This window comes from Beta vulgaris, chromosome 2 (assembly GCF_026745355.1).
Source record: "Beta vulgaris subsp. vulgaris cultivar EL10 chromosome 2, EL10.2, whole genome shotgun sequence".
NCBI classification, from domain to species: domain Eukaryota; kingdom Viridiplantae; phylum Streptophyta; class Magnoliopsida; order Caryophyllales; family Amaranthaceae; genus Beta; species Beta vulgaris.
The window spans coordinates 19,478,537-19,550,625 of record NC_079203.1 but is presented as its reverse complement, the minus strand read 5'-3'; the positions used below and the strand labels follow the sequence as shown (position 1 = coordinate 19,550,625).

Below are 72,089 nucleotides of genomic sequence, written 5' to 3'. Positions count from 1 at the left end.
CTTTCATTGTTATTAGTAACGAAAATATGTTATCTCTAGTTATTTAAAGACGAATTGCAAAATATTGTAATTATAATAATAATTATTATTAACCTTAATTATTTCACCATGATTATAATATTATATAATAATAATAATATTATCATCTAATAGTAATATGAATAATCAAATAATAGACAATAATACAAGTATAATATTATACATTGTGGTACTTTAATAAAAAATTATAATAATAACATAATTAGCTAATAGTAATATGAATAATTAAATTATAGATAATAATACAAATATTTAGTAAAATAATAGACACTAATACAATTATAATACTATATAATCATTGTGGTACTTTAATTAAAAGTCTAATAATAACATAATGGACAATAATACAAATGTTTATTGAACATTGATTATTTGGACCTTATTAGACCTTATTGGAACTTATTGGACCTTATTAGACCTGATTGGAACTTATTGCACCTAATTGGAACTTATTGGACCTTATTAGACCTGATTGGAACTTATTTCCCTTATTGGACCTTATTGCAACTTATCTAAACTTATATGAACTTATCTGAACTTATTGCACCTGAAAATTAATTTTTAAAGTTGAGGAGAACGCACCCTTAATAAGTTCAGTTCAGATAAGGTCCAATAAGTTCAAGGCCAATAAGGGTGCGTTCTCTTCAACTTATTGGCCCTGAACTTATTGGACCTTATCTGAACTGAACTTATTGAACCTGAATTAAAATTATTGGAACTTACTAAACCTGATTGGACCTGATTCAACTTATTGGACCTGATTGAACCTGATTGGAACTTATTGGACCTTATTGGAACTTATTGACCTTATTGAAACTTACACTAGTAGAATAAATGCTATTTGCTGCAGTTAAAAAGTGTCCTATTGCTGCGGTTTTGGGCGCGCAACAATTAAGGGGGCAGCCATAGGTATTAATTATATTGCTGCGGTTTTAAACCGCAGTAATATCTACAAATATTGCCGCGGTTTTTAGGCCAAACCGCAACAATATTTTTATATATTATATATTTAACAGAGAGTATTGCTGCGGTTTTGGGCCAAAACCGCAGCAATATGTCAAACTATTGCTGCGATTTTGGCCCAAAACCACAGCAATAGGTCCTGGTAACCAAAAAAAATTTTTTTTTTTGCATTTTGCAATCAAATTTGAATTAAAATCAAGCGATTAATCTATCCACCATCACCTAATTCACATAAGAAGGATGAAATGACATCTTATAATCAACAACAAAGTTGACAAAAAGAAATAATATGAAATAACTAAAAAAATCTAGATCTGGTGAAATTACCAGAAAATCAAACAAACAGAAATAAAAGATGAATTACAAAAAAAAATTACACAAAAAAAAATACAGATCTGGCGAAAATAAAAATTACACGAAAAAAAAAATTCGGATCTAAAAACGAAAAAAAACAAAAAACTCGTCGAGGCCGATGAGGCGACGACACTTTGGCGAAGAACGAAACTCGACGAGCCGACCAGGTGCAGTGGATTGTGGTGGTGGCCTCAAACCCTAAAACGAATAATTACAAACAGATCTAAAAAATGAAAAAAACGAAAAAAAAATTAATGGCTCGAATGAACCAATCTGAAAAATTGTGGCTCGCGTCTCAACCTTGAGAACCAGATCTGAAAAATCAAAACCCACGAACGAACACGTATGACGAACGACTGGTTTCATCGTTTTCGTTCTTGGTTTCATCGTTTTCTTTGTTCGCTGTTGTTCAATTGCTGTACGAACCAGATATGTCGACAGGATCTAGGATTTCGACTCACGAACGAATAGCCGCCGGCCGACTACAAACGAACGAAAAGGAAGAGGAGAGGGATATTTCCGGGATGACGACGAAGAACGAAAAATGATGAACGACGAAGGAGGACGATGAATGACGAACGACAAAGAAGATCTGATTGAGGAGAGAGGAGAGAGGTCAGATCTGATTGAGGAGAGAGGAGAGAGCAGGAGTGAGTTGTGAGGGAGGCGTGAAGTGAGGGAGGCGTGAGGTAATAGGGTTTGGTTTATAAGAGAATGTGAGGAGCCGGTTTAATTTTTTTGCCAGCTAATATTGCTGCGGTTTCCACGTAGGACCGCAGCAATATATTAAAAAAATATTTTTTTAATATATTGTTGCGTTCCTACGTGGTACTGCAGCAGTATTTGTTGTTCAAGGCCCCACTTTATTTTAAAAAGTATCTGTTAGACAATATTGATGCGATTTTGGGCGGGAACCGCAGCAATATTGTCAATTTCTATTTTTTCTTTTCTTTTTGCATGTTATATTGCTGCGTATAGGTAAAACCGCAGCAATATCAACGCAGCAAATAACATTTATTCTACTAGTGTTATTAGACCTTATTGGCCCTGATTGAAACTTATTAGACCTTATTGGACCTGATTGAAACTTATTAGACCTTATTGGACCTGATTGAAACTTATTTGACCATTAATAACATAAATATTACCCCTAACGTAAATACTACCCCTCAAAATTTATTATGAAGTAATAATTATTAAAATTCGTCCTTTAAAAAAATAATAATTATTAATTATCTCTTATGATAATTAATTTAACAAAAAAAATTTACTATTTATATATTTGCCTATATAACTTTAACCACTAATATATCTAATACTCTTGTTTTGATTTTATAAAGCACTAGTGAAAAATCAAAAGTTGATTAACATTTATTGCTAACAAGTTAAAATTGGCACATATGAAAAATTCTCACCCCACTTTCATTTATGTGAAGGTAGTAGAATGCATTAACTCCTTATCTCTCTCTCTACATTTATATCTTTCATTGTTATTAGTAACGAAAACATGTTGTCTCTAGTTATTTAAAGACGAATTGTAAAAATATTGTAATTATAATGATTATTATTGTTAATCTTAATTATTTTACCATGATTATATATTTAATAATAATATAATCACCTAATAGTAATATGAATAATCAAATAATAGACAATAATACAAGTATAATGCTATACATTGTGGTACTTTGATAAAAAAAAATCTAATAATAACATAATCAGCTAATAGTAATATGAATAATAAAATAATAGACAATAATACAAATATTTAATAAAATAATAGACACTAATACAAGTATAATGCTATATAATCATTGTGGTACTTTAATTAAAATTCTAATAATAACATAATGGACAATAATACAAATGTTCATTGAACATTGACTATTTGGACCTTATTAGACCTGATTGGAACTTATTGCACCTGATTGGAACTTATTGCATCTGATTGGAACTTATTGGACCTTATTAGACCTGATTGGAACATATTGCCCTTATTGGACCTTATTGCAACTTATCTGAACTTATCTGAACTTATTGGACCTGAAACTTAATTTATTAAGTTGAGGAGAACACACCCTAAGTTGAAGAGAACACACCCTTATCCCCCCCCCCCCCCCCCCCCCCCCCTTCACCAATACATGCCCTTGATTTAAAAAGTATGGTTCATCCATTCAAAAATGAAGTAAAATGTATGGTTCATATACTGATGCGTGGATGAGTAGTATGTTGGAGAGGAGTCCTAGTTCTGTTAGGACATATATGTAGTGTCCTAGTTCTGTTAGGAGACTATGTAGTTTAATTGTTTTATAACTTTTTATTTTAGGTGTTTGAGTGATAAAGGAATCCTATTATATTTAGGAGCCTAATTCCTTTGTCATTGAGTCTTATTAGGAGTCTTTTTTGTTTGTCCTTTAAGTTAGGCATGTGGTTTGGTGATTGAACTAGGCGTGTAGGGTTAAATCTTAATCTTTATCTGGTTTTGATTTATGCTTTATCTTTAAGCTTGTTAGTGCATTAAAGTTAGAACTCTTGTGCTTATATGTAGTTCGACTACTATGATTAATAAAGTAGAGATTGTTTTGTGACTTTAACCTATTTCTTGTGGAATTAACGTTTTAAGAGAGAATTCAAAACTTTAGCAATGAATGCAACCCTAGTTATTATCAGACCTTGGTTAGTATTTGATAATTCCATATCCTTGTTACTTAGTTTTTTTAATCACCATCATAAAAATGTGTGATAATACTTAAATAGTGATCAAGAATTGCTATCTCGGTTCAAGATTCATTAAAGATTCATTCTTTTAAACAAGAACTCAAAGATAGCCTTCAAATTCACATCATATACAACTCTACCTTGTAGAATTTTATTAAAACTCTAGAGGATCCGGACTCGTAAGACTAAGGTTTTAAAAGATAATATGTTTAATCCTGTAAATTGGACCTATGATAAAATGCTATAATCACATATTGTACAATATAATTGTAACTATTATTATATTTATCTAAAAGAAAGACTAAATAATTTCTTACCATTCATTTAGTTAAATATATTTTCATGAGTTGCAAAACTATATTGTAAATAGATCTTATTTTGAGGTATATTTCAAGAACTCTCAAATGGTAAAATATTATGATGTTTTGAATTAGGTAACAAATAAAATGTATATTCAATTTGCATGATATAATAATTTAGGTTATTTATTCCAAATGAAACTCTAATTTTTCGTTATCCAGAACTGCTTTTATGTATTTAAATATATGTAGAATTCTATTTTTTACAATATTTAAAATAAAAATTAATGACATGATAATCCTACGCGGTGCTCTCTGTTTCATAATTTGTAGAACTATATTGTAAATGGATCTTATTTTAAAGCATATTTCGAGCACTATCCAATAGATCAAAAATTAAAATATTTTGAATTACGTAGCAAAAATTATACGTGATTTACATAATATAATAATTTAAGTTGTTCATGCAAAATCAAACTCTAATATTCAATTTACAGAATATAATAATTTAGGTGGTTTATACAAAAAGAAACTCTAATTTCTTGTTATTCAAAACTTCTTTATGTATTTAAATATATGTATATCTCTATTTTTTAAAATATTTAAAATAAAACTAATGACATGACAATCATACGGGCGCTCTATATTTCATAATTTTTAGAATATATTGTAAATGGATCTTATTTCAAAGCGTATTTTGAGTACTATTCAATGAAACAAAAATTTAAATATTCCAAATTACATAGCAAAAGTTATACGTGATTTTCTTAATATAATAATTTAGGTAATTCATGCAAAACCAAACTCTAATTTTAGCTTATCTAAAACTCCATATATATATATTTTTTTTAGAACTCTATTTTTGTAAATGATAAAAATAAAATTTGATGACATGATAATCCTATGTGGTCCGCTCTATGGCCTCAAAATCTTAAGGAGCTCCCTAAGCTCCCGAAAAGTTCCTCCTTTATTTATTTATATATATTGATTATATATACTTCTAAATTTGGTAAGTACTACTCCCTCCGTTTCCTAAAGATCTTCCCACTTACTGTTCCTACAGATACCAAGGAAAATCAAGTTGTGTGGGGGCATGGTGTGAGTAAAGTAGGAGAGAGAAAGGGGTTAAGATAAATAAACAAATAAAAAGGTGTTAAAGTAGGAGAGAGAAAGGGAGTAAAATTGAATTAATAATGTAATGGTGGACCATATGATAGTGACATGAGAGGTAAATAGGGAAATTTGTTTTGCCAAATAAGGAATAAAGCAAAAGAGGGAAGATCTTTTGGAAACACCCTTAAACGGAAAGAGGGAAGATCTTTAGGAAACGGAGGGAGTATTCATCAATTTAAAAAATTAATAAAACAAATAGATGAATTTTATCTGCATATGATAATAGAGGTATATATCCTAAAATTAAGGCTTGTTCTTCACATCTAATATATTGCCTTTTATTCTAGGAAAATGAGTCTAAATGAATTATTTTGATGATTGATTAGGGTCAATATAACCCTATAATGTAATAAATTAATCAAATCAATAAGTTCGAAAAAATATGTTTAAAGCTAATACCATCTATTCATAAGAACTTGGGTCAAAGGTTCATAAGAACAGATGGGTTTGGTTCTTAGGAGGAGATATAAGAACACCTTTTAAATTAAAAAAAATATATACTTTTTAAATTAAAAAAAATATACTTTTTAAATTAAAAAAAAACATACCATTTGAATTTAAAAAACATACCTTTTGAACTAAAAAGAACATACCTTTTAAATTAAAAGAGCATATAGTTAAGAAAATAGCTTGAAATAATAATGATGACTTTTAATTTTCTATATTTTATAACAACAAAATAGCTTGAAATAATAAAGATGATGACATTTATAACGATAACAACTATATTAACAATAAGTACCACTATTATTAATTAATAAATATAATAACAATAATAATTATCCTTTTTAAACAAATATACTAGTAAATAATGGTATTGATAGTAATAGTGATTGTATAAAGTAATATTGATGATGAGAAAATTCATAGTAAACCTAGGTGTACCACGCTCATGGTACACCCAAAACTACTTTAAGCTCATTTCTCAGTTGAGAAAAATGAGGAAACACTTTTGTCCAAAATGAATAAACTTTTTTCGCTCATTTTCTCAAATGAACACAAGTGTATGCTCATTTTGCAACTGCTATATTGATTTTAAATGTGAAACTAAGTCCACCATTGATGAATTTTTGAATCTTCAATTTATGTTTTTGTTAGTGATAAAGCCTAACTTTCTCTTAATGATATTTTATAGTCCGCCAATTCAATTGATCACAATGAGAGAGAAATCATGAAGGGGAGAGAAATTTGAAGGTAGAAACAATGGAGGAGAGAGAAAATTTTGGTAAGAGAAATAACTAAGGTAAAAGAAACCTAAACTAACATTGATTTTCAACTCATCTTTTGCATCATCGATCATTAATTTCACCATTCAAGAATCTCGGACACTCTAGTTTTAATTTTCAAATTTAAATTTAATTCAGCCATTAATGAAATTCAGAGCTCAAATATTTGTTTTTGCCATTCATTAATTTCAATGAAGGTGTATTTGGAGGAGAGAAATGAATAATGTAGGAGAAAATTTTGGAGGGGAGAAACAATTGAAGAGAGAAATTTAGGGGGTGAGAATCAGTGGAGGAGTGAGAGATTTAGAGATAAGAGAGACAATAGAGGAAAGAGAAAATAGAGGTAAGAGAAATAATGTAGAAGAAGAGTAAATAAGGTAGCGATTATAATGAGGAAATTTCTATTTATTTGGAGAATTTATTACAAAATTGTCTTTGGATATACCATGAATAGACTCTATTAATAATAGTAATAATAATAATAACAATAATAATCTATATATATATTTAAAGTAGAATCCTTGAGGCCACGTGTCGTTCAGTTATCGATTTCAATCCCACGTGGCATGACGTGGCATGCTCCTTTGATCAGTATTCCTCGTAGCTCAATGAGAGTGTCCACATGTCACACGAATCAAGGCATATATAATTGACGTAAATTAAGGATTTAAATTGATATGTAATCTACATAATTAAGGAAATGTTTATTGGAATAACGTAATCTATGTAATCTATGTCAACCAAATTGCACGTGAAAATTACAAAAAAAATTGAATATCAATCACGATGTTAATTGAGAGATTTTCGAATCAATTAAGGAAATCTGAATATCAATCACGGTTGTAATTGATACTACACTTACCAACGATGCTAATATTAAGGAAACAATTTTACATTACTATAATTACAAATAAATTAAAAAACATTAAAGTGGTAATTATACTCTCACATTAAGGACGATATTAGAAGATACATTCCCGAATTACATTTTCGAATTAATTAGGAATCAATTAAGGAAATTTGAATATCAATCACGGTTGTAATTGATACTAAACCAACCACCCATGCTAATATTAAGGTAACAATTTTACATTACTATAATTACAAATAAATAAAAAAACATTTAAGTGGTAATTATACCGGCCATATGTAGTATAAATATCAATGGTTCTTTGGCCTTTGTTTCACCACACCACACCATAACCCAAACTATCGTAATTTTTAAAATTAAAAGAGAGTCAAAATGACGTTTTTAGGATGGTCATGTCACACCATAAAACAATTTGTTTGTTTCTTATTCATGCGCTTTTATGAGCTTAGTTTAAAAAAAAATACTAAATCAAAACCAATCTAATAACCATAAACTTGATATGTCCGTAATTGAAAATGTATTTCATGAAGTCCCATGTGAAGCACAATGCGCCTCAATTGAAGATTCTGCGTGTAAACCAAAAACGTGTGAATATACATGGCATCCGAAATTGGCACATTCTAATTTCTTTGATGTTGATGCAATGGTTTTAACACTATTTCGTTCGGGTCGTCTCTCATGTCATAAAGTATAAACTGAATTCACGCAAGATATATGTTATGATTCGCCTATATGGGATACTATTGAAGACGTTTGTTCATCAAAAGTTGGGTTTAGGATCTACTTGGATTGTGATAACATGATGTTGTACTACCTACACACTTTACCTCCAAGGATTCATAAAGTGTGCCATGAGTGTTTCGATGAATTGAATTTGGTCGACGGAAATTTTCTTTGTTTTAGAAACAAAAATTTGTTGTATTATATTGCAAAGAATGATTAGCAAGTTGTCTTACATACTCTTTTATATTAATGTAGTATGTTAATTTTCTTAATTGAATTACAAAATAAGTGCAATTAGAGTTGTACTATTTATTTGTCAAAACGTGTTTGCTATTATAACTCACGGTTGATTATTACTACATGCAATAAATTCAAGCATTTAAATACCAACCAATGCATGCAAGCCATTAAATATTATCTACCACCTAATGCATGCAATACATTAAATGATATTTTTTATGCCTATAAAATAGACTTGAAGAATCCGGTTTCCATATCCATCTATTGCTTCCAATACATTAAACTCTATGCTTCCATATGTTTACAATCTGTTTTTAAATTTCCAAGTTAAGTATCCTTCTAATTTCTGAAAAAACAACTTATTTCATTAGATGGATCCTAAAATTGCAAAACATGTCAATGATATTAATGAGTCTATTATGGAATTTTTTGAAGCATGGTCTGCCATTGATGAGCAAATTGCGAATTCTCTAAAAGCACTAGAGAAATTAGAAGAAGAAGATATGGAAACCATGGGTTATGTTGGTATGATTATCTCCTTTCGTAATAAGATTGAACTTGCGACAACAGAAGCAAAGGAAACAGTTCAGTATTTGGATTCCCCAATAAATGATTAATGTAATTAAACGTGTGTAAGCATTAGGAATCTAAAGATGATATGATGCTTGAAGAATGAAGTAGAAAAGTTTTCTCATGTATTGTTTTGCATTTTCATATTAAATATATATGTATTACATATCTCTATTTATTTTTCATGGTCATGAATTTTGTTTAGTCGAGAAAAAGTCTTGCAGTACATGACTAAATTGCTTAAGTGGAGTTTCATAGTAATTAATTTGTGAATGTTCGTATTAAATATGTATTATATATATATATCTCTTTAGTTATCATGGTCATGAATTAAGTTTAATCAAGAAAAAGTAAAATATAATGCATAAATTTATTTTTCGGATCTATAAAAAAACGTGACACAATTTTATTTAACATAACTATTTTGTATATTTCGATCTAACATTGAACATATCATCGTGGGATACTCTTATGTGTGTTAAAGATTTTGATTTGATTTACCTTCTAATATATTGATTCGTTACCAAACACTAAAACACTAATAAAAAACGTAAATATTTAGCAGTTTAGAAACGAAATATTCCGGTGAATTTTTAATTGATTGATTCCGAAATTAAATGATTTCAAGAGACACATACTTTTATTTGCGTTATTGTTTGTCTTATATATATTGAACATACAAAAGTTAGTTCTATTGTGATTTTTTTCCAAGATCAAGTTGTTTATTCTCTTTTGTGAAATGGATCCTCATGTCAACAAGGTGCGAAAAAATGAATTCACATTGTTAAATTCTTTGAAGAGGCAAGTTCACATTGAAAATAAGGAAATAGGTATATATATACTGCATTTTTTTTTTCCACAGGTTTCTTTGTTTTTTTTTTAAACTTAATTTTTTACATTCTGTTAAAACATTCTAACAAAAATAAATCCTTTTCTCGATTTTTAATCACAGTATATTTTTTAAAAAAAAACATAAATTCGTTTCATGCATGCTATGTAAATACGAAATCTATATCTTATATCTGAATTATGATAATTCTCTTTTTAATTTTTACAAAAATATGTCTATATCTATATATATATATATATATATATATATATATATATTATTTTAGATATATAGATATTATCTAATGTTATAAATTATTTTTAATATTTTTGGTTACATTCATGTAATATATGTAGTTATCCATATAATGTTATTTTCGATATCACAACAATATAGAACTATCAATTTTTGCCTCTTTGTTCTATTTGGGTTTTTTTTATTTTTGTCCACGTTTAGAATTATTTGTATCATAAATATATATGCATGTGAAATAGACAATCTTCGTAAATGTGTAATTCTTAAAAAATGACATGTTAGGTGTTGTTGGAGTACTCATCTATATGGGACGTGTTCAATCAAAAATTAATCGACAAAGCAACAAACAATATATCATACTAATTGACAAGAGGTAGTTTTATAATTTTGTGATTTATATTACATGTAATTGTAGTTCATTTTTTCTTTTGTCATAATCAATATATTGATTCGTTGTTTCTACTTACATCAGTTATACTACTATGAAAATATGCGTTGTCGACAATTATTTTGACCATTTAGAACAATTAAGTTCGACATATTACAAGAAGCTATGGTTGTTTTAGCAAGAGGATTGGTTTTGAAAAATGACGACGTAAGCATGAAAATTGTATTTTTAGGTAACATATGTTTACAATCTGTTTTAAAATACTTTTGTCTTTTACTACATTTCATAGGCATTTATTTGCAATCCGTTGAAAACACACAAATCATGATCAATCCTAGGACAAAGATTGCAAGCAAGCTAAAACAATGGTAAGCTACTATGTATACTTACATGCGATTGGATCATTTTTACATCCATATGCAACTTAACGTGTTCGCTTAAATACATGTTTTAATTGCATTAATTAGGTTTCGTAACGATCAATTTGTTCGACACAAGACAATATGGATAAATAAGACTTCTCTTCCGCTCAATAGATTACTATGCATCTCAAATTCCTGCGTTTATCCATTTCTGAGTTTCACAAATACAACGGAGTATGTCCTATCTGATATTTACTTTATAATATCTTATATTTGTTCGTTATATTATATTAATATGTAAATGAAATTCATTATTTCATTGTATGGATGCAAGTGTAGGGTTGTTGGGAGGATAGATGATATTTATAAAGTAAATAGTTCGGATTCTCTATTCATACATATCAAAATTAAGGATATAAGTGGGTCATTAAGTGTTGGACTATCTCACAAGCAAATATATTTTATATTACAATTGTCCACTCTTGATCTACCAAAACGAACTGAAGAGGTATGTATGTTAATATTAGAAACTTCTAGGATACAACTACAACTTTGTAATATAAATTTCGCATTATCGCTAATGAATGTTTTTTGTAGGTTAAATACATGGACAACCTAAGGAACAAACTGTTCTCTCACATTGGAGATGTATATGTTTTCGTACTTGAAGCGACATTGCTATGTTTTAAATCTAAAGTTCATGAAGTTGTGGATGTTACACACGTTTACTGGGCGGAAGAGTGTGCTTATCAATTTACTTGCAAGTTGCCTACTTATAGCAAACAAATGGATCACAAAATATGATTTTTATGTATTTTGTTTGTTTTTTAAATTTTGTTATTTACAGAGTGTATACATTAAACTGTAAGTTTACTACTTTTTGTTATGCGTTATTAATTATACTTTCGTTTATGTCTTAAATCATAATAGAATGAAAATTTAATATATATACCGGTTAGAAAATTGATTTATTACCAAACACTTAAAATAATAAATTAAATTATTGCAATAATTAATATTGGACTTATATATAAAACAACCATATACAATTATTAATCACGTTTTTAATAAAAAAAAAATAGTAACTGGCGTCATTTTTTTTAATGAATTTAGTAGATTTTCCTATATTAAATAGTGCACTAATTGGGATATTTTTAGATTTGACAGTTACGAAATTTTGGTATGTGTTGCCAATAAGTAGTGACTTTTCATATATACAAAAATTATTGCCAAAAGACACAACCATTTATAACAATGTAAATATATATAATATATATACAGATTAATATATGCCGGTTAGAAAATTGATTTATTACCAAACATTTCCATTAATAAAGTAAATTATTGCATAAATTAATAATATATATATATTTCAAATAACTATATACAATCATTAGTCACGTTTTTAAAAAAATATATAAACTGCCGTCTTTTTTTAAAATGAATTTCCTACTAATTCCTATATTAAAATAGCATTAATTGGGATATATATATATATATATATATATATATATATATATATATATATATATATATACATATATTTGGCAGTTTATAAAATGTTGGTATAATTCGCCATTAATTAGTGACTTTCCATTGTCTCAAATATTATTGCCAAAAGACACATCTTTTCATTTTCTCTAATCATGCCTTTTTTATAAATGTTATATATATCTAAATATACATGCATAGTTTTTACAATTCATTCAACCAAAATACACCCTCCAAATTAAAATTTCGATTTTTTTCATTCTTACACTCTCAAGCATGGAATTCCCAACTGCAAAGAAGCCTAACATTGTTCATGCCCTTCCTACTGAAATTATTATTGAAATTCTTTCACGCGTTGGTGCTGCAAGTGCTCCTGATTTATTTGCATGCAGATTGACGTGAGCTTATATTTATAACCTCTTTTGTTTTGACAGGATATAAATTTACAATTTAGTCATCTTATGAAATTAGTTTGTTTTTCAGTTGCAAGGCTATTAATAAAATGTCACACGATGAGAAGATATATAAGAAGGTTTCTTTCGAACACCTGTACATGCGTTCATTGCGTAATGATGAAAATAAAGCAAAGTTTTTTGATTTGTGCTTGCAATACAAGAACCCTTTTGCGTTATGGCATGGTAAAGCTGTTTATTTTTTATTAACGAAATTTTATCGCATGTATATTTTTTTATTTATTTACATTATGAACATAACTAACTATTTTTTTTATAGGTACAATATTTCACATATGTGTTGTTAGATGAAGGGTTGAAAAACATCGACTTGGCACATTCAAAGTGTAATATCCTAAAAACCTTAAACATATTTAAGTGAATAATTAGCATAATAATGTAGTTAGAACATATTTTATTTTATTCGTTCCACTAATTAAGCAACGTATAATAAAATGATTATAAAATTTTAACATAAAAATTTACCAACTTAAATTATGGCGATAATTATAATTTCATGAGTTAAACAAGAAGGCTAATATAGTTGATAATTTACTTAAAGTACAAAATGTCAACATTTCACCCAAAATTTCATTAAGTCACATTTAGGAGTGTTAGTATGGAAAAATTTCTGATTTTTGGGTTGCAAAATAAAAAGAGAAAAGAGAAAACAAAGCTATGGCCAATTTCCCCCATTAATGGTGTCTTCTTCCTCACTCCACCATGTCCATTTGTCACTCATGCAATCACAACTTTCTTCTCCTTCTTCAAACAAATCTGTCACCAATCCTCACCAAAGCTTCCTCAAGTTAACAAAATCAGATTATTTACTTCACCATCTTCCTCCCAACCACTAATTTTAACTCCAAATTTCCCTATATATAGTCATGGATACAACACCAAGAACACACCAACAACAACCTTCATCATCACTTCTCTCTAATCAGAAATTCCGTCTATGATCGCCGGAAAATTGTAACTAAAAGAAACCCAAAAGAAAACCCCAAATTCATAATCTCTCTCCTTTGTTTCGAACCCCCACAACCGACCACCGTCGGCCACCGCGCGCGCCACCTGCGCCGCGCACAGTCCCGCCCACACCTCGCCAACTCGCCGGTCATCAGCCCGCCGCCGGAGATCCATGCCAGCACCCTCACGTTCGCTCTCTTCTCCTCCTCGCGCACTCTCTCTCCTAGTCCGCTCTTCTCGTCGCTCCTCGTCGCGTGCGCTGCTGCTGCCTTTCGCCGCCGCCGGAGACTAACGTCGCTGACGCTGACCGCCGCTGCTCGACGCCGTTCACCGGAGCCGGCATCCCACCTCTGCCACGATTACGTTCTCCCTGCTCCTAGTAGCAGAGGTGATGTTTTGTTTTAAAATTTCTGATTTTCTTTAGTTTATGATAATGCAAGCCCAAGTTTTTAACCCTTAACCTTTATTTGGGCCTAGAACCTTGGACTCAGAAATAAGCTTAAGTTTTAAATCTGAATTATATTGTTGTTGGGCTAAAGGAGTTAAACTAAAGCTGATTTAGTGCTTTAATAAGTCATGTTAGGTTAATTTATTAAGTTAAGTATAATGTTGGGCTTATAATCTGATTTACTTAGCTAAGTCATTTAAGTTAATCTTGTTACTTTAATATTTCGAGCTTTAGTGGACTGATTTAATTAGTTTCACTAAACCACCTAACTTATTTACTAAAATCTATTATTGGGTTATAATTCATGATTTCTAAACTAGTTGAGTTGTTTAAAACTAATTAAAAATAATTCATTAAGCTTATAATTGAGTTTAAGTTATGAGAACTTCACTAATTCTTAAGTTATTTGTAATAATTAAGTTACTTGACTTGTTAGTTTTAAATGACTAACTAATATTAAAATAATGTTAATGGTTCTAGTATATTAAAAATTAGTTTAATAATAGACGATTAATTGGTTATTAACTACGAACTCTTATAACAAAAATATCTTTTCAAAAGGTTATATGTTATGTATTAATATAACTTTAATATTTCGATAATTTCTAAAAATATAGCTAAATGAGTTATTTCACTTAATTAGTTGTTAAAGAGTCACCTTAATTAAAAAGTTATTAACGATTAAGAAATAATGACCTTTAAGGAGACCTTAATGACGTTATAATGACCGCTATGACCTTAACAAGCGTTAACTAATATTTAAGCTTAAAAGCTAAATAACGAAACGTTCATTAATAAAATTATTCTTGAATAGAATAAAGAAGATAAAGGATATTACAAGTCTCCCCCGGATATCATGGTTGGTAAGCAGGAATTCAGGTAACGTCTACTGCTAACACCCACAATCCCTTTCGAATGATGTTTTATGGTATTTCGCACTATGTTGTTGATGTATGGATTGTGGGATATGAAAGGTTTTATGAATATGATGATTTTCGATGATATGAAATGATTTTGATGTATATGAAAATATGAGTATGATGCCATTATGATTTTAATGATGTTTCATGATTATGATTACAATGATGTAATGTAATTATGCTATGTAAAAAGAGACGAAACGATAAAGTACAGTGAAAGATGGTTCTTGGCAGTATGATACGGGCACCGCAAGTGTCACCTATGATGTGACCGCCTGACTGTTTTATACGGGCACCGCAAGTGTCACCTATGTTGTGACCGCCTGACTGTTTTATGATACGGGCACCGCAAGTGTCACCTATGTTGTGACCGCCTGATGGTTTAAATGATACGGGCACCGCAAGTGTCACCTATGATGTGACCGCCTGACTGTTATGTAGTGGGAGACGTCCCTATGTTATGATGTACTAGCCAAGTTACCAAAGTAAAAGATATATGATGATGAACATGATAAAGAAGATAATGTAACATGTTATGATATGTTTGTGAAATGGTTTTACTTATTCTCTTCTCCCTGTTTATAAATAAAATGATGTGAAATGAATTTACGATGTTAGAGTAGTATGTTACTGAGCCTCGGCTCACGACGTTTTGTTTTATGTTTTAGGTATGGAAGAACAATTGTGGATCACTATTATACTACGTTTTGGAGATTATGTATGATTCATGGGGTTTTAAGATACTTTGTATAATGAACAAATAAGTATTATCTTGCGATGAGTAATTGTATAGTGAATTTTTAATTTTAGGCTACTATTTTATTTGTGGGCCATAACCCACATGATTAAGTTATGCTTCCGCTGACGATTAAGGTTATGTAAATTTGTCGGGGCGTTACACAAAGGGCAATGTGTTGGCCACATATTTATTGGGACTTTTGCTTATATTCAATGTAGATGAAGAGCGCAAAAAGAGGGGTGTATCGTTATTACTAAGTGTTTTTCACCAGCATGCAATAGATGAAGTGGTTCAATTAAGAGGAACTTTACGAGATATGATGGTGTCCATTTGGTTAAATAATAACATTGTTCGTGAGTCAGATGAATTGGTAAAGTGTGATCAAGGGCACCTTCATGCATATGACAACATTGTGGACAAATGGGATTACTTCGCATGGGGTCCTGATGATCTCAATAGTTTATGTGATGCATACTTATGTAATCGCGAAACCGCCTTTTTTCTACGCTTGCTCCACTAGATTTTCTTAGATATGAAATAGTTATTTTAAGTTTTTGCTTTATATAGATTTGTAGGTTAATTCTCAGTTGTATTAAGGTTGTTTTCATAATAAGAGTTTTAATTTCAATAAGATAAGTTTTTATTAATCTTATATATTTTCCATATTAAATGACAATCATTTTTGTTCAGTTATGATGAACTTATATTCAGTTTGACCACATATCAGAGCAATCTATATATATTTAATTAAACACTAATAATCAAAAACTTATAAATGGTTGATTTAAATTTCAGATTTTTTGTTTATTAAGGCACATTTATAAGTGTTTAAGTCTAAATAATGTTAATTTATGTAGTTGCTTTTTAAGATTCAAAATATTACTTACCAAATAAAAGATCTTTTTCTCGATGCTAAATCAGTATTATAATATGGAGTGAATAATTAATTTGTAGTAGTAATTAATCAAATATTATTGTTACGCCAATTTAGGTAAAGGTTGTGTATTATATGTCTTATATTTTTTTTAGCTATACAAAAAAAAATTACGATTTTTGGGGAAAGATTTTACAAGAGATATACTTATGTCACCAATGATACAATTTTTCGTAATAATTGTATTTAGGAATATATGGTTTATTCAAATTATGAATAGGCCAAATATATTAGTAATTGATTAGTTGATTATCTGATTTTAGGAATATATGCATGATACTATTGTAATTTTTAAATATCGTTTATAATAATACAAATTTACCTAATAATTGTATTTCAGGAATATATGGCTTACTCGAAGGTAAAAGAGGCTAGATATGTTATTAATTAGGGCAGTTTATGATATCCTAGAAGAGTGATTTAATGATTTAAATGAATGTAACTACTTATTATAAGCAATTCAGAAATCGGTGATTAATCTTGTCATATTTTTTTAAAAAAAATCATTAGGAAATCGGTGATTAAGATTGTCATTGATTATGAGATATTCATATTTTAGGTAAGTAATTCCTACAATCACTGTACGATTATATATAGATAATTTTTAGATCTCAACGTTAATTCAGAAGGAATCATGATACTATTCTTTTTTTTAAATATCTTTTATAATAATACAAATTTACCTAATAATTGTATTTCAGGAATATATGGGTTACTCGATGTTAAAATAGGCGAGATATCTTATTAATTGATGTAGTTTATGATATGATTTTGAGTGATTTAATCATCTAAATTAAGGTAACAACTTATTGTAATCAATTTTATAATCGGTGATTAAGATTGTCATTGATTATTAGATATTCATATTTTACAATCACTGTACGAATTGGGTCTTAGATTAATGGCAAATCATTTCCTTAAACAGCTTCATATTAACGTGAATACTAATTCATAAATATCTTTTACTTCACTTTATATAAATACACACTGAGCTCTTACTCCTAATTTTAATTCATATTTTTATGAAAACCCCTTTATTCCATCTTTCAATATAATATTTCCCTACACAAATGGCATCCCAAAATGATGCACCTGTTAAAAAAATAATTAATGTTTCTGATTTGGTTAAGGGAACAAAGTATATCACTATTGAAGTCCGGATAATACGGGTTTATGAGAAGCCAAACTTTATGAACAATCTGGAAGCTGAAGCATTGAATGATTTTGATGGATGTACATGTAAGTGATCTGTAATTATATTATATAGATAATTTTGTATTCGTTTCTTTTACTAATAGTCAATTATATTATATATGTGTTTATAGGGTACAAAAATACATGCCAGTATTCGAAGGAACCTAATTGTTGCTTTTTGGCCTAAGATTGAGGAAGGAGGATTTAGACATATTTCAAATTTTTTGCTACGTGATAATGCTGGATACGAGCTAACTACGCAACATAAATTCACCATATCAATGAATTATGGATCGTCTATAGTGGACTGCAATCCTTTGGATATCCCACTATATGGTTTTGAATTTGTTCCATTTGGTGATATTTTGGCCAAAAAAGGTTCTGATGTTTATCTCATTGGTATGTTTATTTGTTCTATAATCATTTCCTTTATTTCTATGTATTTTAGTTTATTTTGAAACGTACACTTAAGTTGTAAGTTTTTTTTAAACTACATATAGATATAATTGGGCAAGTGAGTGCGTATGGTGAACTAACCAAGACCGCTAAATCGAGGTGCATGACTATTGAGCTGATGGACACAAAGTATGTGTATATCAATTATTTATTGACCATCTTTTTTGGGACAATTTTTTAATTTTATTAAACTTTAATATAAAACTTATAAACTTTTTCATTCGTATTTCTAATTAGGAATGACAACCTAACATGTGTTCTATGGGGCACATATGCTGATGAGATGATAAATTACATAAATGCTGAGGGAGCTAATGGTGCAATTATAGTCATCTTACAGTTTGCAAAACGAATCATGTATAAAGGTAATTCGTACTTTTATTTAATCCACGCTTAGATTTGAATTTTCGTATTAAATATCTTTTAGCTTTTTAATTTTCGTATTAGATTTTATTTTCGTACTAAATATGTATTAAATATGTATTGAAGAATCAAGCAAAAAGTAAAATATAATGCACGACTTAATTTTTTTTTTCCGGATATTTTAAGAAAAGTGACTAAATTGTATATTTAACATAACTACTTCGTATATTTTATACGTATATTAGATTCGATTTTAGTTATTTAAATTTTTATTGTGTTATAGATATTAATTTGTCTATCTGTTTTTTATAATAGGTGGTGTTCGTGTTCAAAATTCTCGATATGCTTCAAGATTGTTCATTAACACACAATTATCTGAAATTATTGCTTTTAAAGATAGGTAAGTTATATTAATTTTCAATTTAATAGATGACATATCAGCCACATTTATATAATTAAACATTTATATAATTAAAGTTTTAACGATGATCAATGTTATATATCAATTCCCTACTTAACACTCATAAATACAACAAAATAAATTTCATACAAGAATAATCCTTTTTTTATCATGCAACTATGTATTAGAATATCATGTAATTATAGTTATCTAACAATAATATAATTTGAGATTCTGTAACTACATCTAATTATTTGTATAGAAACACATATTCATTAGCAGTCAATATAATTGTACTTAACCATGTAGGTGAACTATGAATATGAGTTTATTTTGTTCCACCTAATATATCAAATACAAATAATAATTATTACATTTAAAATTAACAACAAATTACATCGCTTTAAAATATTAATTACATATAGCATAAACTAATATTAGGTGGAATAAAATAGTTACCCATTCATAGTAACCAACATGGTTAAGTATTATTATTTAATTTATTATACCAATTAAATATACGTTATGGATCACATAGTAAGCATGTATTGATAGTATTAATATAAATGTAAATTATGTTGTGTCATATAAAGTTAAAGAAATTATACCTGCGTTTCATCACATATCACCAAATATGTAAGTTTTGGACTCTATGTTGTTGCATGATATCCTACAAATATATCTACATTATATATTAGCTATTAACTTTGTTTGTAAAATAAGAACATATGAAAGATTGAGTACATTATTAGATAAATAGGAAAATCATCTCTTGGAAAATGCATTATTAATAAAAAACTCATACAAATAGTAGGAACATACAAATGCATACACATTTAGCACGATTTGTCTAAGATTATGCTACATGATTGTTTTGCAGCATGTGTTGCAAAACTCAACAATATCTGGCCAACTAACTCAACTGACGAATGAGAGTGATGACTTTTTGAAGCAAGAATATGTAAAAGATATTTTGGACATTATGAACATGAAAAAGGTGAGAACTTTGTCATTTCATGCAACAATATATATTAACATCACAAGAAAAATGACTAATTATCCTTAGTACACTTTTTCATTTCTCAGCTTGTGTATGCGTATGCCTAGCCACAATAGAGGACATATATGTTGGGTATAGTTGGTATTACGATGGATGCAACAGATGTATGAGTGGAGTGATTAGGGAAGATGATGTCATCCGGTGTAGAAAGGAGAATGTAGTGTTACGTAGTACAACACCAAGATACTTATATTTTCTAATTTACTAATACAAAAAGAAAAATATACACTAATATTTAATGTTAAGTTTCAATAAATTACACATTTTTATAGTTTAATAGCTAATTTTCAAAAATTCTTATAGATTCAAGATAAAATTGATTGTTGCTGATAAATCTGGAGATGCTTCTTTTATGATGTTTGATAAAGAGGTGTCAAATTAGTTGGTATAACAGCAAAAGAAATGGTTGCCTCTCAAAATCAGGTTTGTTTCATACATATTAATTACAATTTTATAATACATGGTTTCTTATGTACATTTATAAATACTAACATCGAAGTACATGTAGATAGAAAACAATGAGTTTCCTGAAGAATTCAAAAGTCTATTGGGGAAAAGATTTTTGTTTAAGGTCACTGTGCCATATAATAATGGCGTTGATCAAAATTATTCCTACACTGTGAATTCTACGTCTGATGAACCTGAATTAATTAACAAGTGGATTGAACTGTATGTGAAGTTGGAGGTATTTGAATTGATACACACGATTTTACAATTTGTTTCATTATCTATTATTATGTAAACAATTAATTGGTAATTACTTATGTACACTTATTTTAAACAGAACTCTATTGTTGTGAAAAAAGAGAGTGAGGCAGAAAGTGTGCAAGAATGTGAAGAGAACAGGGTAATAATTAGCTATTTCAACTAATTTCTTCTACCCACATTTATCTAAATATCTATATGTATATATGTTTAGCATTTCTAACAACCATTATTTTTTCACCATATTCAATAGGATCTATCTCATTCGGAGGCAGACTCTTCTCTCTCCCACATCACACCGCAAAAGAGGGCAACATTACTTGATGAACATTCACCCTTAGGGATGCAGCTTTCAACTAACAAGAAACTCAAGTCTGTTGTGCCTCAAGAAGAAGAATGACAAATATGGAGTCCGGATAGTTCACCTACATTTAGGAACTACAAATAACGTCTATCTATAGACTATTAGCTGAACGTTTTTCTTAGGTTGCGTTTTATATTTCTAAACAATTTGCATTAATTTATTAAGGATTTGGTTATTCTCCTATACACTCATTTCAAAACTTTTGTGGTTAACACATGATTGTTTACGCAATATTTAATGATATATTTGATTACCATATAGGTTATCTTCACTATATAATGTTTAAGCAAATATTAAACATTACATAACATTTGTTAACCTAACTGTTATAAATTATACATAACCAATATATATATATATATATATATATATATGTATATATATGTATATGTACATATATATATATATATATATATATATATATATATATACATATATATATATATATACATATATATATATATTACTTATGATTGACGGCATTTAGTATTACATGTTATGTATATTATTATAAGGAATCCGAATATAAATAAATCAATTTATGCTTAAATAAATAGTTCGTCTTTATGATTATTTGGTATACATTATTAAAAAAAAAACATTTTGCGGCAATATAAACTATATGTATGTATTTTGATACTAATGTTTTATATTTTAAACATCTTCTCACAAATTTTTAACAATGAATATTTAATTAAGTTAATAGTAGACAACATATGTTATTAAAGGAAAAAAATATCAATTATTATAAAATAATGTCTATAACAGACGTTATTATTCCTAAATAAATAACTATACAAATTTAGGAAAGTTTTCTAAATGCAGATTAAATCAACTTAATTAAAAGGGCGTAATTACGGTTATTAGTATATGATCATGAACATTTTGTTTCCAAATGTGAGAGATATTGACAAGCTTAATACTAGGAAATTATTCTTTGATTTATTCGGAAATTATTCAAAACATTCCTATTATAATATATTCGTAATAACCGTTGCTCACATAATATTTTAAGGTACTTTAGATCACATGTGTTAGAATATGGTATTTATATATATGATAAGATATAAAACAACTAAGGAAACTTTAGCATATTAGACTCTATATAATACCTCCACTCAAATAAAAACGTACATATATTCTTCATGGTCATTTAGACAAATTAATCATACAGTATTCTTATCCTTCAAATTACATCACATTCTTATGCGTTAATATAAAATAATTAGAGAAATGAGTTCCTCTAATAATAAACGTGTAAAGAAACTTTCAGATTACGAAAAAGAAAACGAAATAGGTGGCAATACTCCAGTTGTTTGTAACAATTCAAATCAACTTCATGATGCAAAAGTTGCTATGCAAAGGAGGAAATCAATTTTGAACGATAAGCGAAGTAGAAGCCAACGGTTAAATCTTTCAACTGAAAGAACTCCTTTACTTGACATTTCTAATGGTAAGTTGATTTGCAATTATTTTTTTCAATATATAGTTCCTTACTTTAGACATAGTTGCGAAATGACATTAACTAAGTCATATTTATATTAAACATATTAATTCCAGGTAACAATAGAGATAATGATCTACATACAAAGACAACGTCTAATACAAACGATGATGACAAAGTTAGTAGGGGAAGGAGGAAGGGAAGCTTGATTGAAAATAAAAGGAAAACACAGGAATTGAGTGTACCCATTCTATTATCTCCTGAAATTGATATTCCTAATGGTATGTATTATTGGTTAGTATAACTGTATAGTATAATTTTAGGATTACTATGTTGGCATATATTTTGTGGATACATTTGTATTAAAAATATTTAATCTTATTATTATGTACACCAACAGATTCAATTTATATGTTTCATATGTTGTAATAGACTAATGGTTTTTGCCAAGTTGTTATATTTGTAGTGTATTTATTTTCTAATTATATCTTGCTTAGTGATGATAGTACGAATATTGCATCGCGTATTTAAGATAATGCAAACATAAATTGTTGAATTGTATTACTATTTCCCATATATATATTAACATTTCCTACTCCATCTAAAATTAAATCAAAACAATGATTCAAGAAGATATGAAACAATATAAACTACTTTCTTACATTTTTTCTATTCATATTTGTGGAAATTTTATGGAATAATAAATCATTGACTAAACAAATAAAGTTATTCATCATGAAATGTCCTTACTATAACATACATATAATAAGCTAATTGAGTATATATCTTTAATTTATCATGTATATAAATTATATAATTATTAATAATTATAAAGAGGAAAAGAGAAGACTACCTTTTTCATCTTAATATCATGATACATTTTCTCACAATATTTCTTCAATGGCCACCATCCTTTGCATCCAAAGCAAAACCTCGAAAAAAACAAACATAGCTTATGTATTTAACCATATACGAAAACAACTATAATTATGATTAAGGAACATAAAAACCGGCATGTATTCCCAATTCCATCTTTACAATAAACTTATATGTAGTCTATTATAATTATACACAAATTATATATATATATATATATATATATATATATATAGTTATGATTAGCTGTTTTGAAGAATGAAACAATGACTTTTAATCACAACACACGTTTTTAAGCAACATCAATCCTTACCATGCATGCAATGTAATTATAAAATTTACATCTTACTCCCTCCGTTTCCTAAAGATCTTCCCTCTTTCCGTTTAAGGGTGTTTCCAAAAGATCTTCCCTCTTTTGCTTTATTCCTTATTTGGCAAAACAAATTTCCCTATTTACCCTCTCATGTTATTATCATATGGTCCACCATTACATTATTAATTCAATTTTACTCCCTTTCTCTCTCCTACTTTAACCCCTTTTTATTTGTTTATTTATCTTAACCCATTTCTCTCTCCTACTTTACTCACACCATGCCCCACACAACTTGATTTTCCTTGGTATCTGTAGGAACAGTAAGTGGGAAGATCTTTAGGGTTGGAGGGAGTACATCTGAATTATGATAGTTATCTTTTTATTTTTAAAAGAATATGTATATATAATATATATATATATATATATTTTAATATTAATATATATATACAGATATTACATAGAATTATAAATTATTTTCCAGATTTTTCGTTACATTCATGTGAGAAATGTAGATATCCATATAAATTTCATACAATATTTTTTTTAAAGGATATATGATTATTTATTAATCTATTAAATCATATATATTATCAACTACATTTACAAAATAAGAACGTAATATACAATAGAAAAAAATAAATATTCAGATAATAGGATATGCAATTAATTTTTTTTGGTGACATGCATGCGAGAAATAAACATATTTTGAAGATTATATTTAACAAAAAAGCAATTAATGGCATACTCTAAATTTTTTATTCTACTGTTTTTTAAAAGGGCAAATTTTAGATGATATATTCATGAAATAATATATGAACTAATTTGTAAAAATTCAAAATTTAATCGGTATTATAATATTTACAGTTATGATTTATATTTCATATTTTTTATGACATGCATGCGAGAAATATAAAGATTGATACAAATTAAATAGGATTGTTTTTTTTACGGATATTCGATTCGTTTTTTAATGTATTAAACCATAAAGATTATGAACAAACTATATAAAATCATAACATAAAATAAACAGATTCATACATATTACTAAACATAAAATTATGAACTAAATTAAATTGAGGATATACATGCACTTTTTATCATACTGTTCTTTATAAAGTGTTAATTTTGGATTGATAAATTAATGATATATTCATGAAATAATATATGAACTAATTAAAAAAAAAGCAAAAATTTTATTATGATATAAAGTTTACAGTTATAATTTATATTTCATAATTTTTGTCACATGCATGCGAATAATGTATAAATTCATAAATATTTAATACGATCATTTTTTTAAAGGTTATAGGATTTTTATAAAATGTATTTAACCATAAAAAATATCAACAAAATATATAAACTCAGAACATATAGTACACGAAAAACACAAATTAGATATTCAGATACTAAGAAATTCAACTAATTTTTTGTTTCTTCACATGCATGCGGAAAAAATATACAAATTCATACAAAATAAATACGAAACAAAAACAAATTGAGGATATAGATGCATGTTTTTAATGTACTGTTTTTAAGAAGCGAAATTTTAGATCTACAATATCATATATTCATGAACTAATATAATTATTAATTATAAAAAAACAAAATTAAATCTATAAAACCACTACCCCTGTGAGTAGTTGAAATCCTTGAAATACTTCGTTTCTCCACTTCTTCTTCAATGGCAATCAACATAAAATCCGTTGTGCATGCGAAAATCACTTCCGAAAATTAAATTTCCCAATTTCTAAATCCCCTTTTCTGATATTAAATCAGAAACCTTATTAATAACCACTGTTTTTCTCACATTTCTGCTGTTTTTTTTGTTAATCTAATTTGTTTTTGTTGCATAAATGTCTTTGAAAGAAATCTGGAAAGTATTGAAGAAAAGGAAAGTTGCCATTTTGAAGATAAGAATATAAGATGATGTTGATGAATGCTCGAGAGAGTTCGAGAGAGAGAGAGAGAGAGAGAGAGAAGATGAACGGCGAGAAATAAGAGGAATGGCAACTTCTTCTTCAGGTTTTGGTTATAAGGGTTTTATATATTTAGGTTTTTAATGTTTAGGTTAGGTAGTATTAGGTAGTATGTAAAGAGTATCATAGTAAAGGTTATGTTTAGATTGAAATGTATAATGGGCTTTGAAACAAGTTATATATATAATTGTGTATTTATATTGGGATTGGAAATCTTATTTTTATGTAAACTTGGATTTACCAATTTTATATTTTGCATATTGACGCATTTTTTTACATGTTTATGCATATTATTATAGGCCAATTTAAATAAATCAATTATGCCTCAATAAATAATTCGTTCGTCGCAACTATTTATAATATTCGAATATGTTATAAAAAAAATTAATAGTTACGTGATATACTTATATGTAGGTTAACATATGTTTAGTATTTAAGGTTTAGGTTAGGTAGTATTAGGTAGTATATAAAGAGTATCATATTAAGGTTATGTTTAGTAGATGGAATGTATAATTGGCTTTAAAACAAGTTATATATATAATTTATGTATCTATATTGGCTTGGAAATCATACTATGATTTACACATTTTTTGAGAATATAGAAATGTCATGTCCTTCTATTAAGCATTATAATTTTATTTCATTCATAAGTGTTATTTTATGTAAACTAATAAATATGTTATTATCATCCATTCAATATTGTTTCATACATATTTAAAAAATTGTTAATTCATGCTAAATTTATATTATTGTATTTGCAAATCAACAATATAAATTATTTAATGTTTATTTATTGAGCAAACGTGAAAGTTCAAATATCGCTTTTAGTATACTACACTTTAATTCTTAGATGAACCAGTTACCTATTTTAATTTGCTTATTTTATCTTTGACAAGAAAACTTACTATAACATAAGTAGAATTAAAAGATTAATTTCATTGAATGTACATATGAATTCAAAACGATCAATATATCTACCAATTATGCTATTAACGTGGAAAATATTTCTTATTTTAGTTACCACTCCTTCACTCAATCAATTGTTATCAAAAGAAGCTCAACAAAAATATGCAAGACAAAAGAGGAAGTTCATTATGTTAGAAAAGCGTGCAAGATTTACGCGTTCCTCTGCTCCTATACGACCACGAAATAATATCACCACGCCAATCAACTTACCTCTTAACGGATCTTCATCAGGTATAAATCGCAATTAGATTAAGTAATTAACACATATCATCAACATTTTGGACAATAATTAGTTATCCTTTTGTTTTTATATATGCAACTAACATGTTATTTCTTGCAATTATAAGCGGTTTCTCAAGTAATGGATTATCTCCTTTATCGTCGACAATTATAAACTTCTCTACTAATTCGTACGTAACTCCGATTCCTAATGGTGAGTGTATATAGTGTATTTTACTTTGAAAACGTATTACTTGCAAGATAGTAATGTAACATTACTCTTAATGCAGTTTTTCACAAGTGACCATCTTCAAGTTCACAAGATTTATTGTCATGTGGACACTACAACTCAATCGCCATTAAGTGCTATAACAGATATTAGTATCGGTTAGTTTATAATAAATTATTCCCTTATTGATTGTTAATTTGTCTAATAACGTTACTGTATAAACAATCTATAATATTTTGAAAAATTATGTGCTTCAGATAAAGAACATGCATCAAAGATAGCAAGGCATCAACGAAAACTTATAATTGAAGAGAAACGAAGTTCTGGTAATAAATTTCTATTAGAAATATTACATGTTTATACTATTTCAGTTTTGGCATAGTATGATCATAAATATATAATACGTTGTGACCAACTAACATCACCTATTGTCGCTGAAATAGCGTCTACGCCATGTCCACTGTCAACGGAAGTTATACAACCTATGAGATTATGCAGTTCATTTAGATCAAAGACACGTGTTATCCGAAGTAGGCAAGTCCTTGAATCAGTTTCAAAGAGAATTATTCCAGGTATGTTATAGTAAATATTAATTAAATAATACAGCACCATAAATCGTATGTAGATAAATTATACAATTATTAAACTTCTTTGTTTATGCATTAAAAATAAATAGTTTGTCTATAGATGACAATGATGGTGAAGGAAATGATATGCATGTTGACAATTATTCAAATTCTAATGCGCGAGCAGAAATAATTGGTCCAGGTATAAGTCGTGCAGTAAGGCATATAATAGTTTGGTATATTCTTTGTTATATCGTTCTTTTTTTTAACTCATTTTTCAAACGGTTTTTTCACTATATACCCCTGACAAATTTTTTTTTGCACCGTATACCCTCGCAAGTTTCCAAATTCACCATATACCCCTCACCTTTCAAAAAATACATCAACATGCCCTAATGACTAACGGCGTTAGTCTTCCGTTACTCATTAGGCCCTAATCCTCCCTTAATCCTAATTAACTAACCTAAATCAAACCCTAATTCTAACCCTAACCCTAATCTAATACACTAACTTGGGCCCTATCCCTAACCACTAACTTGGGCCCTTACCCTAACCACTAATTTGGGCCCTAACCCTAACCACCCCTTACCCCACTGCACCACCACCCCATCACCACCACCACCCGTCACCACCACCACCCGTCACCACCACCACTTGTCTCCCCCCGCTGACCCCCCTCCCCTTCCCCCATCACGACCACCACCCTTCCCCTTAACCCGCTGACCCCCCTCCCCTTCCCCTGTCACGACCACCACCCTTCCCCTTAACCCGCTGACCCCCTCCCCCTCCCCTTCCCTCATCACCACCACCCTTCCCCTTCCCCCGCTGCCCGCCCTCCCCTGCGCCTGCTGCGCGAACCCCTCCCCTTCCCTCACCACCACCACCCTTCCCCTACCCCCGCTGACCCCCTCCCCTCTCCTTCCCTCACCACCACCACCCTTCCCCTTCCCCCGCTGACCGCCCTCCCCTGCGCCTGCTGCGCGAACCCCTCCCCTTCCCCTGCTGTGCAAACCCCCCTCCCCGCCCCTTCCACTACTGCACGAACCCCCTCCCCTACTGCTAATCGAACCCCCCTCCCCTCCCCTTCCCCTGTTGCGCGAACCCCCTCCCCGCCCCTTCCACTATCGCGAACCCCCTTCCCGCTACAGTAACCCAGATGCGCGAAAATCGAACCCCTCTTCATGCGTTTTTTTGTTCTTCTCCGGCGAGTTTACAAGGGAGGGGAATTTCAGTCGGGAGATGCGATGGGGTGGGGGAGGGGCTGCAGGGGAGTGAGGAGGGAGGCTTCAGGGGTGGTGGGGGGTGGGGGAGGGGCTGCGCGAGAATGGGGATGGGGTGGGCTTCGAAGGTGGTGGGGATAGGGTGGGCTTCGGGGTGGTGGGGTAATGGGGGAGTGGGTGGGCTGCTGGGGAGTGGGTGGGGTAAGGGGTGGAGGGGTGGTTAGGGTTAGGGTATTAGATTAGGGATTAGGGTTAGGGTTTGGCATAGGTTTAGGGTAGTTAATTAGGGTTAGAGGGGGGATTACAGGTTAATGACTAACGGCGTTAGCCTTCCGTTAGTCAAAAGGGTAAGTTGATGTATTTTTCGAAAGGTGAGGGGTATATGGTGAATTTCAAAAGTTGAAAGGGTATACGGTGCAAAAAAAATTTGTCAGGGGTATATGGTGAAAAAACCGTTTTTTAAATAAGAAGACATGTAAATCCTATAACGCATACGTATCATATATCCTTTTTGTAGAGGCATGTAATGGTGGTGACATTGCAGTCAATGGTGCGTTATTAGACTTACATATTATACTATCATGTTAACAAGTTCATATAAAACACTAATTAAAGTTTTAAGTTTTTTCTTTATTGTAGAAGGTTATTCAGATTTGGGAGATCCCACCTGTGTTTGCGAGTTCTGTGGAGCACAAATGTGGTTTGGTGAACGAGTAAACAAACGGAATAAGAATGGACGACCAAAGTTTGGGATGTGTTGCATGCAAGGAAAAGTGCAATTACCTTTACTTAAGCGTCCACCCCAACTTTTGGAAGATCTATTGAAGAAGAGACATAGTAGAAGTGCGCACTTCCTTGATAATATTAGGGGGTATAACATGATGTATTTGTTCACTTCTATGGGAGGTAGAATAATTGCACCAACTACCCATGGTCGTGGTCCATATACATACAAGATTGGAGGTCAAAATCATCACCTGATAGGCAGTTTGTTGTCGAACGATGGAGCACGTCCTAAATTCTCTCAACTATACATTATGACACTGAAGAAGAGGTTCACAATAGGATGAATGCGGCAAGGTATCGTGCTATTTTACTGCAAATATTTGAACATGTCATTTGTATTAAATGTAATATATACATCCTCATTCATAATAAAGCAATGCTAATGTTTGAACGTACTATATTGCGTCAGTTCTAAAGACCCTAATAAATTTGAAGATCGTGTCGTTGCACAATTGAAGGATATGATTGATCAGCATAACCCATTGGCCAAGAGTTTTAGAATGGCTAGAGATCGTTTCGAATAAACAACGGCGAAGACTTAAAACTTAGGCTAATTGGAAGAAGGGATTCTGATGGAAGGACTTATAACCTTCCAACAACATCTGAAGTGGCCGCGCTTATAGTCAGAGACATTGATACAGCAGATAAGAGGGATATAGTAGTCCAAAGGAAAAATGGAAGATTAAGGCAGATATCTGAGCTTCACCCATCGTATTTACCGTTACAATATCCACTGATTTTCCCATATGGGGAAGATGGATATCGAGTAGATGTTATGCATAGAGACAAGACCGCATCAAGTAGTTCTACGAATAAAAGAGAACGACTTACTATGGGAGTGGTTTGCATACAAATGCAAGATCGTGAACAAGAAGCCGATACTTTGTTATTATGTAGTTGGTTGTATCAACAATTTTTGGTTGATGGTTACACTATGATTGAGGCAGAGAGGCTCTCCTTTCTAAAGAATAACCAACAAATTTTAAGATCAGATAATGTGAAGAATTTAAGAGGGGCTGTGGAAAGAGTGATACAGAGGGATCTTCCAATGGCAGTCGCGTTGTTATACCAGCGTCATTCACAGGTGGACATAGTTACATGAGAGAGAACTATCAGGATGCAATGGCCATTTGTAGATGGTATGGTTATCCAGATTTGTTTATAACCTTTACGTGTAATGCTAAATGGCCAGAAATAAGCTAATTCGTTCAAAAAAGGGGACTTAGACCCGAGGACAGACCGGATATCATCTGTCGAGTCTTTAAAATGAAGCTCGACCAATTGGTTAAAGACTTAAAGGAGAATGAGATATTTGGCCGAGTTAAAGCTGGTACGTATAAATCAAATCCGGTATAATGATGTTGATTTCTACAGCTTTTTCTCATCGTTAATATATATTCTTATTGAATTAATTGAATTTCATACTACTTTACAAAACATTTTACACAGTCAAGATTAGTTGGTCTACTTATAAGGTTGTTGAAATAATGATGCATACATATCTTCTTTTTTCTCCAGTTGTTTATACAGTTGAGTTTCAAAAGCGTGGCCTTCCGCATGCTCATATACTTCTTTTCCTGCACCCTGTTGACAAATATCCACAGGCAAGTGATATTGACAAGATTACTGAGTTACCAGATCCAATTGAGGATCCGTATTTGTATGAGACTGTTACAGAAATGATGCTACATGGTCCATGTGGTCCCTCCAACACTAATGCACCTTGCATGGATCAAAATAAGTGCACATAGCATTTTCCTCAAAGATTTATTGACGAAACAAAGGTTGATGAGGAATGATATCCAGTTTATAGAAGAAGAGATAACGGAACCTCGGTTGAGAAGAACGGAGTGCATCTTGATAATAGGTTTGTTGTTCCTTATAATCCATAACTGCTTCGTAAATATCGTGCCCATATAAACGTTGAATGGTGCAATCAATCCAGATCGATAAAGTATTTGTTCAAGTACATAAATAAGGGTTACGATAGAGTAACTGCTGCTGCTTATCAAAACAGAAATAGCAGCGATGATCCACAAAAGATTGATGAGATTAAAATGTATTACGACTGCCGTTACATATCTGCTTGTAAGGCAGTGTGGAGGATATATGGATTTCCTATTCACCATCAACCCCTGCTGTTGAGAGATTGAGTTTCCATCTACCTGGGGAGCAAACGGTCGTCTACACTGACCAGATGGACGTGGAGATGTACTTGAGAGACCTAATGTTGATAAAACAAAGTTTTTATCGTGGATGGAATGCAACCAAAAGTATGAAGAAGCAAGACAGTTGACGTATGTAGAGTTCCCCACGAAATTTGTTTGGAAACAACCTACGCGAGAATGGGCACCTAGGTCGAAAGGGTTCTCACTTGGCAGGGTATACCATGTCGCTCCAGGTTCTGGTGAGAAATACTATCTAAGAACTCTCCTTAATTTTGTAAAAGGTCCGACGTGCTACGAGGATATAAGAACGTTGATGGTTTAGTGTATCCAACTTCAAAGAAGCTTGCTACGCAAGGGGGCTGCTTGATGACGACAAGGAATACATAGACGCCATAACAGAGGCAAGCTTTAGAGAAACGGGGCATTATCTGCGGAATCTGTTTTGCATGTTACTTATGTCTGGTAGCTTATCTAAACCAGAAGACATATGGGAAAAGACATGGCACCTACTATCTGATGACATTCTATATAAACAACGTCGTATTCATAAAAACAAAGGTACAGGCTACAGTACTGTGCGTACTTACTGTTTTTATCGCTTACTTGCATGTTTAATAATTGTGCAACGAAAAAAGGATCACGATGACATAAATGAAGGCAACTAATATTAAATCTTCTCTATCGCGTTGCAGATTTAACTCTAACTGATGAAAAAACTCAAGCGTTTGCACTGGCAGATATTGAAGCTAAACTGCAAAGTAATGGCAGTAGTATTCGAAAATTCAGTGAGATGCCTTTTCCAGATGAATTAGTCGTGTTTGAAGGTCAAAATAAGCTAATAGCAGATGAGCTTTCATATGACATACCCTCATTAATTCAGGAATATGACAAACTGTTTCCATGTCTAACCGAATAACAACTAATGGTTTTCAACGAAATAATGCACTCTGTTAATGGCCAATCAGGAGGTGTGTTTTTTGTATACGGATATGGAGGCACGGGTAAAACATACATTTGGAGGACATTGTGTGCTGCAATTAGGAAGATGTGAAATTGTTTTGCCAGTAGCATCAAGTGGAATTGCGTCCCTACTTCTTCCAAAAGGTCGAACCTCCCATTCAAGGTTCGGGCTTCCACTCAATGTTTGTGAAAACTCTACGTGTGTAGCTATTAAGCCTGGTTCTGACTTAGCTGCATTGCTCATGAGAACAAAGCTAATTATCTGGGATGAAGCACCAATGATGTACAAATATTGCTTTGAAGCACTTGATAGCAGTTTAAAGGACATTATGCAAGCTGTTGATCGAGATAATTTGCATCGACCATTTGGTGAAGCATATGCATTTGACCTGATCTCGAAATTAATCATAAGTTTGTTTAATTTCTGGGTTTGGTTAATGTTGAGGATTATTAAGGTTTTTAAGGGCTTAATTTGCTCTAATCAAGGTGGTAATAAGCTTAACTAGCTCGGTTTTCCCTAAACTCTTCTTAAGCATCTTAATTAGGCTAATCTTTTGCTAATCTCCTTTTAAGCAAGGTTAATTAGTACTAATGATATCCTAATCATCATTAAGTATTGTTAATCAAGTTTTAGTTGGTGATTAATTAGCTTAATTAGGTTAATTAGTTAAGTTAATCATGTTTCACTAGGGAAAAAAAAGGAAGGGCTGCGTTGGAAGGGCTGCACTTCCTTCATTACGCAACCCTTCTAGACAGTAGGGCTGCGCTTTTAAATAAAACGCATCCCTTTTTTACAGTAGGGTTGCGTTTTTATAGAAAAGCGCAGCCCTTCTTTGTGAAGGGTTGTGCTTGTCTAAAAAACGCAGCCCTACTATAAAGAGAAGGGCTGCATTTTTTAGACAAGCGCAGCCCTTCCTAAAGGAAGGGTTGCGCTTTTCCAAAAAAAATGCAGCCTTACTTGGGCTTTTTTTTTAAAAAAATTTAATTTAAAAAGAAATTACAAGATTTTAGGTTAGTCTCCTCCCTCCTCATTTCACGCCTCCCTCCTCATTTCATTTCACGCCTTTCCTCTCTCTTCTCTCTTCTCTCTCTCCTTTCTCCTCTCTCCTCTCTCTCCTTTCATCTTCTTCCGTCGGTCCCAGTTCTCCTTAATTTGTCCTCTCAATCAATCAGTCATGCAACTTCATCATCGAATTCGATTCTATGGAGGTCATTGAGAAACCCACCTCTTCACAATAAATTCACCTCTTCACAATAAACCTCTGGAATTGTTGACTGGCAGATGTGCTGGTGAAGTGGTTTCTGGTGAAGAAGGCGGAGGTGTTGATTTGACAGACTGGGTTCGGTTGCGAGTTGCTGAAGGACGGGAAATCCTACTATAGCTAAGGGTTCAAAGGAGGTCCTTGCAATAGCTTTACGATGTATACGATGTATACGCTCATCCATTTAGGTTTTTCGTGTTTTAGTTTTTGGAATTTTGATTGTTAAATCTTCCTAAAATAGGATATGTTACTAGGTAGCCTCACTTTTGAGGGTTGGTTTTTTTTTTTTCTGTAGGCAGTGAGTTTTGTTTTTCTTGAATGATGATGATTGTGTAAATGGGTCATCGTTCAATGTTTGCATTTTGATCAACCAGATTTAGAGCAATTAAGAAAGCATTGAACTAGATTTAGTTTTTGTTTTTTTTTCATTTTCGTTTTTATGTATTTTAGTTTTAGTTTTTGTTCTTTTTTTCATTTTCGTTCTTCTGTATTTTAGTTCTAGTTTTTGTTCCTTTTTTTTCATTTTCGTTCTTCTGTATTTTAGTTTTAGTTTTTGTTCTTTTTTTTTTCATTTACGTTCTGCAATTATATGATAACATTTTTTGATTTTCTGTTTTAGTTTTCCTTATTCCCCGTTTGGATTTGGATGGTTTACTTAAAGGTTTAATGTAAATGTTAAAATTTAGAAAATGTGACATTAATATATGAGTAAAAAAATGTCAAAAAATTTTTTATTTTTTTTTTGGTAGGAAGGTCTGCGCTTTTTAGGTAAAAGCACAGCCCTTCATAGCTAGAAGGGCTGCGCTTTTTAGAAGGGCTGCGCTTTTCTAGCGCAGCCCTACTTAAAATGTGAAGGGCTGCTATTGAAAGGGCTGTTGTCAAAAAGCGCAGCCCTACATGCCTTTTTCAGTGCAACCCTTCTTCATTTTTCCACTAGTGTTTAGAGCTAATCTAGCTTAAGCTCCTTGTAATCCGATTTTGATTAAGCTTAGGGAGATGTATTTTGCTGCAATTCCAAGCCACCTCCAGCTTATTGATGATCTTAGGGAAGTGTAGAAGAGCCATGTGAACTTCACATGGGCAAAGAAGCACCAACAAATGAGAGAAGAGAGCTTCATTGCAAAGAACTCTAAGCTGCCAGCATCTCACGTCCAGCAGCCCATCCTTTCTTCTGTTTTGGGCAAGGCTTTTTACTTCTCCAATTGGCTTGAGCTTTTGAGGATATTTACTTTAAGATATGTATTTTAATATCCAATTGGTAGTTCTTCTGTTTTCACTCGTCCAATAGGGTAGCTTAGCTAATCATTAGAAGTGTGCTGTAACAGTTTTAGTTTTTGTTTCTCTTATTTTATTGTCCTAGTTGGCATAGCAAATGGCGTCCAAATGACCTGAATTTTGGACATGTTGTAGCCATATAAGTTTAATTTGTAATCCTTTTGTAATTAGATCAATTGAATGAAAAGTGAAACTTTTATGCCCAAAATACTAAGCTGTGTGCTAAGTGTTTCTCTCGGTCAGTTTTGACCATTTATCAAACCTTTGCTAATTCCTTCATCGAAACGTTGATTTGGTGATTGAATCACAAAGTAGACTCAAACTAGAAGCTCATTGTTATAGTTTGGTCTTGATTGGTGGTAATTTGGTTAGTGGAAAGTGGTGGTTGTTCGACTAGTTCGAACCGGTTTGATACATGATCTTTATCTTTGTTCTTTCTTAACTTGAATGCTCTTGGTGTCTAAATCTTTATGCATCATTTGGAGGTAAAGTGTTGTCTTTGGTGGTGATTTAAGACAGATTATGCCTGTTATACCCAAGGGTACAATGCTAGATATAGTATTTGCGACCTTAAACTCTTCGTTTCTATGGGATTCATGTAAGGTTTTGAGGCTGACACGCAATATGAGACTTCAATCATGTTCTTCTTCGTCTACCGCTAATGAAATAAGGGACTTCTCAGAATGGATACCGAGCGTTGGTGATGGCAGAGCTGGAGGGCCCAATGATGGAGAAGTCGATATTGAAATCACTGAAGATATTCTTATAGACGGTGGAGATGACCCCATATCATCGATTGTCGACAGCACATACCCTTCACTCACTGATCACCTTTGGGAAGCCAAATACTTTCAAGAAAGAGCAATTCTAGCTCCAACTAATGAAATAGTTGAGAAGGTAAATGATCATGTGTTGTCCACAACTCCAGGTGATGAGAAAATTTACTTGAGTTGTGATGCAATTAGTAAAGATGAAGGGAAGTTAGGGGCTCATGATATATATTATACTGAATTCTTAAACACAATAAAGTGCTCGGGCCTACCAAATCATAGTATTAAGTTAAAATTTGGTGCGCCTATCATGTTGCTTCGTAATATTGATCAAACATCTGGATTGTGTAATGGCACGAGGCTGGTAGTCAAGCATTTAGGCAATCGAGTGATTGAAGCTACTGTCATTTCAGGGAGCAATGTTGGTGACAAGGTATTCATCCCACGAATGACACTAACACAGTTTGACTCAACAAAATTTCCTATCAGATTTCAAATACGGCAATTTCCTTTGACTGTGTGTTTTGCCATGACAATAAATAAAAGTCAAAGACAATCATTGTCGCACGTCGGGTTGTATTTACCAAGGCCTGTTTTCAGTCATGGTCAGCTATATGTCGCTATTTCCCAAGTCACGAGCAAAAAAGGACTTAAAATTCTTATTTGTGATAAGAGAATAATGTGTCCAAAACAACCACAAATGTTGTTTATAAGGAAGTGTTCCAAAATGTATAACTTCATACACATTTTTGTAATGTTGTTAATATAACTTTTACTTATTCTTTCATTACAAAATTTGTTGTCTGCTATTGATTTCATTGAAAATTTTGTCTTATTCAGCAAATCACTTCCCGTGCATTTTTGCACGGGTCCCAAAACTAGTAATAATAGTTATAGTAGTAGTAATCATAATAAGAACATTTACAATAATTATAATAAGCATAATAAAATTAGTAAAAATAATCATAATACCAATGATAATAATAACAACCATTAATCACAAAAATAATAATAAGATTTTAAATATAAGCATAATTTAGAATTTTTTTTTAATCTAATTTGAAATTATTTTTTCTGATATATTTACATTTAAGATAAGTAAAAATAAAATGAATTGAACATGTCCTAAGGCTATGTTCAGTTCACCTTATTTTTGCTTATTTCAGATCTAATCAGATCAGATCAGATCAGATCAGAAAAAATAAGTTCAGATCAGATCAGTTCAGATCATGCTTATATTTAAAAATCATTATATCTTTCATTACATATTAGTAAAATTATAATAATTGAATATTAATAAAGTACTCATTGAGACGAATCAAACAAGACCCCACATGACTATATATTTTCTTATATATTGAGAAAAATCTAAAAGATAAGATCTTGTAATCAGAATAAATAAGTTCAGATCAGATCAGATCAAAAAAAATAAATTCAGATCAGATCAGATAAGTTCAGATCAGAAAATTTCAGGTGAACTAAACATAGCCTAAGTAATGAATTCAAAAACTCAGCTAAGCGCCTAGGCGGGCTTATTTTTCTCCTGACGTAAAACGTTCTCACTAGTTTGTCTAAAGTGCTAGCCAATTTTATTTTTTTTTTAATATTAAAAATACTCAACCCTTTTTTTCGAGTTTTTCCAAATTCAAGTCAGAAATCGGCCAAATCTGAAGGAGCTTCGAATTTGTCAGGGCAAAAATCTATGATCTACCACTAATTTTGAAGGTACTTTGAATGCTAATTTCTACTTCATATAATTTTCAGTTTTTACATATCGAATCTAAAAATGCTCTACATTTCTGTCCTTCTATTTGTCCTTCATCTTAGAATATAATTTGAAAAGTGGAGAAAAAGACCAAGGAAAAATGGTGATTCTCAAGGTGCTGACAGAAACCCTAACTTTTCTTTTTAGTCTTTTTGAGTGAATTTGAAACTTTGCTATGTAATTCTAATGTCTGAGCTTATTTTTTTTGGGGTTCGCTCTTGTGTTTTGTAGGGCAAATCCATTTCTGGGAAAACCAAGTCTACAGAGCGTTGTGAACTTGGTAAGAATTGTATTTGGAGTTTCGTTCTTCTTTTTTGGATATCATCTCAAATGATCCTAAGTAGTCTAGGGGTGTTAACTAGCCGAACCGGAGCATGTGGTTGCTCGGCTCGGCTCGACTCATAGCACTTTTACTCGAATCAAGCTGAGTCTTAAGCTTTTTCAAGCTTAAATTTTCTAGTTCAATTTAAACTTAGAGCTAAAAAATTATATTACATATGTTCTATAAATAGGTTTAGACTACTTATTTTGAGGTTTTCACAAGTATTGTGCATAAGTTAAATATAATTGAGTTCTAAAATATGGAAAATAATATAGCTAAAACATATTTCGAACCCCTCATGAACTTTTGGAATCGAACTTTTCAGGCCAAGCTCGAATAGTCTGCTACCTAGCTAGGCTCATTGACACCCCTAAGCTTGACATATAGGCATTTTTCCAAATAACCCGACTTTTACCCATATCACTCTGAACTTGTAATATGTAATTAGATTTAACGGTATGTTAGACGATGTTAACATGGTTTTAAAACAAAAATATTTAGGGATTTTAAAAAAAAATAAAAAACCAAACTCATCTCTTTCTCTCTCTCGTTCTTCAATTCTCACACTTCCCAAGCATTTATCAATGGTGTCCACCACTTTCTCTCTCCTATTCATTTCCTCTCTCCTTTGCACAACCGCCAGCTGCAGTACCACCCTAATATTCCCTCATATGAACTCCACCCACCGGCGCACCAACACTGTCTTCATGCTCTCTTCCTCCCATGCTCCCATCACACTAGAATCGCCCACGACCACCCACCACTCGCACCCACCAGCGCCACACCAACATCACCCAATCTTGCCTTTTCCGTCCTCTCGCCAAGAGCAACTCCCCATACGTGCTCGCAATCAAACTTGGAAAATTAGGAAAATGGGGTTTCAGGGACAAACGATCTCGTAATAGATGTAAATTTTTGTAATTTAAGAGGAGTTGGGTCTAGGGGTGAAAGTTATTCGGATAAAATCCAAAATCCAATCCAATCCGAATTAGTAATTCGGATCGGATTCGAACTGTGTTCGGATTGGATTCGGAATGAGATTTTTTGAAAAATTGGATTTTCGGATTGGATTAGATTGAGGGTAATTAGATCCAAAAATCCAATATAACCGAATAGTAATATGCCTTGTATTATGTATCTGGATTGAGCTTAAGTGCTTAACTGATTTTTTATTATAAAAAAACCTAATCCATACCCCAATACACATAGCACTTCAATCCTCCCCTAAAACTGCATTAATTCCTCATTTCCTAAATCTACTAGGTGGTTGTTGTGGTTAATTTATTTCATCGAAAAACTAGAGTTTTAAAAAAATCGGATTTTCGGATCGATTCAATCTAGAGTATGAAATTTCGGATTGGATTGGATTCAAACCCTAATTAGTTTGGATTCGGATTGAAAAAGTGAAATCCAAATTTTATTCGGATTGGATTGGATTAGGCCCTAATCCAAACCGCACACCGAACTTTCACCCCTAGACTTGGGTCAATAACCACTGGGGATTCAAAGGGAAATGGTGTTGTATGCGACATATTTGTTGGAGAGAGAAAGAAGAAAGTAGAGTGAAAACAGTGAAAGAGTTACTTCATTCTTTTGCGAGAGGGGTCAAATATTACAATAAGGATTTTTGACGTAACTGCAAAATGGAATACAAATTCACAAGTTAATGGCAGTTTTTGTTGATTTGGTGGTTGTTCTCAAATGTGGATTAAGGGGGGGAGATGAATTATATAAACAATGGCTTCCTTCTTTTGCGAGGAGGGGTCAAATATTACAGAAACCCAAAATCTACAAATTACAGAAAACCCAAAAACTTCAATCAACTGAAAATGAAGTCCAAGATGATGCTGTTGGTGTTGCTGCTGTTAGTCGTGGTTGCTGCCACGACCAGTAGAATGAAAGAGGAACACGAGTGAGAAAGAGGAGATAGGAAAATTCAGGTTTTATTTTTGTAAAAATTGCCCTAATTATTTTTGTTTTATAACCATGTTAATGCCATCCAACATTGTGTCAGGTTTAATGCAAATTACAAGTTTAAGGTTATCCTCGACATGGGTGAAAATGTCGAGGTTATTTGTTGTATAAATGGAGTCTCACTCGAACTATACAAGGATAGAAGAGACAAGCTTAAACTTGAATCCACAAGCTACGGTTGAATGTCAAACTCTTAGGCTACTTGGATAAGACACACCACCAAGTAAACTAAAAGATCCTAAGAACACAAATTAACTTGCCAAAGTTAATTAAGCATAGGCACTAAACACTTGATTCCAATCTAAGAATGCAAAGTATTAAGAAAAGTTAAAAACACTCGGTTTTTTGGTTTAAGTCATAAAAGTCATGTTCTTTTCATTCCATATCATCCGGTTTATACATGACTTTTCTGATTTTTGGACAAACTAATTAATGAAATTAACTAAGCCACTAAACACATGTACATGATCATTAACATGCTAAAACGTGGGAAAGTGGCTGAACTTATGCTAACTAAATTCAGTTGCAAGCAACGGCTACATTGAACAACTTCTCCCTATTTTTAAGGCACCTCTCCTTCTTGTGTGTGGATTGCTGAGCTTCAAACACACCCATCATGGCTGGGACTCTTCTCTTATGCATGCCACAATTGTAGGGGTGTAGTTGAGGATTTGAACGTGTGAATGAGGGCTAACAAAGTCCCTATTCTCACATCACTTCAATGCTGCTCCTTATGCTCTCTTTGTTCCTACTTTGCAGCTTCCTTGTCTTTACAACTTAAGCTAACATAGTCGAACTTACAAAGAAACAAACACTCCTATGGATTTAAGACTCTAACTTATTCGAATGAAAGAAAGAAAATAAACTAGGAAACTCGAACTTATTAATGGATAAAGTTAAACACCTCCATGAAAGAAGCACTTAATTCATCAGCATTAATAAGAAAGATACAATCACCCACCATATGGATGAGCTTGTTATCCTTGGACATCAACAAGGAAGCATCACCATTGACATCTCTTAACATTATTTGGGAAGTAAGGCCTATATGTCAGGGTCATCTCAGATAATATCATTTTTTTTTTTGCAACACCATATACTTTGGAGTATATAGCTCTATGTGCTCCGAACATACAATATCAATATTTTGTTGGTTTTTCTTAGCAGGGCCCACTTAAACTAACTTCCTTCGTACGTTTAGTTGCAATGTTTCGACTCTCACGCTTGTCGATATACAACTTTGACCATTAATATCTCTTATTATATGTTTCCGAAAATTATAAAATGTTAGGAATCTTGTAAATGTATATTGAGATAAATTCAACAACACCTGACATGCAAAAATTTGTATTGTATATTGTTCACAAATTTCTGGTCAAAGTAGCATGAATAGTGCAAAAGTCAAAACGTTGCAAGTGAAAAAAAACGGAGGAAGTATGGATTAGGAAATGAGATTGTGAGTTGGAAGTACATAGCTTTATATACTGCAAGGAGTATGTTATAATTTGTTTGTTTGTGTGTGTGTGTGTGTGTGTGTGTGTGTATGTGTGTGTTTTGAGTATATATTGAGAGTTCACTGTTTGTCCATTTTTGTGTGCTGTTGTTGGGACAGTTTCTACGAGTAAATTCAAGGTTTATTCGGAGAAGGTCAATGGCCGATTTCCTGCTAATGCTGATGCTAAGTTTTCGTAAGCTACATCTTTTAGCTTTACTTATTGTTCATCTTTCATCACATGTAATGCATGTATTGGAAGTCACAAGACAATTAAATTATGAATCAATTTGTTGTGCATTCTGTTCTATATAGGCTGGTAAACTGTTTAAATAGAATTGTACAAAGACTGATTTAAGCAAACAAAATCTTTGATAGATTCCAGTTTTATATTCCAGTAAAGGTTAAAGCGTATAGGATTTCATGTTTCAGGAGGACATCTCTTATGTCAAAGACAGCGACTCTATTGGCAAGTAATACCGGTAGTAAGGTATTTAAATTTTCCTAATCGTTTGTGTATTGTTTCATGGTTGATGGTTACTTTTGTTAATAGAGTTTATGCCTTCTATACTTTCTTTTCAAGACAAAGATGCATGTAAGTGGGGCTCAGGCTACTAGAAGCAGCTATGACTCTCTTGGTATGACATTTTAATATTTGTAAGACATTACTGATCTTTTTTCTAGAGATCTTTTGACACGTTTTCCTTTAAGTTCAGACAAGACAAAAGTTGGAAGAAAAGTGTTGGCTGATGTTAGCAATATTCAGGGGCAATCATCCAAATTTGAAAAGCCTCGTGGTTTGAGGTAAGCATGAATCTTGGGCCTTGGCTCATGCTCCTATCACTTGGTGCAGAATCTGAGAGGCTTTAACAATTTTTTTTTAAAATAAAGATGAAGATCTCAGTTGTGTTGTGCGTTTATACGTGGCCTGTTGATTCCCATGGTTCATAAAACAGTGCCTGACAAAATGAAAGAAATTTATATGGATAAGACATTTATTTCTTTGCTTGTTTCTTCAACAAGATGTTTAAATAAACATGCTATTTTTAGTTAGTAATTTGGAGATTCTGGTGAATCTTGAGCTTAAATGAAATTGTCAAAGTTTGTCCTTTTGATGTTGCTGTATTCGCGTCCCGTTCTTTGTTCTGTAAGGGCTTGCAAAGACCATGAGCATTAAGTTGACGTGGAAGTTGGAACTTGAAAGTAGATTAGCACCTGTCAAAAATGTCATATGCAAGTTCTTTTTCCAAGTTAATGATTTATGAATTGTGAATGATTTTCACCGAACAAGCATTCTATCAAGTCCAATTTTGTGAAAAATTTACCAAGTTCTGGCAATAAATTGCACAAAATTTCTTTTATAAACTTATCTTTTGCAATGTCAACTGTAATTTGAAGGCGTTGTAAAAGTTATTATGCAATTACAAATGTAACAACTTAATATGAATATTGGAAGTGAGCTTTGCTCTGTGCAAAACAAAAATATATCCTTCCTGAATTCAAACTCAAGAAATCCAAGTGTTCGTGAACATAGTTGGATTTTCTTCTTAGTGTGTAACCTCTTCGTCGTTATTGTCTTTTCAGGAGTTCCATGGCGTTTGGCACTCTTAAAAGTACTGCTTCGTCTGGTCAATTTGTAATGGTAGGCTATTTATTTGCTTCTTTACTTTGAACTATCTTATTGCTTAGGCGGTATCATAAAATAATGATAGGATTTGATTAGATGCTTTCTTGACTCTTCAATATTCATGAACATTAGATATTTCTTTAAAAAATTAACACCAACATGGCAACATTATCCCAATGCCTCTATGTGGGGCTCCATCTAAGGCTGTGTAGGAGTTGTATATATGTGAAATCTTATCTTCGCATAGAGGAGAGATAATTTCCAAATGACTCTTAACCTAGTATGCAACTATAGTCTAATACATTTAGCCTTTTGGATTCTAAGAAAGGGAAATAGGGTAAATGAAGAAAGACAATTTTATGTTTTGCTTAGTTATCTAAACACCAATAATTTGATTAATAGTACTGAAATTAGAGTGAGGTATGGAGGTTGGTTTGGTATCTGTTGTTACTTGACTTTCTAATGTCCAGTATAACTCTAGATAGTAAAACCTTCCCAAAAAGACAAATAATCTGGACACACCTGCCATGGGTCGCCGGAATGCCATGAAGTTGACGGTGGCTTGGGGTGGTGCTTGAGTGTTGTGGAGGTGTTTGCAGAGGAACTTGGGTCAATTTCAAACTCCTGGGGTGGGGGGTGGGTGGGGATAGCAACTTAGAGGATTTTGGGGGGAATTTGAATCTGAAATTGGGGTAAGAAATTATCAAAACTTTCTAACTAAATAATGTAAAAAGGATATAGGGGAACCAATTTCCGTTCCCATAAGGCTGTAACCCCCTAACCAAACGCCCTCTTAGGCCATATTCTCTTCAACTTAAAAATAATATTCTATAAGCTTAAGTTTTGATATGCAAAAATCAGTTTTAATGGGTAAAAATCAGTTTTAATTAGTAAATGCAGAAGCTGCATAAGAGAAAAACACTTAGAATCAGCAACGATCTGTTTTAATTAGTATAAAGTAGTTTTATTCAGCAAAAATAGTTTCATTCAATAAAATAAGTTTTTATCAGTAAAAAAGAAGTTGTAATTAGTAAATTAGCTTCATTTTAGTTAAAAATCTGGTGATAAACAGGGCCTTAGCAAGACGCATAAGTAGTGTAATGAGCAATTTAAATTTTATTCATCACAATCCTAAATATCTATGCATATTTTAAGAGATAAAAGGAATGATTTGGCATGTAATGCCAAAAATAATTTAATTGCTGAGTGCTGAAAGCCCTTTACAAAAACAAGAACACAAGAAAAGACGTGAAAAGACTACCATAGCCAGGTAGGCCTGCACCTATAGCCGTATGGGCCTGTGTGCAAAGTGCTGACAATTTCTTTTTTGCTAGTTGCAACAGCAAATACTGCAATACCTCTGAACTTGATGCTTATCTGAACCATCATGCTAGACGAAAAATGAGCATAAAATTGGGAAAATATTTTTCAAAATATTAACAAATTTTCATTGTCTTGTTGTTGTTGCTAGCTTTTAGCATTAATATGTGAGAATAATGTTAAACTATGTTATTATCTGGTCATAATAGGAAACTGTCATTATAAGAAATATTGCTCCTATAGTTGAAAGATATTTTGTATTACGACTGGGAAATTATCTTGTTAGATATTGTAAGTACTTACACAAATAAATATAGATGTGGTCAACGTAAGGACACTAGTTTAGAGAGAAGGGAGTAATGTCCAGGATATTAAATCTTGGCGGCATTACCATATTGTAAAGAATCTTTTGCTTATCGTGAACGTGATATTAGGTTGTAACTGTAGCAAATCATCCTCATTACAGGCGATCATGACTGCAATTACATAAAACCTTTACCTTGGTAATGTCCTAAGTATTGTAGTACCAGTGTGATGCTCTTCTTCTTTTTTTCTTATGAGAGAAGTGTAGTGATCCTCTTTATTCTGCATGATAATGTCACTTAAAAGCCCTTTTTAGCAGCCAATTTGAGGGATGAGCTATCGTATAGTGACTAGCAAGCGCAATTGAACTCCTAAAATGGGGGAGGCGGTGTGGACATCACTTTTGTTGCATATTAAGGAGTAAACAATAATTTGTGGCACTGGGAACCATGATTGATAAACTTGTAAATCGCAGAAAGGAAATAATGCCTAATAAATCGTGAAGGAAAAAAAACTTATTTTAAGTTTACAAGTGTTGTTGGTTTTTTGCTTAAAATTCATGCTAGAGACACTTTTAATCCCCTCCTGTCTCTTGTTAATTAAATAATATGGAACTGTGTTGCTATTTCTGTTTTTATGCTTTTTGAATGTGCTGCAGCTTTCATTTATTCCTGGAACAGGGAAAAGCCAAGGCAAACTTAACACGTGGTATTGCAGTCTCCAACACTTTCTTAAAAGGTATAATGAATTTTGTGGTTCTATGTATCAGCCTTCCAATAACCATACTCGTGCTTGCTTGGCTACAGCCCACACCAAAGCTCAGAGGACCTTTTCGAATTTCGACAGGATCCAAGTGACAGAAACTACAGAAAACATAACCAGGTCTTGGCTCTATGCCTTAATTCTACTTGCTTAACTGTATTGATGAACTATAGTTTATAATTTTTTATGCTCCATGGATTCTGTCCTCAGAATCACAAGCATAAGCATAATGTAATGTTTCTTTTTATCATATTTGTTTACAGGCAGATTCCTAAAAGTAGTAATACAATTACAAGGTTAGTTGGTTTCATAAAACCTGTGATTTGATTCCCTGCAATTATGCTACCGATTTTCATATTGATGCAACTGTTCTCCTCATACAATTTTGTTCCTGTGCTGATTTAAAGGAAGTCTCTTCCGGTAATGAAGAAAGCTAATCGGTTGGATTCCAGTGACTTACAGGTAGCTTTTGCTTAATATTTTCTTTTGGTTTGTTTCTCATGGAGATAGATATCAGAGTTCCCAGTTATTCATTTAATGCTTTTTTAAAGGAGCACTTTCCTTGTTTTGCGTAAGCCCCAGGTTTACTTCTCGATCAAATCTTTTGCTATAGGATGACTGGTATATTTGGCTAATGTTGTCAGGGAAATATAAAAAGTGAGGAAAAGTCAACAAGAAAAGTTGGTTTCCCAGGTTAGCTTGGTACTTGGCCATTTTCTTTTGGTTGAAAATTAAGGGGAAAGTGTATGCCAAGCTTCTATAATTTTTCTTACTATTGCCTCAGTAAAAGGAAGAGCTGGTGGAAAGTTAGTATCCCAAGTGAGCAATCTCACAAGCAAAGTTTCGAGGGAAAAAGTCAGTGATGGCTCCACACTAAAGTGAGTATCTGTTGGTTGCTTAGTTGGAATTGTTATTGTAATTTGAGGTACCCCCCCTTTGTCTAAATTATAGTTGTTTGTTAATGACATAATTCTTCCTTTTTAAAATAAATGCAACACTTTCTAGTTTGGGAAGTTGCATAAAATGTAATTCCGTTGTTATGAACTGATCCCAGGGAAAGGATCACACATCGACCATATGGGAGGTTGGTGTGTGGTTTATATAGGACAATGGGCTCTCCTCCGCTTGAGCTAGCTTTTGGGAAATGCATTCCTATTGTCCTATAACAAATGGCATCAGAGTCAAACCTCGGAGTGGTGGCCCGGAACCAGCCAGCTATGACCATCGTGGTGTGACCAACGAGGACGTTGGTCCTCATGGGGGGACGAATGTATGGACTAATCCGAGAGAAAGGATCACACATCGACCGTATGGGAGGTTGGTGTGTGGTTTATATAGGACAAAGGGCTCTCCTCTTGAGCTAGCTTTTGGGAAGTGCTCCTATTGTCCTATAACATCCGTCTTTATCTCTCTCCTCATCATATGGGCTGCATAATATTTGTTGCATCCCCTCATGTTGACCTTATTAAACACTTTCTATTTTGGGAAGTTGCAAAATGAATGCAATTTCCTCTTTTTATTCGAGGTGGTAAAAATCGACACGACCCGCCAACCTTACATGAACCCAACGTGAAATTATCAGGTTTGGGTCAAAGTTTTCAACCCATTTAAGTAAGCGAGTTGACCCAACATGACCTATATATTAAACGGGTTGGTTTAGGATTGAACATTTTAACCCGAATTCGACACGACAACCCGTTTAACTACATTTCTACCATGAATCTTATTAGTTGAGTTTGAAATAATTTGAATATTTTACATAAATATATGATATTTATTATTTGTTCGTTCGATTTGGTTTATTTAGGTAAGATATCAGTGTATAAGTTGTGGGTTAAGAAATATATGATGTACATTTGTTTAGTTTATGTATATATGCGCGCTTGATAAACGGGTCAATGAGGGGGTAGGATAACTCGTTTAATAAATGAGTTGGGTTAGGCTTGAGTGTTATTAAACATTTAGGGTTGAGGGTGTTGATGCTCTACTAATTTACCTAGGGGTGAAAGTTCGGCGTACGGTGTCGATTAGTGCTTAATCCAATCCGATCCGAACAAAATTTGGATTTCAATTTTCCAATCCGAATCCAAACCGATTAGAATTTGAATCCTATCCAATCCAATTCGAATTTTCATACTCTGATAGGCTCCGATCCGAAAATTCGATTTTTTAAAACTCTAGTTTTTCGATGAAATAATGTAAGCACAACAACAACCTCATAAATTTAGGATTTGAGTAATTGAGTGTTAGGGTTTTTAGGGGAAGTGTTGAAATGATAGTATGATACGCCTATTGGGCTATGGACTCGGCTTTTCTAAAAAAAATACAGTTTAGTACTTAATCCCGATCCAGATAAATAATACAAGGCATATTGCCATTTGGTTATATTGGATTTCTGGATCCAATGACCCTCAATCCGATCCGAAAATCCTTTTTTTCAAGAAATCTCAATCCGAACACAGTTTGAATCCGATCTGGATTGGATTTTATCCGAATAACTTTCACCTAAATTTACCAATGGACCCGATACGAATTTGACACGACACGACCCATTTACTAGCTCTACTTTGTATCTCTCTCTATCGCTCTCCTCATCATACGAGATCCTTAATTTATGTTGCATCCCCCCATGTTCACCTTATATTGAGCTGATGAAGTATACTTTATGTGGTTGCATGGTTCCTGTTTCTTTCTATGTATCAATTTTTTTTCTGTGGATAGAGGACGTTACATTTTATTTTTATAATACCATAACGTGCTGCTTGAAAGGATTGTTGTAAAATTGTACTCATGGTTATTATTCATTTGAACTTACTTAGGCATCTATAGCCCCTTCAAAATTCTTTCTCTAGATCGGGCTATGTCTGAAGTTTGAAGCAAATGGTTGTAGCCTCACTTTTTATGTCATAGGAAAATTTCACCGTAGTGTGGGTTTTCTTGGAGGTTTTTAGCTGTACCTTGGTGGTGTATTTGTAAGGTAGATTTCTAGAAGTCATCGATCTATCGGTTGGGGATTTTCTTGGATTCTACGAAGTGAAAGTTGGCCGAACCAGATCCTTTATTTATGACTCTGAATTTGAATCTGCCAGTATCCCAGCTGCTCAATGGTTAAGGAACTAGGATAATTATGATCTTAATTATTGTTAATATCACAGTGTAATATCTTCAACAATTTAGAGTATTAAAGTTCTTCAAAGCCACTAAAGTAAAGCGTGTTTTTGGCTAAAAGCAATGAAGTGAGATCTCATTATCTGCAGATTGTTGTTCTTATTTGTCTTTTCACTGAAGAATTTACCAATTTCTGGCTAAAGTGCATATTTACTGTAAAGCTTTTCTTGGGTTAGGAACTTAATATCATGATTGTAGCTCTTGTTGATGATGATTGCCCATTTAAGTTGTAGGAGTAAATAGCATACATATCATCATTAAATAGTTTTTTTAATGACATAGTTTTCTAATTTAAGAGTTCTCTTTGTAAATTGTGAAGAACCTTTTCACATCTATATCATTTGTTGAACTATGTGCAACTTACTTCACAACACCATCCGGGACCGGGAGCTTTTGAGTTAATCATTATTGTCTTTGCTGATGTTGTGCATGCTTGACTAGTTTATTTTCTTTCCTTTCTTCTCACATTGTATACTTTCCAACTTCAAATCTTGTTGCTAGAAAATGTTCTGAACATTATAAGAGAAAGCAAGACCTCAAATGAATGTTTTACTAACACGTTTTTCAATTCCATACTTCCCTACCAGAGTGATTCCTTTCTTTATGTTAGTTATTTCAGAATGATGAATGTGGATACATGGAACAAATCAAATGAGGTGGTTTAATAATTATGTGCAGGGCAATGAGAAATCAGACTAACAACGATGCTCATGGAAGGGTCAGAAAATCAGTCAAGGTACTTGATCATTACTGTACTTTACATATATCTCTTTGTTGTCAAAAGCGCACTTGAACAAATGTAGTCATTTCGCTGTAGGCCTTACATAATTGCTTCACATTGTGGACAACATTTACAGCTCTAAGTCTAGCTATAGCAACATTACAATACTGAAACATCAACTTTCTGAATTTCATTGTTAATTTTTAGTTAGATCTTTTTGGGAATTGGAGGCATATAATCTGCTATATGCTTCATCGAACTAAATAGTATATTCAGCTTTATGTTCCTGGATTTCCTATAATATTGCTTTCATTGTTACTAATTTTTACTACTACCATAAAGATGATCAAAAGTACAAAGGTACGCTGATTCCTAGTTTAAGTACAAATAGATGGATGGATATTTGTTAACAGCTACCTTTTATATATTAATTTTGCCAAGTAAAAAGCTATATCTTTTATGGCTTTTTAAGTGTAATTAACTAATTTTACACTATAATTAAACTATTTGGACCATCATATGGTGAGTATCCGACTCTATGATGAATGATCATTGAGGTACTAAGTAATAACCATCAATGGCCAAGTGATGACCAATATTGAGTATTAACGAGAAGTCAAGCAAAGGTGGTTTCCTGGAAAAAAAAATCGATCTGGTAGCAACTTAATTTTTTCTACAACAGGTAGTTAACATACTTTACTAAATGAAAGTGTCCCAAATATATACATTTATGTGCGGCCATATACATCGAGGTCCGAGGAACGGTCAATAAAGCATTATTTTCCATGTGCTTTTCGAGACAACCACCTAAGCTTTTTATAGTTATCTTAATTTGGGCACATGCTGATGATGTAACTATTTAATTTATGCAACTTTATAATTCTAAATCCTTACTATTCTATGTTTTAGCATATTATGATTTTCAAAATTGAAGGTGTGAAATATTGAATTGAGAGACATTAGTAGGCATTCCTGGACATTGATTAGTGACTGAATCCCTTCAAATGACCGAACTCCCCAGAGCCTATTATGTGAAAGACTGAAAGCTGATAACACCCCCCCCCCCCCCCCACCTCTCATTGGTGCTCAAAATTTTTGTAGATTTAAGAAATCGAATGTATGTTATCATGCTCTAAAATTATATGGAGTAAGATAAATATTTCGGTGTTGGTTGGTTGGTGGCTCTTGCATTCTAATTAGTGATTATTTCCTGTTAAATATGCTTTTTTGTTATATGTAGATGTATGCCAGTCATGTATTTTTGTTTTGAAATGAAGTGGATTATAAGTTTAGTTTAACTAAATATGAATTTATCTTAATTTAGTGAATACGAAACATGCTTGTTTTCAAATTAATATTATATAATCATGAACAATCACTTTTAGGTCTGCTTTATAATGTAATAAGAAGATATAATTCCAATAATTTCTTAAGATTCTCACTAAAACAAATTCATAAAAATGACAATTGGATCTTTGTTGCAATTCTCTATTAATAAAAAAGCAAATAATGAAACATTTTCATGCTTTTTGTCATACATAACGTAACTTTTGACATATAATGTTTTGAATCTATTTGATAGGTTTCTCTCCACTTGCAAGCTACAAAAAAGTGAAGCATTTATGAATAAACTTCTGGATATTCGAAGGACTAGACCAATCTCTGTTGGTATAAAACCTAGTTGTAATAACGAAAGTACCAATCCCTTAAATTGGACCCTCACCCCCCCCCCCCCCCAACCCCCGCCCCAAAATAGAAAAAGAAAAGAATTAAAGTAGATGTTGGAGTTGGCAACATATCCCTGACGTTGTGTGTATATGCTATCTGACGTTGTGTGTAGAAGATCCATCTTGTCCCAAATTATCTCCCGTAGTTGCGCTAAAAACACATGACAATGTGAACCATGTGGTTTAATTGGAAGATGATACATGATTTCCAAAATCTAGGATTATATATATATATATATATTTGAAATGTTTCTCTGCATTTGCGAGCTACAAAAAAGTGAAGCATTTATGAATAAACTTCTGGATATACGAAGGACTAGACCAATCTCTGTTGGTATAAAATCTAGTTCTAATGAATTAACTTTAACGGAAGGGAAAAACCAACCCCTTAAATTGGGAAAAGTGTTGCAACTCTAAGTCCTCATTTTCGTGTAAAATGCTTTCTCATGTGATCTTCCCGTATATATATATATATATATATATATATATATATATATATTGGAGTATTAGGTGATATATGCATGTAAAGGCCGTTGAATGTTTTGTGTCCATGGTTATATCTTGTGTCTTGTTGCATATAAGGGATCTACAGGGCCGAATGTTCACATTTCCTTTTCCATCTTTAGAATCTTAAAATTTTCACCTCGGCTTTGAAATTTGTAATTGCAATTGAAGCATAGTTCTTGGTGTTTAACTTTCCTGAGACTAGAATTGCTTGCTTTGCCTTTACAAACTAATAATGCGTTTATCTTGTAATTCAGCCAATTGCAAGAACCTGTTCACAAACTTCCTATGACCCAAAGAATTTTAAATCCAAGAGCATCTGTAGTTTGGACAAAACTCTTGGTACCATTTCGATGAGAAGAGTGAAGGTGGCTACTTCTACTGTTGCAAAAAGTTTTAAGCCATCAGGCTCTTGTGAAGAAGTCACTGAAAGAGGAGGCTTGGCACAAGGCAGAGACAACCTGAAACCACAGTCGTCAGATACAACTGCCATGAGAAATTCTGGGCGCAGAAAATCATATACATCTTCGCTAATATCAAGATCAAAAGTTAAATCCTTCTACTAATGATAATTAAAACTAAATATTCCATAATCTAATAATAAATGGATGTATTATGCAGCTATTAAAATTGAGCAACGAAATCCGTGAACAGGAACAGTTGCCGAATATTGATGATGAGGGCAATCCACTTGAAGTTGCAGAATATGTTGATGAAATCTATGATTATTATTGGCTAGTGGAGGTAATTATAATCATACTAATTTCCCCTTCGCTAGTTTCTTATCCATTTCCATGTAGTTGATATGGTTGGAGTCTAGCATGTTTGCTTATCTACCTATTTACTTTATGTACTGTGCAATGTAGCTAGAACAGAAGATACATTGAGGTTTTATATATGGCTGAATAACTGAAATTTTAGACTATGCTTTACTACTCATATTGAAGTTGCTGTCTATATGTATTCTTGGATTATGGATCTATCTTGCTATAGCTACGGAATAATTGTGATGGGTAATTGACACTGTTAGTAAGCGTTTTTCTGCAGTAACTGTAAGCTGAGTTTCTCTTATTTCCCAAGACCCCAATGAATTTTTATTTTGCCATGAAGTTAACCTGTCTATGGAAAAGCCCATAGTTCTGCATCTCTCGCTTTTGTCAATGGTGAAAGTTTCGAAACTCTTCCGCATATCCAGTGAAATATTTGCTTACATGAACAGGTGTGTTACAGGCATAGTGAGACTGATTGTTATGTGGTGTGCTAACAGTTATATGGGAGCCTTGCAACTCATTGGAGCCTTGGATTTAGAGTGTCATCTTATCTCATTTTATGTTGCATGACTTTTAGGATTGCTGTTGCTCTTTAATTGTGTTTCACAACAAGTTGAGTTGATTTTCCTTAATCCTAGTACAAGGTTGCCTGTCACTTTCTGGTGAAAATCTTAATTGTGTTTACTAGGGGTACTTTGTCTCGTAGATGAAGTTGTGGGCATAGATGAATCTTCAGATTTTGTTAACAATCATGAAATGCTATTGGCCATCTTATGGGTTGGCAGGTCTTGGTTAGTGATACATTCATATGCTTGCAACTTTTCTGTTGACAAAGGTCGATTATTTGTGCAGGCACAGAGTTCTCCCCTGGAAAACTATATGATTATCCAAACAGATGCTACGCCTCAGATGCGGGGTTTATTGATTAATTGGCTTATAGAGGTTGGTGCCTAGTAGTAAGTATTGGTGAACCATTGCAGGCAATTCTTTTCTTATTTCACCTACTGTATACATACGTTTTCTCTGAACGGATCAACTGCTTGCTTCCATATTTCAATAGGTACATGACAAATTTGATCTGATGCCAGAAACACTTTACCTTACAGTAGCTCTTCTGGATAGATATCTATCTCTTGTTACAATAAAGAAGAAAGAATTGCAGTTGGTTGGTCTGGCATCTCTCTTGCTTGCATCAAAGTATGAGGACTTCTGGCATCCAAGGGTACTTGCATGTTTTTAATCTTGTAACTTTTTTTCCAGAGTTTATTAGGTGTAAATTTGCTGTCTTATATTGTTTATCTGACTTAGGTCAAAGACTTGATCAGCATCTCAGCAGAGTCATACACTCGAAAGCAAATGCTTGAAATGGTATGAATCATGATTTGGCTTACTGGTTAAACTTTGCTATGATATTTTGCGAGTGGTATAGTATGTTGAGTGAAAACTTATGCAGCTGATGATGCCGATACTTTTGAATTTGGCTTACTGGTTAAACTTTTTGAATACCTTTTGGAGCTATAGTATGATATAGTGTTTCAGATTTCCTATTTGTTTCTTTCTTTACGCTTGCAAGAGTGGGCACTGATGATGGATGTCTTCACAGGAAAAGAGCATTCTTAAGAAGCTTAAGTTTCGGTTGAATTTGCCAACTGCCTATGTCTTCATGCTAAGATTCCTCAAGGCATCTCAGTCAGACAAAAGGGTCTGTCAATTTTTCTAAAAAGTTTGGTTTTATTCTTACCTTTTCCCCTCCAATTTCTAACTCACAAGTTTTCGCTTTGGCTTGTAGCATGAACATCTCTCATTCTACCTCATCGAGTTGTGCTTGGTTAAATATGAATCCTTGAGGTTCAGGCCATCGTTGTTATGTGCTTCAGCTGTGTATGTTGCCCGTTGTACCCTAAATGAGATTCCAGCATGGACCTCTTTGCTTGAAAAGCATGCACGCACCAAGGAACTTCAGATTAGGCAAGTTTCACCATTGAACTTTGCTGCTATCCTTCTGATTGCTCCCATGACTTCTGCAGTTTGACTGATCTATTTTCCTGCAGGGATTGTGCGGAGATGATCGTAAGTGTTCACAAATCTGCATGTGCGGGTCTCCTGAAGGTCACTTATGACAAGTATATGCAGCCTAAATTTGGTGGCATTGCAGCTGTAAAACCTTTGGACCGTCTTCCTATTTGAAGCTTCTCCACAGTTATATATTCTTTCGGGTGGTGTAGTTTATTCATTTCACTTTTAGTTCTGCTTCATTTAGGTTTGATTTCAGAATGTGTACCATGTAATGGAGACCTTGGCTTACGTAGTATATTAATCATTCGAGGTATTGTGCAGTAGGTTGTATGTTTGTAATTTGTATTTTGTATAATGGTGCAGACTTGCTCTTCATGTATGTACTTCTTATTCAGCTCTCGTAAGTGATATTGTGATACAATCAATTATACAGGTCTTCCACAAAAGCTGACTAGCCGAGTGCTGGTTTTTCCGCAAATCCGGCATATAGCCTGTTAGCCACTAGAACTGGCAATTCGAATGAAAGAGATTGTTTCTTTGAACATCTCCTTGCTCTTCAGAAGGTTCCGCAAGCAAAGTTCTCAAAACCAGCACTGAACTTGCACTTTCCGGTTTATATTTAGCGTGATTACTCCAAAATTCGGCACTAGACATATCAAGCACTTGTGTTTGTCACCCCCCTCTTGTTCTATCTCTTCTATTTCGTTCTTTTCATGCAACAAAAAGTTAGTCTCATCTCTTGTTATCAACACATGATTTGGACAATTTCGAGCAACGTGTCCCAACCCTGGCACTTGTAACACACCACCTTCTTAAGAAGAGGTTCCTTAGTGTTATATTCAACTATAGAATGTCAAAATATAAGAAAGGGGATTGATTGATATTAGCTTAACTTAATTCAACTTAGATATAGACGTACCACTAAGTAGAAATAAGGCTCCTAAGATCACTACTTAACTCAAGCTAGAATACTTAAGTACCTCTTCTATTTCGTTCTTTTCATGCAACAAAAAGTTAGTCTCATCTCTTGTTATCAACACATGATTTGGACAATTTCGAGCAACGTGTCCCAACCCTTGGCACTTGTAACACACCACCTTCTTAAGAAGAGGTTCCTTAGTGTTATATTTCAACTATAGAATGTCAAAATATAAGAAAGGGGATTGATTGATATTAGCTTAACTTAATTCAACTTAGATATAGACGTACCACTAAGTAGAAATAAGGCTCCTAAGATCACTACTTAACTCAAGCTAGAATACTTAAGTACCTCTTCTATTTCGTTCTTTTCATGCAACAAAAAGTTAGTCTCATCTCTTGTTATCAACACATGATTTGGACAATTTCGAGCAACGTGTCCCAACCCTTGGCACTTGTAACACACCACTTCTTAAGAAGAGGTTCCTTAGTGTTATATTTCAACTATAGAATGTCAAAATATAAGAAAGGGGATTGATTGATATTAGCTTAACTTAATTCAACTTAGATATAGACGTACCACTAAGTAGAAATAAGGCTCCTAAGATCACTACTTAACTCAAGCTAGAATACTTAAGTTAGCAAAGACAAATCAATTAATAACACAAGTACTAATCAAATCAATAGACAATACTCAAGTTTTGGATAAAAGTCATGTGTTTTTCATTAAGTTCAATGTCCTATTTATACATGTCCTTTGTCCTTGTAATTTTCAGAAATAAAAACAGCTAATTAAACTACCACTACTTCCACTAACTAAATACATGGAGATCACGTCCTAATTAGTGATGTAGTACACTTGAACGTGTGAAGAGTGGCCTTGGAATCTCTAAACAGTCGTTTGAATACTCTTCCAAGCACTCCTCCATATCTTGCTCAACTTCCCTTGAAACGTGGAGGTGTGGCACCTAACTTGATGCTTGATAAGTTATGGCCGACTATTAACAAGGAAAGGAGTTGTAACAATCAGCTAAACACTTCAAATTGCACGCCACATTCAAGCTTTGCACGCCTAGAATGTAGGAGGTTGTTATGGAGCTGATGTACTTGTGTCTAGGTTCATTCAGACACTCGAACATTTTTTTCCTTGTTTGTAGCATTGTTTCCTTGCTTGTAGCCTAGAACTAAGGCCTTAAAGGAAGCAAAATCAAATGAGAAAGGAGAGCTTCATGGTGAAGGATGCTAAGCTGCAGCAGGGTGGCGTTCCAACAACCCCTTTTTCTTCAGTTCTGGGCAAAGCTTTTTCCTTCAGCAAATGGCTTGAAATTGTGAAGATATTTTGTTAAGGATATGTATTTTAATTTCCTACAGGATATTTTTCTGTATTCCAACGTCCTATAGTGTAACGTCCCAAAACTTTGATTTCAAAACTTTATAAAACATTCACTTATCATTAAAATATCTGACCAAATCTTTAGGGTGTTACCACCACATCTATCGTTAAAAATAAATGCAAGACTAATATTAAGAATAAAAATTTAGCTCACAACCCAAAGTATCAAATCAACCAAATTAAGGTGTCTAATTTAAACCAATCCAAAACTAAACAATCTCAATTATCAGTACCATAATATTTATTAAACTAGGTGAACTTAAAAACTATATATTCGCTCATTCCTGCAACGTAGTCCCTTTCACCAACCTGCACAATATAAATAGGAAAAGAACAAAGGAAAACAAAAACACAAAAATTAGCGAAAGCTAAGTAATTACAACCCCATCCAGTAAAATAATAATAATAATTATATTTTGAAAATAATTTTATGCATAATACAAACAAGTATAACGTAGTACAGACAACTATAACATAATACAGACAAGTATATAATATACTTAACCATTTCAATTATTTCAAGTTTATATGAGTCATACAACAACAAATTTAATTATTAGAGGGGAATTGAACGTCAGTAGGCCAGGACTAATCCCAGTAACCACCTACTTCAACATGGGTCGTCACCCAGATAGATTAAGAGCAATGGCCAATATCATTTTGCAGAACGTCCCTAGTGTGCACACCCCTCATTAATCTAATGGGTATCCGCAATGCGCACCTATAGTATTAGGAGTAAGACAATAAGAGTTGTAACAGAATAACAATCAAGTACTGCTCATCACCTATGGAGGATCCAAGTCCACATGCTATTTCCCCCAATAATATTTCCACTTTACGTGATTAATATATTTTAATAGTTACGACACATCAAACATCACATTAACATTAACAGGAACATCTTCAGTTCAATAAATATTTTTCACAACTTGACCACTTCATAGAATTATAATGATCGTCTATAATTCACAATAACAATACATCCATCATTATAACCTCGTAAAGTCACAATACCAACTTATAATACCATTTGGAACATCATTAACTCACTAGTTGTACCCACTAAGTTATAATACCAACATTAATATAATTTTTAATATGATAGTTACATATGTACATTATAAATTCGAAGGTAATACCAAAATACTAGTAGATACATATGTATGATACGCAGGGATAGTAGTACTAAAATTAATTAATAATAATAATTTTAGTCATAACAAGTACTAATACTATTTATGTCACATAATATACATCTAACATAAACATAGAATCACATAACCACATGTATTACACATAGTACATACAATAATTCATTACGGGATTCTAGTTGTTGATGGACATTGTGAATTACCTCAAACGCGTCCCAAGTATAGCAATACCAACTACGCCTTCTACGAATTAAGTTTCCGTCTACAACAAATAATATATCCTAAAGTTAGTCACTTAATATAATATTCCGAAAAATAATTAACCAAAGTTTATAAGATTAATAATAAAGTTGAACATCCGAAATAGGAAAAAAGAAGAAAGAAAATAAATTTAAGGAAAATTTGCGAGAAAACACCTTATTTGTTTAATTTTTTGTAAGAAAACACCTTATATATTTTTTTTTTTGTGAAAAAACACCTTATATAATATTTTTTATTAAAACAACCACCTTAATGTCAAAATCTGGCCAACAAGTCAACTTTCCGGCATTGACCCATGTATTATATCTCTCTCCCTACGCTTGAACTACACGCACAATAAAAAAAACATATACTTTTTTCATTCTTTTGTTCAACTTTTTTTGCGTTTAATTAAACCCTAATACTGCCAAAAGTTTCTTGCTTGCCTCTGGTCTCTCATGCTCCTCTACAAAAAACAAAGTAGATTGTGTCAGTGCTTTGTCTCCTCTACATCAAAATCCACCGTTTATTGATTTGGGATATAACTCAGCATCAAGTTGTTAAGGGAAAATCAAGACTACAACATACATGTGAGTTTGATTCTTTATATTTGTGTCTTAGACTCTTTTTATATCTTCTTTTCTTTTATGTTTCCAAAGTAATCTCAACACATATCTATACGTGGGCAGTTGGGCATAGACCATAGTCTTTAGAATTTTATTATTTTGATTTCCCTGTATGATAGCAGCCACAATATCTATAATCACATGTAATTGCCATATATTTTTTTATTTCAAATTGTTTACAACATAATGATACCAAAAGTTGTATATAATATTGCATCTACAATAAATTCATAGTTTGACACCTACCTGCTGCTAACTAAGTCATCTATTTTTTCATGTTTTAATTTTGTTCAAATTGTACTTGATATATTAATAACATTATTTATAATTTATGACAGGATGGAAACAACAAACACCATATTGAATCCTAAAATCGGGATTAACACGGTTGTACAACTGAAGATATGGTATGGTGGAAAGTTTGTATTTGAAAATAAAGAGAGGATATATGATGGAGGGAGAAGTTTTTTAAAGGGGGTATATCTCAATTGTGTTACTTTACTATAGCTCAAATTATAACAGACTACTTTGGTGATAAAAATGGAGTTAAAATATGGTATAGGAAAAAAGGGAGAAGTTTGACTAATGGCCTAATGGAATTTATGATTGATTCAAACCCATATGATTTGTTTGAATCTAAGGATGAGCATGGGTATATCACTATTTTTGTAGAGTATGACAATGGAGCTGAGGAAACCGATAGAGTATATGGTGATGGTAGTGATGACGAAGGTTACAATGAAGGTTCGATTCTTGGTGGTGCCAATTTAGATGACTGGGGTGATTTAGCCGCCAATGATGGTTGGGAACTGAAGTGAGTTTCGGTTCAAACGGAAGAGGAGATATGGGTTGTCTTAGTAATAAACCTGCCAAACTTAATGTGAGGAAGAAATCGGGAAGGAAAGTCGGATCTCTTAGGGGACCTGAAGTTGATGATGTTGTGTATGATGAGTTTGTGGACGAGGATAGAACAAAATGTGATCTTTTTGCAGAGGGAGTTGATAGAGACTTGACTGGAAGTGTTAATGTGAGCTTTAGTCAAACAAATATTGTAGGTGAATCACAATTGGATTTAGAAATTGTACAAGGTGAGGAAGTTCATGTTCCCGAAGATGAGGACTTAAATGAAGACTCTAACGAGGAAGGTAGTGACATTGGATCTGATGAGGAACACGACAAGGCTCCCGTATTCAACCCAGAAGTAGACTTTAAGAATCTTGTTGAACTGAGAAAGGGCTTGAAATTTCCTTCAGCAAATGTTTGTATAAAGGCACTAAGGCAACATGCGATATTAAACGGGTATGACTACTACTTCCTTCATAACGATACTACAAGAGTTAGCGTTTACTGTAGGTACAGATGTAAATGTCCTTTCAAGGCAGGTAGGTTGGTGAAATGTGGTTGTAATTATCCCTGAAAATGCATGTTCAAGATTCATTGTAAAAAACTAAAATTAGAAGAGACTTTTCAAATCAAAAGCATGCGGCTAAACCATACTTGTGGCTTCCATAATGCCAACCCTAAGGTCACATCTGAATTCTTAGCGGAAAGATATATGAACCATTTTAGGGATGAGCCTAACTTGAGTTTGAAGTACTTTAGAAAGCTTATTTTGAGGGATATTGGTGTTGATGTGAAGTATTACAAGGCATATTATGCTAGGTTAATGGCTTTGTATCTTATTCATGGGATTGCGACAGAGCAATACAATAAAGTTTGGGATTATGCTACAACAATTAGGAAATACAACCCCGGTAGTTCTGCTTTTGTCATGGTCACCGGAATAGAACGACCTCCAATTGTCTTTCAAAGAATGTATGTTTGCTTACAACCTTGTAAGGAAGGTTTCATACAAGGTTGTAGGCACATATTAGGGGTGGATGGATGTCACTTAAAGGGGATTTGGCCAGGGGTATGTCTAGTAGCTGTTGGCAAAGATGGAAATAACAACTTGTTTCCAGTTGCTTGGGCAGTGGTGGAGGTGGAAAATACAGACAGTTGGACATGGTTTCTTGATTTGTTAACAAACGACCTTGGTTCAGTCACTGAAGACCTCACCTGGGTTCATGAGAATGAAGAGTTGACCTTCATGTCTGACCGACAAAAGGTATATCCTAATGACAAACTTCTATCTTCTGTGATTCAAATTTACGAATTATCATAAAATTCACATTGGTGATTGATTAATACAGGGTCTATTAGAAGCATTTGCTAGAGTTGTGCCAACTGTAGATGTTAGATACTGTGTCAGGCATATCTGGGCCAACTTTAAGTTGGCTTTTGCTGGTGAAGCGTATAGGCAAAGCTTTTGGAAAGCAGCTAGAGCATCGACAAAGGTTTTTTTATAAACAAATCCTTTATTCAATTATACATATCTTTTTAACATTTATATTAACTATTTCTTACTTTGTTGTTTTAAATGCAAGGCTCGATTTGAAGAGGGAATGGAATCAATCAAGCTTTTGTCATTAGATGCCTTCAAATATTTGGACAAAATTCCACCAAAACATTGGAGCAGACATGCATTCAATCCAAAGTCCAAATATGCCATGCTCCTTAATAATTGTTGTGAATCATTCAACAATGTTTTAAGGGAAGCTAGAGACAAACCTATTTTGACCATGATGGAATGGATACGACAATATGTGATGAAAAGAGCTTTTGAAAAGCGTGACGGGCTAAGAAAGTTTGAGGGAAGTATAATGCCAGCCGCTATGAAGCAACTAGAGGTTGCATCTAATATAGCTAAACATTGCTTTGAAACTATATCTGATGTTGATTTGTTTGAGGTGACCATAATAATAACAGATTTGTGGTTGACCTCAAACAAAGAACGTGTGGCTGCTTTAGATGGGAGTTGTCTGGTATCCCTTGTTGTCACGCCTTTAAATGTATTATGAAATACAGAGGCAACCCAGAAGAATATGTACATAAGGCTTATAGTAGAGAGGCTTACTTATTAGCATATTCTCCTGTGTTTCAACCAATGCCTGGTATAAAACAATGGGATAGAACTCTGGATCCACAACCCAACCCCCCTGGGTTTAAGAAGATGTCGGGAAGACCATCAAAAAAGAAGAGGACTAAGGAGAAAGGTGAAGAGGAGGCTCCAAAAGAACCTCCGGTTTTGAGAAAAAGAAAACCAAACGAATGTGGGAATTGTGGGAACTATGGGCATAATAAATCAACGTGCAAAAATCCAAAAGCCCCCCCCAAACCGCCTGCAAAGAGAGGAAGGCCACCGAAGAATGGTGGTGATCAGCCTGAAAGTCAAAATGTTCGTTCATCCCAAGCACCACCATCATCACAACATTAATTTAGAGAGTTAGTTGGTGTTCTTTTAATTTTTGTCTATGATTTTGATAAACATGTAATGAAACTACATTGGAGATGCTTTATTAAATACCTTGACATTTGAAAACTGTACAATGCGCTTGGAGGTGGGCAGAAAATGAGATAAATGACCAGCTCTAGGCTGCTTATTCTTAGTGACTTGCTGTACGCCGCAGAATCCTCCTGCGATCATCATTATCTTTGTGATTGCTTTTATAACCACCAGTAAGAAATATCCTTCCTGCAAACAAATGAGAAGTTCCATGAGTTAATTACAACAATAAAACAAAGATATTCAAACTATTTTTGTCCTTTTTCTCACAATGAGCAGATCCGTTTCATTATGACAACTTTGCCTTATTGGTCATGGTGAATAGTTCAAAGTGCATCAAAAATAAGGCAAGAGAAACACAGGAGTTCTTGATACTCCAACTATGTACGATCAATTCTAGATGTCATCCAGAAACAAGATGATCTAGACCCTTTAGGCGGTAATTTGTACCAGCCAGTTGGAGGAAGAATATGCAAGTTTTACGTAAAAATGGAATTATGAAGATCATTCAGAACTTCTTAATTTGGAAAATGGGAACTTAATACAGGGTGGAGGGAGTATAACAATCGATACAATAATTTACGAGAGAGTAATTGCACCAAAGAACTTGTCTAACATCATCTGCTTTTAGACAAGGACTAAAAGCTTAAAGGAAGATGAACCAATATAGGAAACCACTGAAAAACAAAAATACCAAACAATGTCTTACTTCACCAGCAAAATTAGTGTGTAACGAACAAAATTACAGGACCCCTGAAACTTATTGAGAGCTACAATCTAGGTCTAAATGGTCGATGGAAATATGATAATTATTCAATCATTACTTCGTTAGATAATATACTTTTTCTTATGTTTGTTAGACCAAGTAGTTTATTGAGAATTTCTTCCAAACTCTTTGTTACTTTCAATATAGAAACTATACTCACAACTATAACAAATTAATATCGATCATTAGCAATTAACAAAATAGAAGTAAAAATCAACAAAGTTTTTATGATTACCTTTCTTCCATTGACAACACAGGTGGACCTTTGTTAGCCTAAATTTCTTCATCTCTAACAACTCCAACTACTAATTCATCTCCGAGGGCCTTAGCCTGCCTCAGTGCATTAGCATGGCCGTAATGCATCAAATTGAAACATCCATCCATGTATACCCTGACACGCTTCTTTTCATGTGCTTGCTTTTTCAAAATACCAAAACCATAAATAAGGCAAATAGTGAAATCCAATTCCACCAAAGTAGCTAGTCGACAGACCGAGTAGAGCTGTTGTGACCATTATTCCGCCAAATATGTGTGGATAGTAGCAAACTCCATCCAATATCCAACTATGAATTTCATATTCCATTGCAACACCAGATTCCCCCGGGACTCGTGGTGTACTGGACAATAAGGAACAAAACTGCAACACCAATATATAGTTTAAATCAGGATACAAGAGCTTGAAATAAACTAATAAGATAGTATCATGACTGCTATAATAAGATGTAATCTAGTGGCATTTGCATGCTTGCTCTCCATGCAATGATATTCTGCCATAGAGGGCAACATCAGAGCATCAACTAATACGACTAAGAGGACAATCTATACTTGAAAAAAGCAAAAGCTATTACAAATTCCTATAAGATTTTTCAAGCAATTTATCCTGATTTATAATCTCTGAAATTCATATGCTAGGAGACAATTTGTATTTGTGAGGGAGGTAGATAAGAGACAAACAAACAAATGGGAAGAGTGGAGAAAGAGGTAAGGGGAGAGAAAATGGAAGAGCACATACCTGATGCTTATCAATGGAGGAATGACGGAATCGAATCAACTTTCCAGATGCTTATCAATGGAGATGGTGTGAACTTGGGAACCTTCCAGTTGCTCTCCCAATTTTCTCTCTCCTCATTATAACAAAGACAAATAGAAACCCATACTTTCTTATGTATAGCGTGAAGTTCACACACTCAAAAGAAAAAAGAAAAGTGAGGTCAAACCGGAAAATTGACTTTTTTTTTGCCGGAATCCAGAAGTAAGGTGGTTATTTTAATAATATAGAAAATATAAGGTGTTTTTTTACAAAAAAAAATATATAAGGTGTTTTGTCACAAAAAATTAAACATAATAGGTGTTTTTTCACAAAATTTCCTAAATTTAAAAATATTTCACGTTTTCCAAATTTTTGAAAGAAATTTTGAAACAAAGAAAGGTGTAAAGCTTTCCATGTGACAACAACACCCATGTGCTGCACCATCACACCTTTTTTTTGTATTAAAACTTTGAAACTTGACCAAAAGAATTTAAGGAACTTGAATCAGTTTCTGCAAGCAGCACCGAGAAGCAGGAGAAAAAGAGCAAAGAAGAAAAGAAAGAAGAAAGAATAAAAAAGAAAGAGAAAAAAAAGACCGTCGTCGTGCTCTGGTCAAGTCGTCGGAGTCGCGGTGTATTTTTTTCCTGGTTGAAACCTTCGAAACAGAACAATGGTCATTCGAGATCTGAAATTTAGAACTTGACAAAGAGATGAAGAAAGTGTACTACGTGGGAAATTTTTGGGCGTTTGTGGTATATATATATGCAAATCTAGGGTTTCAGTAAAAGATAAGTATTTAAAAAAATCTAATCCTTTCCCAAAACCAACTCAAGTTATAATTTCAGAATTTTCTTTTCTGTCTATTTTTCTTTTTGAACGAAAAAGGTGATAAAATCTGAATTTTTTTTTGCAATTTTTCGATATATATATATTTATCTTTTTAAATGATAAAAAAAACTGGTTTAAAAAAAACGAATTTTCATAAAAAAAATCTGATTATTACTATTATATTTTATTTTCAGAATTTTATATTTATAAAATTTTATTATAAAAAAAATAAATTTCATAAAATAGTTACAAAAATTTGGGATATTACATATAGGGTAACTTAGCTAATGATTAGGAGAGGTACATGAACAATATTCTTTTCTGCTTCTCTTATTTTATTGCTTTAGTTAGGCCAGCAAATGACATCCTTTTGGGCTGATTTTTGGACTGTAGCTTAATAGGTCTAGTTTATAATGCTTTTGGAATCAGATCATTGCAGTGAATATTGAAACTTTTATGTTAAGTTTACTAAGCTATGTGCCTAGTGTAACTCTTGGTCAGTTTTGACCAACTCTTAAATCTTTGTAATTTTGATAATCTAAACGTTGAATGAGTGATTAAAACTCAAAGTAGACTTAAACTAGAAGCTCATTGTTATAGTTTAGTCTTGATTGGTGGTATATTGGATTGTGGAAGTGGTGGTTGTTCGTTCATTTAAACCAGTTTGATATAATTGTTCTATCCGTTGTTCTTTGCAATTTCAAATGCTCTTGTTGTCTGAGTCTTTATGTATCAGCAAGCCTTCACTTGCATGTTCACTTGCACGTCCCTAAGTAGTTACAAGCTAAGTCTAAGTAGTTAATATTTAAACTACAACTCAATACTTAATCTACTACATAGTCATTTCGGACTTTAGGGAAAACAAACAACTCTAACTACTTTAATTAGTCGAATAAACAACAAACTAAAGCATACATGACTCTCCTAATAACTTTAACAAAGCAATAAAGATAGTAATTAACTTAGCTAATCATGAATGATTAATTAACTAAGCTAACCAAGGACTCACTAACAAAGGTTTCACATGAAATGAAAGAATTAAGAACATCTCTTAACGTAGTAGCTATCATATGCATAAGTGGACGATCAATATATGGAGCTCCATCATCCTCCCCTTCTTTGGAAGAGCTTGACCTCGAGCTAGGTAATTCTTCATCTTCATCATGAAATGAACTTAAATCAGCAACAATGAAAGTAGCAGACACGCCATAGTCTCCTGGAAGTTCGATTTTGTATGCATTGTTGTTCACCTTCTCAACCACCTTGAATGGACCATATGATCTAGGGCTAAGCTTTGATTTCCACTTTGAAGGAAAACGTTCTTTTCTAAGATGAATCCAAACCATATCTCATGGCTTGAATTGCACATATCTCTTCTTCTTGTCCAATCTTTCTTTCACCTTCTCATTTGTTTTGGCAATCTTGTCTCTCATATACTCATGTAACTTTTGGATATCTTTGGCTCGTGTTTCAGCTTCATGGCTATATTTTGTGGGCGTTGGAAAAGGCGCTAAGTCTAAAGGGGTGCAAGGGTTTAAACCATAGACCACAAAGAATGGACTAAGACTAGTAGTCTTGCTAGGAACACGATTGTAGGCAAACTCAACATGAAAAACATCTCCTCCCATTGTTTAGGGCTTTTTGTGGCTAGGGTTCGAAGTAGGGTTCCTAAGGTACTGAATTTGAGCTTAGTCCCCATCTTCTTCCATAGTGTAAGCCAAAAGTGACTAAGAAACTTGGAATAACAATCATTCACCACTGATTTAGGAACTTCATGCAAACGAAAAATGTCCCTGAAATTCAAGTTAGCAATAAACACAACATCATTAGTAGTATGGCAAGCCACAAAGTCTGCCATCTTAGAGAACCTATCAACCACCACCACAATAGAATCTTTTTGGCGTTGGGTTCTAGGTATCAGTATGAAATCCAAGCTTATGTCCTCCTATGGTGCTTGTGGAATAGGTAAAGGCATGAACAATCCTTGAGGAAGCAAGTGTCGGTTAGCCTTTTGACATATTAAGCACCTCTTGATGAGAAACTCGACATCTCTTGCCAATCTAGGCCAAAAGAAGTATTCACATACTAGCATGGGTGTCTTCTCAATACCAAAGTGACCAGCAAGGCCACCTTCATGGAACTCCTTGATCAAAGACTCACGAACAATGTGCCTAGAATACACAAACGATTTCCTTTGATAGAAATCCTTTGAGTAGTTAGTAATCTCCTTGAGCATGGTTATGACATTTCTCGAACTAGACACCATAATCCTTGTCTTCCTTGTAGCAATCCTTCAATAGTTCGACGCCCATCACCTTTGGACTCAAAGTTGCAAGCAATAAGTACCTGCTTGACAATGCATCCGCACCCTTATTCATCTTCCAAGCCTTGTGCTGAATGGTAAAATGGAAAGTTTGAAGATATTCCACCCATTAAGCATGTCTAGGTTGTAGCTTTTGCTGGCTTTGAAGATACTTGAGAGCTTCATGATCAGAATGGAGGATGAATTCCGTTGCAATGAGATAGTGCCTCCAATGATCTAAGGCTCTAACGAAGGCATATAATTCTTTATCATAAGTGGAGTACTTCCATTTTGCTTCATTCAATTTCTCACTAAAGTAAGCCAAAGGCCTACCATATTGTGAAAGTATAGCTCCAATTCCCACGCCAGAGGCATCACATTCAACTTCAAAAATCTCATTAAAGTTAGCAAAGCTAGAATAGGAGCACTAGTGAGTTGAGCTTTTACCTCTTCGAATGCTTTGTAAGCTTCATGATTCCATTAAAACTTCTTCAGCTTTGTAATCTCAATTATAGGTGTCATGATGGCACTGAAATTTCGAACAAACCTTCTATAGAAGGAGACTAGTCCATGGAAACTTCGAACTTGTTGCATTGAGGTAGGAGTAGGCCACTTCTTGATTGCTTGAACCTTTTTTTCATTCGCTTTGATCCCTTCACTAAATACAATAAAGCCTAGAAAAACAACTTGACAAGAAAAGAAATGACACTTTTCTAAGTTTCCATACAAACATTCGGTTCTTAAGACTCTAAACACTTGTTCTAAGTGTTTTACATGCTCAATCTCATTGACACTATGCACCAATATATCATCAAAATAAACTACTACAAAATGGCCAAGAAATGGCTTCATAGTTTGATTCATTAAACGCATAAAAGTATTTGGTGCATTGGACAAACCAAATGGCATAACAAGCCATTCATACAAACCTTCCTTTGTCTTAAAGGCTGTCTTCCATTCATCTCCTTCACAAATTCGGATTTGATGATAACCACTTCGCAAATCTATTTTTCAAAACACTTTAGAGCCATTTAAGATCATCTAACAAATCATTCATTCTTGGAAAAGGAAATCGATATTTGATAGTGATCTTATTGGTAGCTCTACTATCCACATTCTTCATTTTTTTCTTTAGAACCCCAGGCCTCCTTCACAACTTCAATATAACCATGTTGATCAGCTAGGAAGTTTAAAAACTTGAAAGGCCTTCCACCTTCATCTTGATGCTTAGCAACATTAAAATCAATGGAGAATGATCTGAAATTCCAGCAGCATGATCATCTATAATCACATCAGAGTATTAACATTGACAAAAACTTTGTCAATCCTACTAGAGATTCTGTCAGGACCAATACTCTTATTATTCCAAGAATAAAATACTCCAGTAGTAGGAGCCTCCATCAACTGAGCATTCAACACAAAATTTCTTAAGTCCACAGTCTCAGCTTCACTAACATCATTACCATTCAATCTATCTTGGGCATTATAAACAACATTATAGTCACCAATCAAAATACAAGGCTCCTGATAGTGAGACACAAAATTACACAAATCCTCCCAAAGCACTCTTCTATCAGCAATAGTATGGAGACCATACACAACAGCCATCTGGAAAAGAGACACCATAGCTATTATGCACCTCCATAGCTATGACTTGCTCAGTAGCAAACTGAACAATAATCTTAACATCATTACTAATCCCACCAACCCAAATTCTTCCCCTAGGTGAGTAATTATAATTATTCACCCAACTCCACCTAGTCCCAAATTTTTTTTGGACTTTCACACTATTTTGACTTCTTACTCTAGTTTCAAAAAGGGCACATAATGAGATTTTTTGAGAATGAAGAAAGTTTTTAATTTCCTTCACTTTGATAAGCTCATTCATACCCCTCACATTCCATGTTGTAACCTTCATTATGATAAATAGGGATTAAGTCCCCTAGCACCCCCAGGACAGCTCCCAAGTAAACCTGATCCAAATTGAAGTTGCACACCACTCTGATTATACCCTTGTTTTCCTTTATCTTTTGTCATTCTTGTCACCAGTCTCCATTATCCTTCATCTGGTGCAGGACTGGAAACAGGGGTAATAATAGGAGTAACAACAGGTTCTTCTGTAACCTCATTTACCTCCACAGTCTTTTCCTGCACCAGATCCTCCACTAATTGTTCTGCATCTACTAAGATTGTGGGGGGTATCGGAATAGCAGTCTTCTCAACAGGCACTACTTTCTTAGGAATCCACCTTTGAACAACTCTACTAGGAGCAACACTTTTACCTCCAAATTTATGACCCACTACCTGACATTTTTTACAAAATGTAGGAACCCAATCATACACCAGTTTTTGTTTGAATACAGTACCATTAGGGTCTTCCACTACCAACTCTTTAGGTATTTCCTGAGTAACATCCATCTCAATCAACAAATGAGCATAAGAAATTCGTAAGCCCTGGATGGTACATTCATCCGCATAAAGTGGGACACCTAGTACACTGCCTATCCTACTCAAAGAGTCCTCTCCCCAGCAATTCATAGGTAGGTTTGGCAGCTTTACCCAAATTGGAATTACCTTTAAAACTTCCTCATGAAAGTTAAAACTGGCACTCCATTGCTTAACTATCATAGCTTTACCAAAGAATAAGTGAGGCCTTGAAAACAGAATATTATCCCTTTCCTCCCTAGACTTCAGTCTAACAATAAAGAAACCTTCATCATGCTTAAACACTTGAGTCTCTTCCTGGGTTTGCCATTGAGACTTAACATATTGAGTGATAGCATTCAGAGTAGGGTTTTGTCCAACTACATAAACCACAACAACATTTAACCAACATTCACTCATTTTTTCCACCTCGATTTTGTCTAATTTAGCAGTCGGAATTCCATCAATGAAAACAGGGGGATGAACTTGAGGCCCATACCTTTGTCTGAAATTCGGCTCTAGGAAGTAAAAGACTTCCATTTTTGCTTCGCTACTTCAGTAAGGTTGTTTTTATCACCCTCTGGATTTTTACTAATCTCCATATTACTAACAATCTCATTAGAAATTATCTCTGTATTTGTAACTTCAGGAGTTACTGTTCCATTAGATTTCTCTCCCACAACCTCTAAATTTTGTTGCTTTTGTGTCTGAGATGACTCACAAGGATCACCCTGTACCGATGAACTCGCCATCGGTGTGGTTGCCTTCTTTTTCCGGCCCATAATCAAAGATGACGCACGTTAGCGTCACACCTTAACATACGCCAGCAGAGGTTTAGGGTTTAGGAAAGTAAAGATTATTTTATCCTACTATTTTGTGGAGTGTTGTTTCGATTTCGGGATGGACACAATAGGGGTAAGGGTTACTTTCTTGCCAATTTTCGTGAATGAATATGTGTTTTCGTAACCACATGAATGACTCTCCTATCAAACAACCAAGGTCTACCTAACAAAACATAAATGCATCCATAGGTATTACATCACACCAAATCTCCTTTTTATAGTTACTACCAATACTATAAGCTAATTGTAGTCGATGAGTAACTTGAATACCTTTTCCTTGATTGAGCCATTGAATTACATATTGCTTAGGATGGGGTGTAGTAGGGAGCTTTAGCTTGTCCACCATTGTTTGGGCAACAACATTGGTGGAACTTCCTCCATCAATGATCAAGGTGCAAACCTTGTTCTCAATCATGCATCTAGTATGGAATATGGCCTCCCTTTGTTGCGATTCTTCATGATCAATCACACCACTCAAAGCTCTTCGAACCACCAAGCGTTCTCCTTCATCAGAGCCAACAATTTAATCTCCATAGCTCTCTTCTTCACACGCCTCAGATTCCTCCTCATTCTCATCTTCTAGGGCCTCAAAATCCATAAGGCTCACTATCTTCTTGTTAGGACACTCAGAAGCAATGTGTCCTAAACCTTGGCACCTAAAACACCTCCTAGGGGCACGATTTGGGGTAGGAGTTGATGTGAATCTAAAAACACCTTCCAATGATTTTATACTTAAGAACAAGAACACTCACAATAACACTTTCTAACTCACGAAATTAGGATAGTGACCAAATCACAAGACAAAATCAATGATTTGGGATGTTAGGCCAGAGACAAGACTCACTCAATTTCCCCTAATCTTATCACTCAAGACACATTCAAAGCAATAAGGGTTAGTTTCACACTTGAGAAAAACTCAAAGCACAAAACTATAAACATAAAGGTTTTTTTATATCACTCAAAATCTGAACTTCTCCTATCATATTCTCTCCTTATATTAGGAAAAGAAGCAGCAAAAACTCTTCAAAAACCACCCTAAAAACTGTCCAACTTGGACATCTTTTGGGAGTTACAAAACCCCCTTAATTCATGCCCTAATTGATGCTTAATCAATGTGCTGTTACAAAGCTTGCAAATCAGCATATTGTAAGCCTAAAAAACTGATGAAAATAAAGAAA

General features: G+C 33.2%; 3 protein-coding genes and 1 pseudogene across 9 annotated transcripts; 3 read left to right on the top strand and 1 right to left on the bottom strand.

Annotated features, from left to right (window-relative positions):
* The first annotated feature begins 31,366 nt into the window (after positions 1–31,366).
* On the top strand, positions 31,367–37,255 carry LOC130590462 (uncharacterized; annotated as a pseudogene).
* Positions 37,256–38,089: 834 nt separating this feature from the next.
* LOC104906254 (putative cyclin-B3-1) lies at positions 38,090–55,405 on the top strand. Of its 7 annotated transcripts, none has more exons than XM_010694990.4 (23): positions 38,090–38,260; positions 38,363–38,415; positions 38,532–38,580; positions 42,209–42,284; positions 42,521–42,578; positions 42,672–42,726; positions 42,805–42,892; positions 43,673–43,730; positions 46,019–46,046; positions 46,145–46,220; positions 46,364–46,396; positions 46,508–46,562; positions 46,745–46,793; positions 46,885–46,978; positions 49,947–50,004; positions 52,478–52,768; positions 52,842–52,964; positions 53,843–53,932; positions 54,051–54,212; positions 54,299–54,358; positions 54,594–54,692; positions 54,780–54,958; positions 55,042–55,405. In XM_010694990.4, exons 2-23 carry the CDS (start codon positions 38,401–38,403, stop codon positions 55,175–55,177), a joined length of 1,932 nt encoding a protein of 643 aa, XP_010693292.2. In that variant the 5' UTR covers positions 38,090–38,260; positions 38,363–38,400; the 3' UTR covers positions 55,178–55,405. The 7 variants fall into 7 exon arrangements, with proteins under 7 accessions (XP_010693292.2, XP_010693293.2, XP_019107884.2 ...); XM_010694991.4 differs by having other exon boundaries at positions 46,019–46,076; positions 52,875–52,964; XM_010694989.4 differs by having other exon boundaries at positions 38,091–38,260; positions 46,019–46,076.
* A 5,409-nt stretch (positions 55,406–60,814) lies between these two features.
* Positions 60,815–62,650, top strand: LOC130590461 (uncharacterized). The gene is made up of 4 exons (XM_057392904.1): positions 60,815–61,441; positions 61,527–61,670; positions 61,761–62,116; positions 62,242–62,650. Exons 1-4 carry the CDS (start codon positions 60,815–60,817, stop codon positions 62,648–62,650), a joined length of 1,536 nt encoding a protein of 511 aa, XP_057248887.1.
* A 7,050-nt stretch (positions 62,651–69,700) lies between these two features.
* On the bottom strand, positions 69,701–70,489 carry LOC125494736 (uncharacterized). The gene has a single exon (XM_048638497.1). The coding sequence runs from the start codon at positions 70,487–70,489 to the stop codon at positions 69,701–69,703; it is 789 nt and encodes a 262-aa protein (XP_048494454.1).
* Positions 70,490–72,089: the final 1,600 nt, after the last annotated feature.

Bases quoted from the DNA above. Each gene is read 5' to 3' on its own strand.
- LOC104906254 (XM_010694989.4), top strand. The intron at 52,769-52,841 runs GTTAAATCCTTC...TGTATTATGCAG, and splicing joins CGCTAATATCAAGATCAAAA to CTATTAAAATTGAGCAACGA. The intron at 52,965-53,842 runs GTAATTATAATC...TTATTTGTGCAG, and splicing joins ATTATTATTGGCTAGTGGAG to GCACAGAGTTCTCCCCTGGA.
- LOC125494736 (XM_048638497.1), bottom strand. From the start codon at position 70,489: ATGAGTGAATGTTGGTTAAATGTTGTTGTGGTTTATGTAGTTGGACAA.
- LOC130590461 (XM_057392904.1), top strand. From the start codon at position 60,815: ATGCGGCTAAACCATACTTGTGGCTTCCATAATGCCAACCCTAAGGTC. The intron at 61,442-61,526 runs GTATATCCTAAT...TGATTAATACAG, and splicing joins TCATGTCTGACCGACAAAAG to GGTCTATTAGAAGCATTTGC. The intron at 62,117-62,241 runs GTTTGAGGTGAC...TATGAAATACAG, and splicing joins ACTATATCTGATGTTGATTT to AGGCAACCCAGAAGAATATG.